The 64,947-nt window shown below is 34.2% G+C and overlaps 1 protein-coding gene across 1 annotated transcript; it reads right to left on the bottom strand.

Moving 5' to 3' along the window:
- Positions 1 to 38,842: 38,842 nt before the first annotated feature.
- LOC105750606 (cysteine-rich venom protein TEL1) lies at positions 38,843 to 56,504 on the bottom strand. The gene is made up of 8 exons (XM_031968616.1): positions 56,420 to 56,504; positions 56,196 to 56,257; positions 54,429 to 54,548; positions 50,517 to 50,607; positions 48,893 to 49,038; positions 46,828 to 46,922; positions 45,830 to 45,918; positions 38,843 to 39,063 (listed from the first exon to the last, which is right to left on the bottom strand). Exons 1-8 carry the CDS (start codon positions 56,502 to 56,504, stop codon positions 38,936 to 38,938), a joined length of 816 nt encoding a protein of 271 aa, XP_031824476.1. The 3' UTR covers positions 38,843 to 38,935.
- Positions 56,505 to 64,947: the final 8,443 nt, after the last annotated feature.

Below are 64,947 nucleotides of genomic sequence, written 5' to 3'. Positions count from 1 at the left end.
TTATTATTTTGTGATTTATAGAGAAGAAAATGACCTTGATTTCACAGCCGTTACTCATGTTTTGAAAATGATAACATCAGCTTAGAGGGGGAGTTGTTGAGCTAAGCAGTGTCTAGACAAATGGGTAGTATACAGAAAGTGGGATAAGGTGCCAAACCATTCAACATCACCATTATAATTCTTGGATCTATCCTGGAATTGTTCTTTTGGTGTGGAGGAGGCTTGAGTCTTGTGAGAAAGTCAACAGTGGCAAATCAAAACAAGTTCTGGCATGAAGCAATCCTTCTGAAAAGATAACCCTATTTTCTAAGGATCCTATTGAGAATGGAAATGAGGGACCATTCATCATAACTATAGTCCAAGAATAGAGAAGGAAATGTTTGTGGAGTGGATGTTTAATAAACATTCAGACTTGATAAATTGTAACAGATAGGTGGTGAGTTTGCTTATAAGACACATAATTTCTACTATTTATGAGAAAAAAAGAAATAAAATCAGTTGGATGACTCAGTGAATAAAAGATCTGAGTTAAAATCTAATTTCAGGCACTTTCTATCTGTGTAAATCTGGACAAGTCACTTAATCTTGTCTGCCTTAGCTTCTTCATTTGTAAAATGGGTATAATAATAGCACCTCTCTCTGAGAGTTGTTATGAAAATCAAATGACATATATTTGTAAAGTACTTAGTAGCACAGTGCCTTATATATGATAAGCATATGATGTAGCTGCTATTACTAATATTAGAGGAAAACTTCAATGAAATAAATATATATTTAGTGACTACTTTAACAAAGCAGAGAACTAGATTCAGAATCAGACATACACACAAGCATATGTAAAGTACATATGAAGTTTTGATTTTTAGGTTTCTAAGTGACAAAAATAAAACAAAACATGGTAACATAAATAAAATCTGTACATGCAAAATATCTATCTTGCTAACTTAAATTTATATTATCAGAGAGACAAGAACAGTATATGATAGTGGATAAAGTCCTGATGATCTGGATTAAATCTCAACTCTGACACTGACTAGCTATATGACCATAGGGAATCCACTTAATGTCCCTAAGTTTCAGTCAATCCAGCTTCCCAGAATTCTCTAAGTTATAGATCTATGGTTTATGATCCATGTGTAGTTGAATAGTATTCCTACATCAGTAAAATCACAGGTCACTGATGTGACACAAATTTATAAAAATCAAGTAACAAAGATATCAGGAGTTTCTAAGCAACAGCCTGCAATTAAGCACTGTAGTTTTAGGTAAGAAAATTTATATTAATATGATACTTTCTGTACAAAATAATCTTTTACGTCATTAAGCCTATTTCACAGATAAGGACACTGAATTTCAAAGACATAAAGCCAGATCTTGAACCATATTTTCTTTTAATTCAAGTAAAATGCAGTTTTTAAAGCCATAGCTTTAAAATAAGAGCTTGCACCTGATGACTCAGTTTCTTTATGTCACTTTAGTAACTCAATGGCCATTCACAGTGCCAATAGCTTAGAGGAAGAACATCCTGCATTTGTGGGTATCCAAATTATGAATTTCTAGACACTTTAGGATTGAGCCTCAGGAACTTTTTATTCTTTTTTGGTCATCTTGATTTCTTCTTCCTTTTTTTTGGAAACACCAAGGATCTTCTCATTAAACTGTATTGAGGAGTCATAATCATACTAAGATATACTCTAGGACGAGAGAAGTTTCTCTCTCATTCTGTCTTCTCTGTCTGTCTCTTTTTTCTCTCATATACATACAAATATATCATATATAAATATATGTATGCATACATATATAAAATTTTTATTACTATATTTTATCTTTTAAATCACCTTCTCTTCCCTCTGTTTGTCTTCTATCCTGAGAACTATCTCTAATAAGAAATCCATTGACCAAAATTTACACAATAGCTGAATTTGACAGTACATGTACTATACCACATGCATCATCTTTGCATTTGCAAAGAGGAGAATTGAGGCCAAGTTTGGTAATTATAATTATATAATATTTTTACCTTCCCAGTTACATTGTGGCAATCATTGTGTATATCATTTTTTACTATTTCTGCTTAGTGTAATCAGCATTAGTTCATATGCTTTTCTATATGCTTAATATCCAGCATTTCTTATAGTACAGTGATATTCCATTACATTTATATATTATAATTGCTTTTTTGTCATTTCTCAATCATTAGGCATCTACAAAGTAGTTCCAGTTCTTTTCCACTATATAAAAAAGTTGATATAAACATTTTGGTTTTCCTATTTTATTCTATCTCTAATTTCTTGGATTATACTACTAGGAGTAGGACCTCTAGGTTACAGAATATTGATTTTTTAAATTATTTGCTCACTAAAATTCCAAATGGAGGCCTCTGAACTAAAGAGGAATATTCACATAAATATTTTTATATAGATACCTACATATAAATATCTATATATCTACATAATATATTATATCTTATATACAATATAAATAATCAGAAATAAATTTTCAATATCCTTTACTTTTCATTCATCACTATTATTTGCATTTTTACCATTAGAATCTTGCAATGCTTTATTCTTATTTCAGTACTTTCAAATAAAAAACAATCAAATATTCCCTCTTTCCTTTCTTCATCAAGGTTAGGTTTCTTGTCATTGACACATCCTTCTTGGTGAAGTGAGCCAAAAAAACAAGACCAATAACCCAAAATGGGGAAAAACACCCTACACAATAAGAACTTTGACTGTGATGATTAAAAAAGCAAAATATCACAATATTTCTTTTGTCCTTGAAAATGTTGTTTTAGTGGAATTTTTTAGGAATGTCTAGGGAAAAAAACTTTTATCTGAATCACTGGCTCTGTGTTGAAACAACTTTATAACTTTATGGTCATAAGCACCCTATTTAGTCATGAAGAATATTTCCATATAGTTAGGTAGTATCAGATGAAACTGAAAGATTTATTTTGATTCAATTCAAGAGACCATTGTTAAGTACTTACTTAATGTCAGTGTCACTATTCCAGGTACTGGGAATACAAAAGTCCTTTCTAGGACCTCACCATTTGGAGCCTTACTCAAGTGATCCACCAGCCTCAGCTGTTAGCAGGGATTATATGCATGTTTTACCATGTTTAGATGCATGGGACATTTTTCATGACTGTGAAAAATCTTTAGTGAATAGATATGCAAATTTTGTGTCTTGATTGATATTGATGCCAGAATCAATTTTTGAATTTCTTTAAAAGAATTTCTAGAATAGTTTTAAAAATACTTTAAAAATCAAATGAGAGAGATTGAGGAAAAGTTAGAAAAAAATAAAGAACAGTCCAGGAAAAACACAAGAAGATTATAAAAAGAAAATCAACCAATTGGAAATTATATACATACAAGGGGAAGTCAGTAAAGTTATAAGAAACAAGAAATAATTAAATACATATCTATATATGTAAAATGAAAAAAAAAGAAAATATAAGACATCTCATAAAAAAACAAGAAAGAAATAAAACAACTGATCCGGAAAATAGATTATAATACCTCAGCTTTCCTGCCTCAGTTTCCATGAATTGTAATACTTCAGTTTCCCTGAATTATTATGCTATACCCTGAATAAAATTATAATGACCACCCCCTCTTTCCTTAAAGATTCATTAAGCTTTGGTCACTCTCACATTCCAGTAAGTCATAAAACTCCAGATGATTTATTTCAAATATCTGGGTATCATTCACTATCTCTTGCCCTAGACTCATTGTCTCCTAATCCCCATTCAGTCAGAACTAAAGTTATGATCCTTTCCTGGAATTTCCACTCACTTAGTGTTCTGTCCCCTCTCCCACCTTTGTTTCCCAGATAGCTGGAGCCCTATAAAAGTCTCTGGAATTAATTGCTTGCCTGTTGGATGCTTTGAGACAAGAGTCCCATTCAGCCCACTGGCTTTGGCTAATCCAAATTCTCCACTATTAAAATATTAAAAACCCAATCTCTGTCTTGCCTCAGTTTCTCTGACATTACAAGGCCATGAAGAAAAAACATACGAATAATCAGAGTATTTGAAAGCTTTAATCAACAAATAATTAAAGAAAATTGTCCTGAAGTGTTAAGAGGGGAAAAGTAGAAATTTAAAAAAAATTATCATTTGAAAGAGATCCAGAAAAAATTACAGAACATTACACCAAATTCTGAAACTCCCAAATTAAGAAGAAAATATTATAAGCAACAAGAAAAAGATTTTAAATATGGTAGAGCCAGAATTAGAACCATTCAAGACCTAACATCAGCTATGTTAAAAGAATTCAGGCCCTGAACACTCTATCTTGAAGAGCAAAAGAACTGAGATTTGCAGCTGAGAATATCATGTCCAGCAAAGTTAACCATAATCCTCAATGAAAAAAAAGAAAATTCAACAAATTACCAGACTTTCAGGATTTTGTTGCAAAAACACTTGAGCTTAATAGAAAATTTGGCATACAATAACCAAGAGAAATATAAGGTAAACATCAAGGACTAATTACAAGGGGTTCAACAAGGACAAACTTTATATTTATATGTAGAAATGTAAACCATATGTCTAAGACTATTATTGGGAATTGGATAGTTCAAAAGAAAAATTGGGGTAGAACTCAGTATATAATTCTAAAAAGCAAAACCATGTTGGAAAAGGTGAAAAGAGTAATTACACAAATGAGGTATGAGAGGAAGAACTGATACAGAAGAATTATATGAGGGAGGAGGACTAGTAGTACTGAAACCCTACTCTTATAAGGAATTGGTTAAAGAGGGACCAATGACAACATATCTAGAAGGCTATAAAAGTGTTCTAAATTCAGATGGAAATTAAAAGGGAAGGAGACAGGGAAGGGAGAGAGGATAAAGGAAGGATTTTTATAGGGGACTCGATTTGTATTACATTTGGGTTAAAGATAGAACAACATATACATTTAGAAGGGAATTCAAGTCTTCTAAATTTTTAAAGAGATAAGAGGGTGAGGAAATAGGATAAGGGACAGAGTATAGAAAGAAGATTAACAGGAATGGGATAAGGTGTGTAGATTAATGGAAATGGGACAACAAAAGAACAACATATATATTTCAAAGGCTAAAAAAGTATTCTAAATTCAGGTAGAAACAACAGAGCAGCATCAGCTGGGGAATGGCTGAATAAGTTATGGTATATGAATGTAATGGAATATTATTGCTTTATAAGCAATGATGAGCAGGGTGATTTCAAAAAAGCCTAGAAAAACTTATATGAACTGATGCAAAGTAAGTGAGCAGAGCCAAGAGAACATTGTACACAGAAACAAGATTATGTGATGATCGGTCTGTTTTGGACTTAACTCCTTTCAACAATGAAGTGATTCACAGCAAGTCCAATGGAATTGTGATGGAAAGTGCCATTTGCATCCAAAGAGAGGACTATGGAGACTGAATGCGAATCAATATGTATGTTATATATGTTTCTACACATTGTGTGTGTGTGTGTGTGTGTGTGTGTGTGTGTATGTGTGTATGCACTTGATTTTAACCTTCTTGGGGAAGGTGGGAGAGAATAATGTAGGGAACAGCAGAGAACAAAAGAACATCTGCAATGAAGCAAAGATGGATAGCTCTGAATATATTTATTATATAAGCTTTCTTGAAATGGAAATTTATTGCTTTATATTTTAAATATTCTCTGTTCTACTGTGTACATAACAATATTCAGCATTTTTCCTATTTTATATTTGTTTAATTTTTTTTTTTTTTACTGAGGCAATTGAGGCAATTGTGACTTGTCCAGGACCACATAGCTAGACGTCTTTAAGTGTTTGAGGCTAGATTTGAACTGAGGTCCTCCTGACCAGGGCTGGTGCTCTATCCATTGTACTAACTAGCTGCCCCCTAAGTTTAAATTTTTAAAAAGAGAAAAATCAACATAGCAACAATTGACATTTATATAGCATAAAAATTTTATTTGGGTAAAGGAAATTTATCCTGTTGACCAGCAGGACTTGCTCAGGAGTTTGAAAAGTATTTTGTATATATTAAAGTTTTATACATACATATATGTATAATATATATGCATTTTATATATAACATATGTATTGAACACATACATATAAATCTCCTTTAATATTAAAATCAATCTTAGGGCAGCTAGATGGTGCAGTGGATAGAGCACCAGCCCTAAAATTAGGAGGACCTCAGTTCAAATCCAGCCTCAGACACTTAATGCTTCCTGGCTCTGTGACCCTCGGCAAGTCATTTAACCTCAATTACCTCAGCAAAGATATATATATATATATATATATATATATATATATATATATATATATATGCATCAGTTTTGTGAGGTAGGCAGTGTAGATGTTATAGCCATTTTACTGATGAAAATGAATGAATGAGAAACATTTGATAAGCACTAACTATATTCCAAACACTCTAGTGAAGCTCAGAGATTAAATGACAAGGTTTCATAGTTAATATATATAAGAGGTATGAGTTGAACTCAGCATTTCTCGATGGCAAAACTAGCATTCTAATTACCAAATTATATCCTTCAATTACAGACTGCAGCTAGGATGCAAAAAGTGAAAAATTGTGAGAGTTGGGGCAGGGAACAATTCATAGAAGAATTAGATAAACTAAATAATACTAAAGAAAAATACTCTTTCATTTGCCATATTTAAGAGAAGGCCATGTTACTTATACTTTGAATGGAAACATTCAAAATTGGAAGTGAAAAGGGGCTTGGTAAGTAAAACAAAAGAAGGATGCTAGGAAGCACCCACTCTTACAACTAAAAGGAGCAGTTGGCAATGCCAAAAAGGGACAAGACAGGATAAATATACAAAGATTTTGACAAAGACTGGGCCTTTTGAGAGTCTACTGCAGGTCTTTAAACATTTTTATGCTAAGCTTATTCTAGTTCAAAAGATGAGATTTCAGTTCCAATCTATCTTTCCAGCTTTGTTAAACATATACTAGGGTATTGACCTTTGATAAAATACAGTCTCTTCTGACTGAAGCTACTCCACATAAACTAGAGTTAGAAGATGAAATGTTACATATGAGGAATGACAAGGAGACAAGTATCACTAGATCTAATTCTGTCATAAGGGTCATATCCCTTAGATAAATAGAATCATAGCTACTCTAAAGGTAGTATTCTTTTAATTGTAAAAGATCTTTTCTATTATATATATATATATCCATGTAAGTCAGGTTTTGGTTCATATATACTCAGACTGATGATCTAAACCCTTTTTGCTTTTTTGCCATCACCAACCAATAATGAATTATATTTCAACCCTCAGGGTCTGGGTTCAGTCCCTTCCATTCTACTTGGCCTTTTCTTACAGTGGGAGAGATCCAGAAACATTACCAACAATGTTGGACTTCCAACATAATTTCTATTAAAGACATGAGAAGAGCAATATTTCATTCATTCATGAAAGCTAATAGGAAAACTTGTTGTGGCTCTTGGGGCATACTGGGAATTTCAGTAGCAGAGCTTAAAAGCACTTGAAGCCTACAAGAAAGGCTTCTCAGGACATCAACAAAACAAGTCATCTCCTGTTACTTTTACCCAGAATGCAAAGCACTAGAATAATCTAGATAAATGTAAAAGGTAGCCTATTAGAAAGGGATCATATCCCCACATCTCACTGTCCTAGTACTTGTGACACTTCTGCTTATGCTAGCCATTCTTCTTCTTGCCATCAAGCTCTAAACTTCTGTCAATTTTTTTATAAAACCTTTGCTCCTTTCACTGTCCAATATGCTTCATTTTTTATTTGTCCATTAGATCTATCTTGAATTTCATGATTTCAAAGATTCATCATTAAAGGATCCTCAACAATTTCTGTCACTGGCATCTCCTCCCTTTTTCTGAATGAAGAGAATAAAAGGTATATACTGAAGAGCTCCTCCCAAATTTTCCACAACATTTAAGAAGAGTGCCCAGGGCCCCAATTTTTAAATGGTCAAAGTTTATGAGTAGGCAGTTTTCAGATGAAGAAATTAAGCTACAAATTATGAAAAAAAGCTCTAACCAACATTGATTAGAGAAATACAAATTAAAAGAACTTTGAGGTATCACTCCATCCCTGTCAGATTGGCTAATATGACAGAAAAGAAAAATGATAAATGTTGGAGAAGAGGGAAGAAAATTGGAACACTAATGAATTGTTTATAGAGTTATAAACTACTCTAACCATTTTGGAGAGCAATTTGGAACTATGCCCAAAGAACTATAAAATTGTCCATATCTTTTGATCCAGCAGTATTACTTTTAAGTCTGTATCTCAAAGAGATCATAAAAAAGGGAAAAGGACACACATATACAGAATATTTATAACGGTTCTTTTTTTTTTAATAGCCTTTTATTTACAGGTTATATGCATGGGTAACTTTACAGCATTAACAATTGCCAAACCTCTTGTTCCAATTTTTCATCTCTTACCCCCACCCCTCCCTAGATGGCAGGATGACCAGTAGATGTTAAATACATTAAAATATAAATTAGATACACAATAAGTATACATGACCAAAACATTATTTTGCTGTACAAAAAGAATCAGATTCTGAAATATTGTACAATTAGATTGTGAAGGAAATCAAAAATGCAGGTGGGCATAAATATAGGGATTGGGAATTCAATGTAATGGTTTTTAGTCATCTTCCAGAGTTCTTTCTCTAAGGCGTAGCTAGTTCAGTTCATTACTGCTCCATTGGAAATGATTTGGTTGATCTCGTTGCTGAGGATGGCCAGGTCCATCAGAACTGGTCATCATATAGTATTGTTGTTGAAGTATATAATGATCTCCTGGTCCTGCTCTATTTCACTCAGCATCAGTTCGTGTAAGTCTCTCCAGGCCTTTCTGAAATCATCCTGTTGGTCATTTCTTACAGAACAGTAAATTCCTTTTTTTTATTTTTATTTTTTTTTATTTAATAGCCTTTTATTTACAGGATATATGCATAGGTAACTTTACAGCATTAACAATTGCCAAACCTCTTGTTCCAATTTTTACCTCTTACCTCCACCCCTCCCCAGATGACAGGGATGACCAGTAGATATTAAATACATTAAAATATAAATTAGATACATAATAAGTATACATGACTAAAAGTTGTTTTGCTGTACAAAAAGAATCAGACTCTGAAATATTGTACAATTAGCTTGTGAAGGAAATCAAAATGCATATGTGCAGAAATATAGGGATTAGGAATTCAATGTAATGGTTTTTAGTCATCTCCCAGAGTTCTTTTTCTGGGCATAGCTGGTTCAGTTCATTACTGTTCCATTGGAAATGATTTGGTTGATCTCGTTGCTGAGGATGGCCTGGTCCATCAGAAATGGTCATCATATAGTATTGTTGTTGAAGTATATAATGATCTCCTGGCCCTGCTCGTTTCACTCAGCATCAGTTCGTGTAAGTCTCTCCAGGCCTTTCTGAAATCGTCCTGTTGGTCATTTCTTACAGAACAGTAATATTCCATAATATTCATATACCACAATTTATTCAGCCATTCTCCAACTGATGGACATCCATTCAGTTTCCAGTTTCTAGCCACTACAAAAGGGCTGCCACAAACATTCGTGCACATACAGGTCCCTTTCCCTTCTTTATAATCTCTTTGGGATATAATCCCAATAGAAACACTGCTGGATCAAACGGTATGCACAGTTTGATAACTTTTTGAGCATAGTTCCAAACTACTCTCCAAAATGGTTGGATTAGTTCACAACTCCACCAACAATGCATCAATGTCCCAGTTTTCCCACATCCCCTCCAACAATCATCATTATTTTTTCCTGTCAACTTAGCCAATCTGACAGGTGTGTAGTGGTATCTTAGAGTTGTCTTAATTTGCATTTCTCTGATTAATAATGACTTGGAGCATCTTTTCATATGACTAGAAATAGTTTCAATTTCTTCATCTGAGAATTGTCTGTATAACTGTTCTTTTGAGGAGGGAAAAGAATTGGAAACTGAGGAGATGCACATCAATTGGGAAGTGGACAAACAAATTGTTGCATATGAATGTAATGGAATACTATTATGCTATAAAAAAATGAAGTAGCTGATTTCAAAAAACCTGGAAAGACTTATATAAATTGATGTTGAATCAAGTAAGCAGAACCAGGAGAACATTGTATTCAGTAACAGCAACATTTTATAATGTAAAGGACTGAAACTCTGAATAGACACACTTGAATCAGACAACCAAGCACTTAAGATTAATTACCTATTAGACAATAACTCTATTAGCATGTTGGGAATTTCTCTTCTCACAGTTAATGCTAACTCAATGCTTGGGGTTAAGAGAATTGTAAGGAGGGATTAGGGGGTGGAGTGAGAATAGCCAGAGTCACTTTGGAGGTGGACAAAGAGAAGGGAGGTTGTGGAGAGCTTGTGGCTGTCTTGTCCATCCCCATTCACTTCTCCCCCTAAAGACCAAGGACTTTTGCTTATTCTGACTCCAGCTGATTCTGAGGCCTCCAGAGGACTAACTGGGACTTCACAGTATAATGATCAATTGATCATTATTGATTGATTATGATTGATTTAGTTCTTTTCAGTAATACACTGATCCAAGACAATTCCAAAAGACTCACGATAGAAAATGCTATCCATTTCAGAAAAAGAACTATGGCATCTGAAGGCAGATCAAAACATTCTATTTTTGCTATTTTTTTCTTTCTTGTGGCTTTTTCATTTTGTTCTGATTCTTCTTTTACAACATGACTAATGTGGAAATATGGTGAACATGATAATACATCTCTCTTATCATATTGCTTGCTGTCTTATGGGGAGAGAGGGAAGGAGAGAGAGAGGAAAACTGGGAACTCAATATCTTATAAAGGTGAATATTGAAAACTATCCTTACATATAATTACAAAAAAAAAATACCATTAAGTGGGGGGGAGGGGGAGAAAGGTGCTAAGAGAATTCATCTCATCATTTTCCATCCAGTTGCTCTCTTAAATTTTGTTATCTTATGATTCTGCAAATAACTTTATAACTCATTTCCCCTCAGATTATTATCATTTATTCATGAACTGCAGGGCTTCACAATACTTCCTCATGGGGTACCTTCCCTTCTTCCATGTTTTAGTCTCTATTTATGTTGTCTTTCCCCACTAGATTGTGAGTTCCTTGAGGGCAGGAACTATTTTATATCTTTCTTTATGTACTCAGGATTTATTTATGCTGTGTTTGTCACATAGGAAATACTTAATAAGTGTTTATTGGATCTGACATTGTGGAAGTTCTTGCATGGATTTATGGGAAATGTACTTCTCTAAATGCAACTTGTCCAATTCTTTGATTTAAAGATTGAATGAACTAATTTATACAAAAATATTTCTTTTTTTAAAAAAATTTTATTATAACTTTTTATTTACAAGTTACATGCATAGGTAATTTTACAGCATTGACAATTGCCAAACCTTTTGTTCCAATTTTCCTCCTCCTTTCCCCCATTCCCTCCCCACCATGGCAGGTTTATCAATACATGCTAAGTACGTTAAAGCATATATGTCCTAACAGTTATTTTGCTGTACAAAAAAAAAATCGGAGTTTGAAATAGTATACAAAAATATTTCAAGAAAGTATATTTTTTAAAGGTAGTTTAAGTACCATGTTACCATGAGAGCAGAAAATATGTAGAATACCTTCAAATGACATTGAAATGTTCATATTAAATCTTTTAAAACCACTGGTTCAGGTTTCATAGGTACACATTCCCTCCCTAATGCTACCTGAGCACTCAAAGACCCTTTCCTGAATTCTTTTCCATATATCCACTAATGATTTTAACCATGATAACCCTCTTTTTGATGATAAAAATAATATTAAAACAATTCTAACAAGATGAGCAGTGCATTGTTATTTTAGATAGCTTCCACAAGATTCTAAATCTACTCTTTGCACTCTATGAAAGTTTACAACATTAATGAGTGGAAACCATTTTATCAGTCAAGGCAAGCTGCTCTCCAAAGATAAGGATGGATACTAGCTTTCCACTTTCATTTTTTTTTAAACCTTTATCTCAGTCTCTCTCTTCACTGAATTTAATCTGAACGTCTCAGCTGGGTGGGCCTAAGCCACCAACATAGCCTCAGTGTTAACCCAAAGTGACACTGGCCAAGTTCTCTTCAACAGCTATTAATGCTCTCTGTACAGTTGTTGTTAGCAGGAATGCCCTTGGCAGGTGAATGAGAAGGGTGTCTTTAACATCCTTCCATCCTTCCTTTCAGCCCTGTTTCTCTTTCATATCAGGTAGTCTTTTTACTTTAAGTATGTTGCCAAATAATCATAGTACTATGTACTTTTTTTCATTATTTATTGCCTTCTATGTCTGTCCTGGGCAGTTCGGTGGTGTAAGAGATCGAATTCCAGGCCTAGAATCAGGAAGTTCAGCTCTGACTTCCGATACTTCTTAAATATCAAATACTTATTAGTTATGTTACCCTGGCTAAGTCACTAACACTGTTTCCCTCAGTTTTTTCATCTATAAAATGAGCTGGAGAAGGAAACCATACCAGTGTCTTTTCAAGAAAACCCAAATGGAGTCACTAAAAATTGGCCATGGCTGAAACAACTGAACATTAATAACAAATTTATGTTTTGCATGGTCAGTTATATGTCCCAATTTTCTTACTAAATTTTGAACTCTTATTTATTTTTCTGTCCTCCATTGGACCCATCACAGTGGCTAACACATAGTACTCAATTCTGAAACAAGAGCTACATAGATATACTAGGTATATACAGAAAAGGGCAATCAGAATGGTGAGAGGACTTGAAACAATATTATATAAAAAAGTTAGAAGATCTAAGCAATTTTAATAATAACATTTGTATAGATACTTAAGAGTTTCAAAATACTTTACATATATTTTATTTGCTTCAAAAAACACCCCCTGGGGACAGGTGAGATTTTCTTTTTTAAAGAAACTTTTTGTTTTTATTATTAGGATCTGGGGTTACTTGAGAGGGATGAAGCTAGAGGAGTGGGTGGTTCCAATATCTGGTCAGCCATTTTTCACAGGCTTGTAGGGGATGGAGAATTTTCCCAAGTATCATCCAATCATTTTAGGCTTAATTTCTACCTAATTTAAGGTGTTGCCGTTATAAACACCTACCATACTCCCCACCATCTCTAGCAGAATGATCATTTCTCGAAGGTAGATCTTCTCAATCTCAGCCTTTTCCATAGGGGTGGAGGATGCCTCCTTCTTGGCCTTCCTCAGGCACTTCAGGAGGGAATGCTGTTTATGCTGAAGACCCTGCTTGAGTCTGATGTTGTCAAGCACGGTAGAACTGCAAGAGCTGTTCATGGGACATGTCCAGGTCCACGTTGGATGAGTAATTTTCCAGAAGGTTACATCTTCTGCTTCATTTTTTGCCATCTGCAGTCCAGAAAAGACAGCTCCTGATTATGCAGGCACAGATATCGTATGATGGTACCCCATGTCTGTGTGCTCCCTAGTAGGTGAAGTTATGCTCATTTTATAAACGAAGAACCTGAAGAATACAGGGGTTAATTATTTGCCTACATTCACTTAGCTAGTATCTGAAAGAAGATTTAAACTTCCTAACGTCAGATGCAGTGCTCTATCACCACACCACCCAATTGTGCATCTAGAGGAGATCAAAAGGGTATAGGATCATAATTTAGAACAGGAAAAGACCTTCAAGATATCTTGTCCAGCCCTCTAACTTTATTCATAAAAAAAAATTAAGATCCAAACAGATTAAGTGACTTGCCACAATTCACAGAGCTTTAAAATAGCAGGGCAGTGAATTGAAGACAGGTTTCCTGTCTTCAGATTAACCATTTTTTCCAATTTACCATAATGCCCCTCAAGTACTTGAAGGATTATTTTGTTGTAGAGGAATTATGTTTATTCTACTTGTCTCTAAAAGATGTAACTAGGATCAATGAGTGGATGTTACAGGATGTCATTGAGGGTGGAGCAGATTCAAGTTTAATCCATGGTTTCCAAAAGTCCTAATGCAGTTTTAAGCTTTAACAGCCTGTATACAGACTAACTATATAATCGTTATGTAACCTATATATGATAACTATATATAACCTATGTGTGTGTATATATGCAAATTATATATAGCCTATATTAGGCTTACTATACAGAAAATTTTGGGACATCTTATATAAAGGGTGTTTTTAGTTAATAATATATTCTTTCAATTATCATTTTTTTCCTCCCTTCCACCACTCTCCCTTTTTTTGGGAAAATATAAACCCTTATAACTGATATACATATTCAACCACTATTAAGGGGAAAATTCCAAAAGAATGGGAAAAAAATTAAATGGGGTGGTTGTATAAAAAGAAAGAGGTTGTTTAAGAAGACTTCAGTAAATAGTATCTAACATATCTGCTTTCTCATCTTTTATAAGTCATTTTAAGAATGATTTATATAAAACATCAAAGGTATTTATAATGAAAATATAAGAGAATTCTAGACTTTTAAAAATGTCTTCCTACAGCTAACTACATTAGTCACCCAGCTAATTGAAAGTTTTAGAGACTGTGAGGTCATAGTGGGTTCTTATTGTTTTAAGAGTATTTGATTGAGTAGAACTAAATACACATTTAAAATCTCTCTTTAAACAAGGTGTCTCATATGCCTATATTAAAATTTATATGATCATATCACAAATAACTTTAATAACTTGCTGAGTATTCACATCAAGTGGGATAGATAAGTACTCAAATAAGTTATTCATTAGTAACAAAAAAAACCTAAGCAGAAAAAGGCTTCTCTATTATCTGCCTGGAGCTTTATGAATCTGATTAAGAAATCTTAAACTAAAACTGCCCATATATCAGCTAAGAACAATATTTCCTACTGTCCCAGTTACATAAATTAGACTTATTTCCTCCTAAAATGTAATTAAACTGCCCTTAAGTCTTTTTTTTTTTTTTTTTTTTTTTTTTTTTTTTTTTTTTTTTTTATCCAGGAGACAAAGGCTTAAACTATTTACTTAGCTTCCTGGTTCCTTAATTACAAAATATTAGCAGCAGAGAAGTCAGGGATTCTCAGATTTGATAAAAGTTTCATTTTTAACTAGTTGTTCTATGACAAATGTGGAAACAGGGGGACTATTTCCAAATATATCAATGCCATATCTTTGCTAAATATCTTTTCCATATTGTTAAATAAATACTATTTAGCAATTTTTAATTACTAACTAGTAGATTAGCGCCTCATTTGTTCCAGTCCCAAACTCAAACCATCAGACCAAGTTGAATCAGGAAGTGATCTCATGCTATGCAAGTGAATTGGATTTAAGTGAGGGAGGGTTATGCAAAGTTACCTGCCTTACTTTCCCCTCCAGAGCGATCTGAGTCCAGTGGCAAGATATAGATTAAGACACTGGAGATGGCTCTGTAAAGGGCATTAAATGAGGATTCTAGAGTTTGGAGAAAGAAGAGGAGAATCACATAATCTAAAACCACAGGGGAAATTAACCACAGGGGCATGGGAAATTTTCAAGTATCAAATTCTGATAGAAAAATACTTCTATTGAGAAACAAAAGGAGAAGAGCAATGAGAGTGATGTGAATGCACAAGGCACTCAAAACCAAATTTATTTTTAAAAGATGTACTGAAAGTTTAAGTAAGAGTGAGTACAAAGAACAATATGGTCCTACAATAATAATCTCAAGAGCATGAAAGTATAGGAAGAGCTGAGGGTGGTAATAATAGTAGAGTCAAAAACATTCTTCCTTTCCAACTCAATTTTTTTTCTCCTGTATTGGGAACAAGATGATGGTGCAGTTAATGAGGTAATGAGAAGAATGATGGATTTGGAAGCAGGGAGGACAAGATTTAGGTTCTAGATTTTTCACTTACTGGGTATGTGACATTAAATAAGTTACTTAATAATAACATTTTTCATCTTTAAAATGATTAATTTGGAGTGAATAAATTAGTATCTCTTAGTTCTAAATCCGTGATCCCCTCATTATAAAGAGGTAGCATGGTGTATTGAATAGAGAACTGACCTTAAAGCCAGAAAAATCTGGGTTCAAGTCCTGCATCTGACACATAATGTGTCAGATTATGTGAGGCTTATTAACTATATGAGGTTGAGTAGGTCACGTATCCCCTATTGTATTGTAGGCAACTCTCTAAGATTATGTTTCAGAATACTATTGTGCTATAAGAAATGATGAGTTGGTTGATGTTAGATGTTAGAAAAAGAGAATATTGAAAGACTTTTATGAAATAATGAAGAGTGAAATGAGAACTAAGAGAACATTGTATTCAATAACAGCAATATTGTCTTAAAAACAGCTTTGAATGACTACGAAGAATCTATGAAAGAAGGTGCTATGTACATTCAGAGAAAGAACTGATAAATAGAAGTATATATAATATGGTATATGTGTGTCTATGTATATATGTGTGTGTATCTGTCTGTCTGTCTGTATGTATGTCTGTCTATCTATCTATAAAATGGTAGCCTTCTCTGAGACAGAATAGGGAGGGAAGAAGGAAGGGAAAAAGTACATATCAGAGAACAAAAAACCAAAACAAAACCTTAGAAGGAAGTGTGGAAAATCAGGGTAACTTTGAAAATGCTATGTGTTACTTATTACATAACTTTTTAAAAAAAGTAAACAATGTGAAGTGGAAATTCATGAATTTGTAATGAATCTTTTTTATGTTGTGCTGTGTATATGGACATGTGCTCTCTTTTTATTTTTGGCTTTTTGTATTTAAGTTCAAAATGGATTTTTTTTTTAAAGAATGCTAAGTTTCAGTGAAAATTGTCAAACTGAACTTTAGGTAAAGAGATTTCTCTTTATCAATGAAATGGCAGGTTTATTCCTATTTCTATTATCAAAGAAGAGGTTAGTCATATGTTAGGACTAGAAGAGATAATAATAGATGTTGAAGAGAAATTGCTTCTTTTTTACCTGCCAGAGTTACACCTGGGAAATCTGACAGCTAGGGCAAATTCAGTTGAAGGATGATAGTTGACCCTAATGGTTAAGCATGGTTATAAAGTAGACTGGAAACAGAGAGCCCGAGATTTGAGAAAAATAAAGAATTTTGAAGCCAGGGTAATTCAGACCCAGGATAAGTAAACTGTGAACCAGGTACTGAACTTATTGGGGAGGATGATATCTGCATAATATCAACAAAAGTCTGGTCAGAATATAGGGAACTAAGAAAGGGAGGCTGTTACTAACAGTGACAAAGGGAAAGTCAGAAAATGATCTTAAGGAGAAAGGAATATGCTAACTCTTCTTCCTAGCATTGTGTGTCAGATACATTTGAAAGAAGTTAGCTTGGAGAAGGTGGGGTCTTCTAGGGAAAGGTAATTTTCAGCGAACTCCCAATGATAGAAGGTATGTAAAGAGTTAGGTTAGAGGAGAGTTGGTTAATAAAGAAGGGAGAGATCCAGAGGATACTGTGTGAAAGGAAGGGTATGTTGCATATTAGAAGCAGACTAGGGATGCATTTCCAGTTGGTTGGGGACTCAACTCACTGTCATTGTTGCTAATAATTGTGCTTTTCTTGCACTAATCTGAGACATCCCATATGGGGACTTGGGGTCAGTCCCCTTTGATGGAAAGGTAAGTTTAGGGAAGAATTGTGGTCCAGAGGACCTTGGGAAGCAGGAATTGGGCAGCTCTGGGATTGATTGAAAGACTGTATAACAGTGAATGCTTTACTGGAATAAGGGATAAAAGGAACATTAGCATGTCTAATAGAGCTAAAAAAATGTCTATTCAGCAAACTTGTAACTGGGATCAAACTTTACAGTTTCTCAAAAGCAAGAGTTTGGTATTTGAAGAGTAACAATCCATAAAGCACTTATCCTGCCTATCATATTTCCTATATTTTTGCTTCTTACCGTTAAAACAAAACAAAACTCAAATGCTTCCTCCTCCCTGAAGCTGTTACTGATCTCTCCCCCTAATCATGATCCCTCCTACACTGGCCTTCATGGAACAAATTTTGGGATAGGCAATTGCCCTTCCAATATCCAATAGGACTCATACAAGGCAAGTCACTTTTTCAGTTTCAGTTTCTACATTTATAAATTTTTTTTTTGAGGATCAATTGAAATAAAATGTGTTATCGTCCCTCTGGAATTTAGTTTTCTTGGGGGTTTATCTCTCTTACTAGACTATAAATTCTATGAAGGAAAAGGCAGTGAATTATCTAAACTTTGTACTTTTGAGGATCTAGTACATATAGTATTCTCTATATTCTTGGTAACTGGAAAATGCCTCTAAGAATCCTTAGTTCTCTTCAAAATTCAGCCAAAATCATATTTTCTTAAAGAAGCTTTTTCTGGTCTTTTAGATATTTCTGCCTTCCTCCCTCAAAATTCCTTTGAATCTTTTCTGTATTATGTCCATATATGTAGATGTTGTCTCCTGTTAATAGAATATAAGCTCCCTGAAAGCAAGAACTACTTTTTATTTCAATTTCTAGCACACAATCTAGCAAAAATTCTAATACACAATGAACATTTAATAAAAACTTGTTGATTGATTACAATCATTCTTTTTATTAAGTTTGTGAATCGCTTTGTAAATGACAGAAATTCAGAGAGTTTATTTTATATAAATGATTTACTGCTTTGAAGTATGTATGCTCATGCCAAAATTCTGGCATAGACACAAGTTTATTTTGTCACAAATATGAAAGATGAGGGAGCAGATGGAGTAATTGTTTGCCTACATAGTTCATTGAAACTGGTAACAATAATAGACAAATATATAGGTTTCTTACTGATTGTAGCTATACTTATATGACAAGAGAACAATTAGTTAATTTGGTCAATCAACCATCTCAATGGAGAAAGAAAGCAGCAGTTGTTTTCTTCATAAAATTTCCCATTCATTATAAGAGGTCACTTTATTAATCCTTTGGCTATAATCGAAACTATGTTCAAAACTGGAATCATAAATCAAAGACAAAAGAGAGATTAATGGTGAATGTGAGATGGATTGTTTTACTCTTGTATTTCCAGGATTTAGCACAATGAAAAGTGCTTAATAAATAATTCCCTTCTCTGGAAATTCTTTGCCTAAGTTGGCAGCTCCTTTATGATTGTCTTTTCTGATACCTAGTCCATCTTTGGGTAGAATTAGAAAGTGTCACTATGATTCCAAGTGTTTGCTGTTGGTGGTGATTCTGTGAAATACCCCAAACTTCCCTCTTCCCCATCTCCCTATCTTGTGTAGTCTCAGAGAATTTTCTTCAACTGGCCCATGTCAGTTGTGTATTAGTTAAAAGTGGGGGTTGCTTTTCATTTAGAATAGAAATGATTTCTATTTCTTCCTCCTCCCATGTAAAAGGAATCATGATTTTTAAAAAAATGAGTTCTGGACCAAGTGTCAGTGAAATTCAGCTATTGAACTGTTATTGAAGTAATGTTAAATTAACCAGCATTTATAGTATGGCTTTAAGGCTTGCAAAGAAATTTTAAAATATTACCTCATGTCATCCTCACAACAATCCTGGACCACAGAAACAATAGTTGGGGTTTTCTTGGGGTCTCTGGGAGCAGCCTTTGTTTCAGTTCAGTAATCACCACATAAGTAGCCAGGGGTTAAAGTCCAAATCCTTTATTGTCTCTTTCCAAGCCTTGTCTCCTTTTGGGGGCCTGGTTAGCTTTCTTAGAGTCCAGATCCTTTATTATCTCCTTCCTGGGGCTGGGCAGTTCTCTGGAGAGCCTTCCGGAGTCTTGGTTTCAGTGGAGAAGCAAAGGAGGAGAGCCTGCCACCACTTCTCTATCTTCCCTAGTTCTGATTCTGGCCGAGTTTGTCTGAGCTTATATGGTCTCTTATCAAAGGTGTGAATCTTGTAGAACTATAGTAAGTACTAAGTACATGTACTGAACTAGATAACTGTTAAGCACCATGCTACAAAATCATTGTCTCTATCAATTCCACTGACTTAGCACCTTGTTTCAAGTTCTGGCCCATAACATCTCCCACTTTCTTATGTTTTTAGAACATAGGTGGTAATGACCTCCCTGACTTCTCAAGGAGGTAAGAACCTCAAAAAAGAGGTGATCACACCTTCCCTGACTGCTCAAAAAAGTGAAAATACCATAAAAGGAGGTGATCATGCCCTCCCTGACATCTCAGAAAGGGAGATGAAAACACCAAAGGAAATGGGAAATCAAATCAGATTAGCGGATTTCTGAAGGGTTTCACTCTTAAAACAGGTATACATAAATCCATTAATATGGGAGGTATTACACATAATTACATAAATTATATAAGCACATAGTAATATAATACAGACTAATAGTGATGTAACTAATAACATGAATCAACATGAGGAATTATACATGTCCATAAGTCCTAGAAATAGTCCAAAAGGAATCTATTCATGTGACATGAATCCAATAATTCCTGCAAGTTTTGATGTCCTACAATAGTCTCATCTTGTGTTAGGGAATCCAATGATTCCTGCAGATTTTGTTCTTAGGTCTTTTTATTTGTTTTGAGGTTTTTCTCTTTTTCTGTCTCTCTCCAGGTGCTCATTGCCACCCATCTGATTCCTTCTCCATCTATAAAGATACAAGCAAATCCTTTTTCCCAAGCAGTTAACCTATCTAGTCCCTTCTATTTACCACTTTCTGGATCTCTCCACATCATCTGGCAATCACATTGGAGCTGCTCACACTGGACACTGCCCTTCTGTTGAGTTAAAAAGCCTGTATTCTCCCCAATTGTAATCCCTTTCTCCCATCTGATTACTTTTTGGCTGATTGATCATATAATCCTTTTCTGCCATGTGATTGCTTTTCAGCTGATTGATCACATCAGAGTCCTCAACTTCTTAAAAGTATAATCTGAGCTGCCATTATGATCTACCTGTCTTTTATTTGAAGTCTTGGAGCTGGGCCACCTCTCATTTCCCTAGGTCAATCTACATTCTTAGGCCCAATGGAAATCTTGGTTGTATTTTGGACATAGGATTTTGGGTCTTCTCTCACTCTGTCCTCTCACTCTATCTCTATACCTACATTGGGCTTTTAGATGTTCATTTTTCCACACTGAAAACATTGATGAGTCTCTCTAGAAGTTCCTTGCCAAGAGGGACCTTGTCTTTCCATGTTCGTCATAGTCTGGTCATAATAAGCACTTGTACCCACTGTGGCACAGCGTCTTATGATCTCCTTTAAAGGAGCATCTTTGTGTAGTCCCCATATAATTCTTCTGCAAACCTCACTAGCATTTTCCTTAGCCAGTTGTCTGATCATAATTCTTGTAGCTGCATTTTCTCCAATGGTTCTTGTGACAGCTGTTTGCAAACATCCCACAAAATCAGCAAAAGGTTTGTTGGGACCTTGCTTTATTTTTGTGAAGATTTCCCCTTGATCTTTTCCTGGGAAGGAACCCTATACTTTTATAGCAGCAGCAGCAATTTGTTCATACACTAATATGGGGTAATTAATTTGTGCTGAATTGTCTGCATACTGACCTTCACTTGCTAGTTAGTCAAAGGTGATTTGTTTGTTAATTCCAGTTTGCTTATTGCATTGGACTTGAATCCTACATAATTCATGATACTCCGAAAGCCACAACAAGTTTTGTCCAGGCTCTAAACATGTCCTTGCTATGGATTTCCAATCACTAGGAGTTAAGATTTCATAAGCCAAATTCTCTAGTAACATCTTGACATAAATCGATGTAGCCCCATAAAGAGTGCAACTCTTTTCAAATCCTTAATTTTTTCAGATCAAAAGGATTCTATCTTCTCCATTGTTGACCTGAAGAGTCAAGCTCTTCAATCACAGGGTATGCATTTATTAAATAAGATACATCCTGTCCTTCATTTTTTGCCTTGACCAGTGCTTTTTGTAATCTTGTCATAGGCTGCTTCATAGGTGCTACTGATGGTGTTACTGCCTCTCCCCCTCCTCCTTCCCTCTCCACCCATGAAGGATTAATTGAGGGAAGTAGGTCAGGGGGATGAGGAATGCCCGATGGTTTTTGCTGTGAAGTACTACACTCAGAATTGAACTTAACTCCATTCTTATCTGATTCTTCATTCTTTTCACTTAGTTTATTTGGATCCTCTCCCTCCTGCTCTTTCTTCTTTTTCCTTATTCTAACACATATAATTTCTTAAAATCAGTTGTATTTAATTATATGTATAAAGTGTTTCTTTGGAAATTGAGTCCATTTTCATTGTAGAATTGACATAGTTGCTCTCCTACTAATTTTCACTCCTCTAGATCCAATTCTTTTTCCTTAGAGAACTAAGGATATGTGTACTGTACAGTTTCTAAAAGTTCAGTGATCTGCTCCCAAATTACAATCAAACCCTGTCTTTTCATAAGTCTGACTGTTCTCTACACATTTTCCTTGAATTGGAAAAGAAGGCTGTTTTCTAAACATCTGTCCTATTAATTTAGCTGAAGTATTACTTTAGTCCTTTAACAAAGTTTCCTTGTCTATTTTTGTACTCACCCTAATTTCTGGGTTGAGGAGACTTTTCCACTGAAATTAGGATTGTGTCTGTCCCACGTTCGAACACCAAAATGTATTATTATCCTTATTTTATAAATGAGGAAACTGAGACAGAAAAAGTTAAATGACCTGCCTAGGATTATGCAGTGAAGGTCTGAAATGGGATTTGAACTCAATTTGTCTGACTCCAGATCCAGCACTCTAAATCATGCTTTTGTCATTTACTAACCTTAGTTTTATTCCATGGACAAGTTGCCTAATTTTGTCTTTTGTAGCTTCCAACTATAATTTTTTTTCAGAAGGTATTATTGCCTCATATGGTATCTCTGTAAATACTTGAAAAAAGCATTCATATCCTCTTCTGCCTCTTTTCATCTCCAGGTTAAACTTCCAAATTTTTAAACTGATTCTTATATGCATATTTTTAATGCCTTTCACTATCCTGCTTTCTATATTCTGAATGTCCTTGTCTCTACATTCTGGGGGTGGAGGGAGGGAAAAGGTTATAAATAGATTGGTACAAACTAGATGTATGAAAAATAAGGGAGCATTTAGGTGACAAAGTGAAGGGAAACTAAGCCTGAAATCTGGCCTTAGATTACTTAATTAGAATATAGAAAGCAGGATAGTGAAAGGCATTAAAAATATGCATATAAGAATCAGTTTAAAAATTTGGAAGTTTAACCTGGAGATGAAAAGAGGCAGGAGAGGATATGAATGCTTTTTTCAAGTATTTACAGAGATACCATATGAGGCAATAATACCTTCTGAAAAAAAAATAAGTAATATGATCCTGGGCAAATCAGTTCATTCTGTTTACCTCAGTTTTGTCATCTGTAAAATGAGCTGGAGAAGGAAATAACAAACCATTCCAGTACTTCTGCCAAAAAAAACCCAATAGGGAAACAGAGTCCAACACAAATGAAAATAACTGAACAATAACAGATGAAAAATAAATGCTTGTTTTTTTTGCATGAATGGGTGAAGGGGCACTACAATTTATGATTTCAGAATGATTACTACTATATAGAACAATCTGTCTTTGTTGTCAGTGGAAAGAATCATCTCTGTTTAAATAAATGCTGAACAATGCTCTGATGTCACCATTTCTCACAAACAAAAGTTAGGTTACATTTTCCATAAATGGAAAAATGGAAGACTTTGATTGACCTTGGAGCAGGGTTAGAATCAAACTATATTTGAAAAAGTTTCCCAATTGCATCAGTCTGTGTTGAAATTATTTCCTGGCTACTTACAGGCATGAAAGTTCTCATATAGAGGCAGCTAGATGATGCAGTGGATAGAACACCTGCCCTGGAATCAGCAGGACCTGAGTTCAAATGCAACTTCAGACATGTAATACTCCCTAACTATGTGATTCTGGACAAGTCACTTAACCCTAATTGCCTTACCAAAAAAAAAAAAAAAAAAAAAAGTTCCCTTATATATATATATATATATGAGATCAGTGCCCTTTTGACTAAGTAGCTATCTGAAGACTGAAGCAACAGTCACTCTGCCCAGTTGATCAGATTTCTGACCAGACAGCTAGGAGGATTATGATTTTTGAAGCTAAGTGCTACTGTATCCTTCTCGAATATCCTTGTCATATTAGAGCTAAGTAAGGCTACTTTGGGGCACTAGGTGGCACCATAGTACATAGAGTGCTGTACGTGAAGTCAGAAAGACATCTTCCTCTATTCAAGGATAACTTTAGATCCTTATTGAGCAACTCACTTAACTCTGCCTCAGTTTAGTCATTTGTAAAATGAACTGAAGAAGGAAATGGGCTAAATCTGAATTCGTGCTCTTTACCTACTCAACTCCTTCCCCTAATATAGAGGGCTGAAACTCTAAAAAAGGTGTGCTTGAATCACACAAGAGAGGCACTTCAGGCTAATTACCTATGCGATGTAAGATAATGACTCTATTAGCATATATTTAGATGATGGCTCTCCTCATGATTGGCACCTGCTGAATGGGTGGTAGTAAGGTAATTGTGGGAAGGATTGGAGGGCTGGGAGAGAGAAGTCAGAGGCACTTGGTAGAGGAGGAGGAGGAGGAGGAAGAGGAGGAGGAGGAGGAGGAGGAGGGAGGGAGGAGAGAGGTTGGAGACTCCCAACTCCAGAATCCAGGATACATCTTTGGCAAGCCACGTGGCAGCTTGCCTGCCTCCTTCACTTCTTCCCCTAAAGACAAAGAACTTTGATTTATCCTGACTGGCAGATCCTGAGGCCCTCCAGGGAGCTAGTCCGGACTTTCTACCCAAAACCATTCCAGATATCATAGAAGGCAAGTAAAATGCCTCCTATGGAAGAGATATCTAACACATAAATATTTAATGAAAGTGAAATCAAGGCTGGGTTATCTTTGCCAAGAAATGGGGTTATGAGTCAGACTGGAATGATCTCTGAGACCCTCATTTCTTCCCGACCTTGAACCTAAACTAAGGATATTGCAAGTTCAAAATGAATAAAAAATCATGCGTGTGTGTGTGTGTGTGTGTGTGTGTGTGTGTGTGTGAGAGAGAGAGAGAGAGAGAGAGAGAGAGAGGAGAAAATATGAGAATATTGCCCTCCAGTCAAGGAATGACTTGAAAATCCTGTAGTCTAAAACTTCCAGAGAGTTCTGAACTGATGGAAATTGGGCATTGATTTAAACAGCATTACATTTGCCTTGTATGATTTAGGGGAAGGAGTTGGGTAGGCAAGAACATGCATTTAGATTTAGCCGGGCCCTGAATATTTAGGGACTGCCCTGGCCCCTGATTTTCCTTTAAGGACAACTTGGCTTCCAGTTTCTCTCCTAAGGATGCTCATAGTGTAACTGTTCCAAAGTAACTTCTTTGAATAAGAATGAATTCCTTAATATTTAGGTTGGAAAATAAACTTGGAGAAGGAACAGTAGCTTTTTTCCTGTCTAGACCATTTATCTGCCCTGAGTTAGAGGAGACATTAAATGAACAAATAAATAAACTAATTTAAAGGAAAAAGAATTACAGATTTGGCCTCTCATAGAAGCTTTAGTTTCAGCAAAAATACAAGCTGATTTATAGCTTCTGGACCAACTGTGGTCAACATTCATAAATCAAATTTTTCTTCTCTTGATTTCAGTTTTTCTGGCATTATAGGCTGTTGTTCATCTGGGCTATAACACCTCAATATCAAGGTATAACCTTTTAGTACTATAACCTGGCAATTAGGTTGCCCAGCGGTTTGAGTTCCTGAGTTCAAATCTGGCCTCAGACACTTACTAGCTATGTGACCCTCGGCAATCTCTTCATCCTGTTTGCCTCAATTTCTTCATCTGTAAAAGGAACTGGAGAAGGAAATGGCAAACCCTCCCATTATCTTTGCCCAGAAAACCTCAAATGGAGTTACAGAGAGTTGGACATGACTAAAATGATTCCATCACAAAAAATGTAATCTGACTTTGGCCTATCATTTAAGATGGAGGCAACCATGTGGGAGATAGCAGAGCTATGATTCCAAGTGAAGACATCCTGCATTTCTCTACCACATGGGTCAGTATTAATTATATAATGTACTATTGTCTTTTAATTTTTCCTCAATAGTGTTTTATTTTTTCCAATTACAAGTAAAGATGCTTTTCAAAATTCACTTTTGTTAGAATCTTCACCCTTTCTCTGTCAACTCCCCCCTCCCCAAGACAGCAAGAAATCTGACACAGATTAAACATGTACAATCCCTACAATACTAAATCTGTACAGTTATTTAAGTTCTTTTTTTTTATTATTATTACATTGATGTTGGGCCAGTGATTTAAAACATTTCAGCTTGGTAAGATAGCTTTTGAGAACCCAAGGTTATGAAAGATGAGGTATCAGAAGAGAATTCTGTCATAAATACTCCAACAACATATTTCTTGAAAGTATGAAGATAGTTGAAAAACTGAACTCACTAATGGAAAACTAATAATTTTGAGTGCCAACCTTCCTTCTCCTTTAAGTTATTATAAACTTACTTATAACTGAGAATTGTTAGACAATTGAATATGTTGTAATTGATTTAATAAATGGTACTATGAAAAATTCTGTGTCAATGGATATGGGTTCAAATTTTGCTTTTGGTGCTTTCTATTTATCTGCCCATGAGAAAATCATTTATCTCCTTTGGACATCATTCTCTCAAATGAAAGGCTTAAGTTAGATTTCTTCTCACTCTATATATTTATGATCAACTTTACAAAATTGTCCATGTCACCCTGAGTTTATCTTCATTCTAGATTTAAAAACATGATATATGGTTTTGGGAGCAATTATTAATTATTTCATTAACTAAAGATACCTGTCACTGATACAGATTGTAATCTTAACTTTAATAAAGGGTCTTTATGTATTGTGATGGGGGAGGGGATGACCACTTAGTGATCTTTTTGCAATGCATCACTTTGAATTCAGCTAAACTTTTCCAGCTCCATAGGTCAAACTTCTTATGTCTCAGATGTTAAAGAATAAATAATTGCTCCCTAAGCATATTTGCTAATACCTTCTGTCCCTGACCATTGAATTCAAAACAATGAGCTCAAAAACAAATGAAACTAATTTATAGGTCACTTTTAGAACTGTACAAATTTAGAGTGTTATGGGGCCTTAGGGATTATTTAGTTCTATTAGCCTCCCCCTCCCTCCCCCTATTTTGAAATCATTGTTCTATTAAAGAATTCTGGGAACAAAATAATTTTGAAAGCCACATCCCAGTGTTTTGTAGGTGTCCAAGAACTCTAAACTCCTACTTCCATCCCTCCACCTTTAAAAAAATTACTGAATCTAATTTCAAATTTTTCCTCTGACAACTACTAGTTGTATAATTATGAGAAATTCACATAAATTTCCTCACCTATAAAATGGGACTGTTACTGCCTTTTCAAGATTGTTGTATGGGTTCAAAGGAGATAATGTATTTGTAAAATGATGATAGTATTACTACTGTAGCAACTGCTTTATATAGTTATAATGGGAATAAAATATGAATGTACCTATGTACACATACAAGTACACACACACACATATATATGGCTTAGTGAAAATTTAAACATTTTATAAATGTCAATTGTTGCTGTTAATGTCACATTTCCTCTATAATCTATTTTGGCAATTAGGATTTTTTTTTAACTAAGCACAGTATTTTACTTTTATCCTTATTAAATTTTATTTTGTTAGATTTACCCTTTTTGGCTCAGGATGGAATGATTGCCATTGATTCTGATCCTATCATACTGAGAATCCTTACTAATTTTGTGTCATTTATTTTTTAATAATAATAACAAAAGCTCATATTTCTGAAGTGGTTGAGGATTTTACAAACTATACCTTCTTATTTGATTTTCACAAACTTGAAATATGGGTGTTATATACATGTTATTATTTTTATTTCCATTGTACAGAAGAGGAAATAGAGTCTCAAAAAGTATAAAGGATTTGGTTAAGGTCACACAGATATTAAATGTCAAAGCCAGGATTTGAATTTCAAATTACATATCTGTAGTGTCCTTCTGGAGGTCCCTGTTCAGATACCAAAATGTAATATGTGGACTAGCTCTCTGGAGGATCTCTAGACCATCCTTCATCTTAGTGGAGGAGTCAGGAGACAGGAGAGCCACCACAATGGATGGTCAGGCGGCTCCTGCATCACAACACATATCCATATGCTATTTTTACCATGCCACACTATGTCTACTTTTAATATAGAGAATTCTGAGAACATACCCTTACAGTATCCTACTAAAAGTCTTTCTACAGAATGACATTGGTCCATTAATTAATAGCCTATTTAGGTAAGATCAGGGATAGTTAGGTGGTACACTGAATAGAATTCTAAGCCTAGTGTGAGAAAGTCTCATTCTGAAATCAAATCTGGTCTTAGACATTTATTATCTATGTGACTGTGGATAAGTCACTTAACCTTGTTTGCCTCAGTTTCCTTGTCTAAGAAGAAGGAAATGGCAAGCTTTTTCACTATCTTTGCCAAGAAAACCTCAAATGGGATCACAAAAAATAACTGAATGACAGAACAACAACAAGTAAGGTCATTTATTAAGGCAACGGATTACAAAAATTATTCTTCCCTAAATGATTAAATTATAAAGATGAATGAATTTATGCCTATTTTTTAAAAATGTTTTTTCTTTATTTGCAAATATTGAATCAGCATTTGATTTATATACAATCAGATTTTGCATGTCAATCAGCAAATTTAATTCAATTCAACAAAAGATGTATAATGAAAAAAGTGTGGAGACAAAGTTGGAAAACATGGACTCAAATCTCAGATTCAGAATGAATTGTGTAATCTTAGAGAAATTATCATATCTTTGAAGTTTAATTCTTTTATCTGCAAAATGAAGGAGTTAGACCATATGATCTATAAAGTCCCTCCCAACTCTATACTATATATACACATATATGTATATGTATTTATGCATATATGTATATATATATAGTGTATATAAATATAGAAATTATGATTCTCACTTTCATGGAGTTTATTATTTAGTAAACCAAATACAACAAATATATAATAGCTCAGTATAACAATAGGTTTATTAAGATAAAAAGATTAAATTAACTACTATGATTTTTTTTTAGATGGAGTCTGCAATCTCTTTTGCTTCTAAACTGGGAACCTGCTTTTTGGGCAAGATTTCTCTGAGTTCAGAAAATGAATTTCCTGTTAGTTCTGGGGATGAGCCAAGGCTATTCATGTTGCATAGTAAAATGATACTCATGGGAATTTTGAAGAATGAATAGAGTCAAATTGATCAAAAATCATTAAAAACACAAGAAAAAAATTCTTACTCAGAATTAGTGAACTTCAGTTACACAGTTATTATATTGAATAGAGGTGAAATTTTATCCACAACACTCACAAAAAATTATATTATGTATAGGTAGGAGTTATTGTTTCTGTTCTGATCAGAACAGGGTCTTTTCCTCCCAGTTTGATTTTTTTTTTTTTTGAGTAGGTTATAGCAGGCCATATTTTGCCTCTTTTCTTATCTAGTCTTAAATCACGGAATGGGTGTTGTCTCAAACAAACTGAGACCTATGGAAGACTCTAGTTTAAAAAGGCCAAGGACTCCCATTACTTCTGAGTTCATCTTCTGTCATCTTGATCTGTATCTTGTCACTGGACTCAGATGACTCGGTTAGGATAGAGTGAGGCTGATGACTTTACACAGCCCTGCCTCACTTAAACCTAATTCACTTGCAAGTCAAGACAACTCCCTACTGCTGTCATTGGTCTTATAGAATGAAGGAAAAACAACAATGTATAGGTACAGTGGTACAGGGGGAAGAGCACTGGACTATGATTTCCCTCTTTGTTTAAATGGAGAACAGTACAAGAATGGTGCTAGAAGGTGTAAGAGAGAGAGAAAGAGCAAACATTGTTCTATCTGTAGCTAAAGGAAGCTGGAGAGGTGAGGGCCTTTGATTGGATGGTTCTTATTAATGATTTCATTTTTTACAAAAAAAAAAAAAAAAAGAAACCCCACTTCATTGAAGAACAACTCACTTGCTATTTGCTTCATCTTGGCATTTTGACTGGAAAACTTTGTAATACAAATTCTTGGTCATTTTTAGTCTAAAAAGCTAGTCTAAAAAACTTTTTAGGCAGTATTGTCCTTTCAATAAAGTAAATTCTTAGATTTCACTGTAATAATGCTGTACAAGCCTTAAATCATAGAGTAGTGCCTTCTTAGATAACTTACTTTGAACCAGGGTACACAATCCACAGGGTAGCCCCTTCCAAGTAATATTTATTGTGTGTTTCTAACAGAAAGGAGCATTATAGAAATGTTAAATTTCTTTGTACTCATTAAACAAAGTTTAAAGTTGGTGGAAAAATCACTTTTTAAAATTTGATTCCTTTTGAGGAACAGTAAGTGGAAGGCTTAGATTAGATTTTTATTTTTTTCTTTGATAGGGGGGGAATAGTTTGGGTTTTAGTAAGAAGGAAGGAGACAGTAAATATAGCCAGTGATCTCTTAAGTTTTGGGTAGAGTTGATTTCATGTGAGTAATCACTTTTATTTTCCTTCATCTGTGAAGACCGTGTATTTTTAAAATCAACAGGAGTCCGGAGTTCAGGTTAGGGGAAAATCGTCAGTCTTTATTCTCAGTGAAGAAGGATCGGAGGTGAAAGAGAATTGGTGATAGCAGTGTGTGCAGCTGAGTCGAGAAGCTAGCTAGATCACCAGCCACACGACCAGCAGCCAGGAGAAATGGACTCCAGGCCCAATCTCTCCCAGCTTCTCTTCCTGTTCCTCTCTCTGCCTCCACCCACCAAAATCGTCATTTCCTGTACAACACATCAGGACTTGCACAGAGAATGGGCAGGGACCATTCTTTATCCAATCATGTATAGAGTACAATCCAATTACTATTTAGCCTCATGTACTTGGGACCTCAGTGCCATCAACTCAAACCTCAGCCCATTACATTCATCAGATATATAATTCTTATTAAATGTAAGATCTTTGCTATTTTAAAATTATAGACATTATAAACTAATATAATTTTGATAGCTATCACTTGCAGATGTCCATTTTCTTGTTCTGACATGAGGTATTAAAAATTACTGTTATTTACTACTATGTTGACTATATGATCTATTATTTATGTTTCAATGTCTTTAACCTAAAAGGTAGTTTGAATTTTTATATCAGTTTTCAATGCTTAACACAATGTAATATGACTCTAAATCATTAATTTATTTTAAATAATTCCTTACTACGTATTTTCATTCTGAGAGAGTTTTAATTTATTCATTTGGAGCAATTTCTCCTTGTGATTATAGTTCATTATAAAAATGTCTCTGAGTTTTTGTACAAACAAAATCAATGCAGACAAGATTAGAAGGGAAGCACATTTTACATTTAAGGTTTCTGATAAAGTTCTCATTTCTAAAATATATAGAGAATTGACTCAAATTTATAAAATTCAAGTCATTCTCCAAATAATAAATGTTTGAAGGATATGAACAATTTTTACATGAAGAAATTGAAACCATTTCTAGTTATTTGAAAAGGCATTCTAAATCACTATTGACCAGAGAAAGGCAAATTAAGACAACTCTGAGGTACCACTACACACCTCTCAGATTGGCTAAGATGACAGGAAAAGATAATGATGAATGTTGGAGGGGATGTGGGAAAATTGGGACACTAATCATTGGGCATTGGGAACTCTGTCCAAAGCGCTATCAAAATGTGCATACTCTTTAATCCAGTAGTGTCTCTACTGGACTTATATCCCAAAGAGATCATATAGGAGGGAAAAGGACCCACATGTGCAAAAATGTTTGTGGCAGCCCTTTTTGTAGTGGCAAGAAACTGAGTGAATGCTCATCAGTCAGAGAATGGCTGAATAAGTTATGGTATATGAATGTTATGAAATATTATTGTTCTACAAGAAATGATTAGCAGGATGATTTCAGAGAGGCCTGGGGAGAATTACGTGAACTGATGTTAAGTGAAAGAGCAGAACCAAGAAATTATTGTACATTGCAACAAGATTATATGAAGATCAATTCTGATAGATGTAGCTCTTTTCAACAATGAGATGGTGAGACCAATTCTAATGGTCTTGTGATGAAGAGAGCCATCTACACCCAGAGAAAAGACTATGGGAATGTGGATCACAACATAGCATTTTCACTCTTTTTGCTATTTGCTTGCCTTTTGTTTTCTTTCTCATTTCTTTTCCTTTTTTATCTGATTTTTCTTGAGCAGCATGATAATTGTATAAAATATGTATACATATATTGGATTTAATTTTTTAAACATGTTTAACATACATTACTTGCCATTTAAGGGAGGTAGTAGAAGGAAGGGAGGGAAAAATTTGGAACACAAGTTTTTGCAAGGATCAATGTTGAGAAATTATCCATGCAAATATTACTGTTCTGTAAGAAATGACCAACAGGATGATTTCAGAAAGGCCTGGAGAGACTTACACGAACTGATGCTGAGTGACATGAGCAGGACCAGGAGATCATTATATACTTCAACAGCAATACTAGATGATGACCAGTTCTGATGGATCAGGCCATCCTCAGCAACGAGATCAACCAAATCATTTCTAATGGAGCAGTAATGAACTGAACTAGCTATACCCAGAAAAAGAACTCTGGGAGATGACTAAAAACCATTACATTGAATTCCCAATCCCTATATTTATGCACACCTGCATTTTTGATTTCCTTCACAAGCTAATTGTACAATATTTCAGAGTCTGATTCTTTTTGTACAGCAAAATAACGTTTTGGTCATGTATACTTATTGTGTATCTAATTTATATTTTAATATATTTAACATCTACTGGTCATCCTGCCATCTAGGGGAGGGGGTGGGGGGGTAAGAGGTGAAAAATTGGAACAAGAGGTTTGGCAATTGTTAATGCTGTAAAGTTACCCATGTATATATCCTATAAATAAAAGGCTATTAAATAAAAAAAAAAAAAGAGAAATTATCCATGCAAATGTTTTGAAAATAAAAAGTATTAAAAAATAAGAAATCAACATACATTAAAAATGTTTCTGCACATATACACCCATACAATTATAGGAAAGATAAGATATGGAATGCTAGGAATACCATGAAGAAGTAAATTGACAAAATTAATAACTCAGTAAAATATTGAAGCATCACAGTAAGTCATCTTACATAAGTCATTTTAGCCTTTCTATGTATCAACTTTCTCATGTTTAAAACGCAAGTATTCTGAGCAGGGACTTACTGGAGCCAGATTATATGTTTTATGAAAACCAGTTGTTCAGTTTTCAATGTGAGCATGTACATCTCAGAAATAGGTGAAAACAGGGACTTGATTTATTATTTTCTTAAATTTCTAGACTTAAGGAAGTGATGGAAAATATTAAAATGCATATTAACTTAAAATTATTTTGTGCACATATTTCCTCCTTTTTTGTGCACACATTTTCCTCTTGAAAAGCTGATTGTTAAATATTTACCAGGATACCCCTAAGTCTGAGTTCTAAGAAGCAGAAAAGCATTGGAAAGAAAATAAGCTTTAGAGTTAGAGAACTTGGAATCTCACTTCTGGTGCTTACTAGCTACATAATGATAGGCAGTTCACTTACCCTCTCTGACTAAAGTTTTCTCTATATATAATGAAGAGGGTAGACTAGATGATTTCTGAGGTCCTTCTCAAGGGTAGATCTATGATACTTGATTATTTCATAGGTTGAAATAGAACATGAACTGTCAAGAAGCACCATGAGGATGCTAGACTTGCTCATTGTTACACAAACACTAAGTGTTGTTTAGTCATTTCAATCATATCCCACTATTCATGTCCCTTAAAAAAGAAGTGATTTGCCATTTTTCTCTCTAATTCATTTTATAGATGAAGAAACTGAGTTAAGTAATTTATCCGGAATCATACATATAGTAAGTATCTGAGACTGGATTTGAACTTATAAAGTTCCTTACTCCATGTCTAGTGCTTTATACACTGTGCTCTTTAGCGGCTCCAAACTATAAGTAGCATAGTTCAAATTCAAACCCAGGACTCCTGACTTCAAATTCATACTTTTGTCTTGTGTCTTTTTTCCTCAGGGGAAAAGGACCTAGATTTGTGATTTCTTAGCTACAATAATTTTTTGATAAAGAAATACTACTTACCAATGTGCATTGACACTTTACTAATTTATAGTTACCAGAGGCTCTAAGAAAGTAAAAATAGATGATTTTTTCAGAGTCACACAGCCAGAATATGTCAAAAATGTTATTCCTTCTAATTATGAGCCTAGTTCTCCATTCACTACATCACACTAAAGTTCTTGAATACCATATATTTAATCATTTTCTTACTGATTATTTACATTAGCACATTATGTATAACTTCAGAGAAGACTGGATTAAATTATTTTTGGTCTTTTAATCACTGAGACAGCTTTTGTGGACACCAGGTTATATATCAGGTTTCTATAAACTTGAGGAGCAAAGGTCTCCACAGATTTGCTTGAGTTATTTGGAGAAAATATTATTTCCCATTCAGTGATGCTGAATCTTAACAAATCAGTCAAATGATCAACCAACAAATAAATACTTGTTAGATTCCAGTGATGTCAGCCTTCTTCAGTGGGGCAGCACTGTTTGGGAGTTATAGCAGGACCTCTAAGATCATATAATTCTTTTTTTTTTTTTTAATTTTGGCTTTAATGCTGCACTTACTAAAATCTGATTAGATGTTGACAATTACACTGGGTCAAAAAGGTGCAGACCAGTTTTTCTGCTGTTATTTTCTTTCACTGTGAAGTCCCTTTTACATGTGTGTCAAGTGAGATAGGATTTTCCTGTACATCATGATGAAGATATTCACTCTATTTACAGTTAAAATGTTCTTCATGGATATTTAATTTCATCATGTGGATGCTTTCTCTACAGTGATCACAACTCCTTTCTAATTTAGCAGATGATTGTTTTTAGGAAATTGGAAAGGGGTTAATTTGACAAAACTGATTCTAACTTGATGATTTGGGTCTCTTAGTTGAGTAAGTTCTTGGATGATGGCCATATAGACCATGGCAATTTTAGAACATATTTTATCTTTTTTTCAGAATTTCTTTACTTCCTTACTTACATACCAATAGCAAAATAGATACACAAGGCATTCTCAAAAATTTTATTCCAAGGCTTGCACTACATAGATTTCACATACACATATGTCATGCCATATTACCTTTATATCGGTGAAAAAGATTTAGAGCAAGAGGAGGGCCTAGAGGACATCTATTCCAATTTCCTAATTTTGAAGATAAGGAAACTGAGATCTTGAGAGGTTAAATGATTTGTTCAATGTTACACAAATACTAAAAGAGGTAATATTTGAATTTAAGTCTCCTGATTTTAAATCTTATGCTGTTTTCATTGCATCATCATCATCATCATCATCATAATATTGATTAGGATTTATATAGTATTTTAAAGTTTGCACATAGCAAGTGCTATATAAATGTTAAGCTATTATCATTATGTACTTATTATCATTATTACTATTAATAACAATATTTTAGGATACTATGTGCCAAGCATTGTGCTAAGTAGTTTACAAATTTTATCTAATTTGATCTTGTAAGCAACCTTGCAAAGTAAATGCTTTTTATCATCTCTGTTTTATAGATGAAGAAACTAAGATAAAGATTAAGTGACATTCTCAGGGTTACCCAGCTAGTTAATGCCTGAGGCCTGTTGAAATTGAGTCTTCTTGACTGTAGGCCCAAGTGCTCTACTGTTACCACCCAGCTGCCCTCTTCTGACTCCAGTCAGAATTTGAATATAGTTGAGACTGAACTCCTCTAGAGAAGGAAAGTGATACATACAAAAGCTAGTTTCCTAGCTGAGCATCACTATGTGTCAGGATTAATCTCAGTAAAATAGATTTATGCCAGGGAAGGAATATGCTTGAAAAAGTTGGAGGAATTATGAGCTCCCTTGGCACTGATCTTTTCCTTGCCTCCCCTAAGACTAAGATTGCCCCTATTTGCATGAAGAATGCTAAAATAGAGCAGTGAATTCCTCTAATAGTCAAGAGAACAGGCAATGAAGTCAGTAGGGACAGCTAGAGGAACTGGGGACAATAGAGAGCTATAAGTACTTACTGTATTACCCAGGGCATGTCATCTAACCTTCCACTTAAATACACAGCACTTGTCCTCAAGGAATTTACATTTTTTACTTAAAAATGAAACATTTTTTAATGTATGGACTAAAACAAACATTTCCACAACACAATGTAATAAAAAAGAGATGATTACTTAAGAAATTGCAAATCTGTTATATACAACATGCTATTCCTTTTAAATATATAATAAATTATCATGTAAATTTTCCCTACTTTTTCCCCTTCCCTTCCTCCTACCTAGAGATGACTACCATTAGACACAAATGTGAATATATGTATATGTAAAATCATTCTATACATTGTCAACTTTTCCCCAGAGTTCAGTCTAAGAAAGACAAAATAGTTATCAAATTGTATGTGTGGTTTTATTTCTTTCAAGTAGGCAGGCAGACATGCAGAGCTGCAGATGGAACTGAGCTCATGAAAGATTTGAGTGAGGCGCATAAAGCCAAAAATTAAGGACTCAGGATGTCTTGTGTATTGTCCATCAAGAATAGTTTCGATAAAGCTAGGAAGCCTCTGATTTAGGATGCCTGCAAGCTTAATCTGGTATTGTAGTTGTTGACACAACAGAAGAATTTCAGGTTCACTCAGAGAACATTAAAGACCAGTGTTAGTATGTCAGTCCAGAAAATCTCAATTCATTTGAGATGAGCAGGCTTTATTACCTGGGAGGACTAGGAAAGGTTTCCTGAGACAGGTAGGATTTGAGCTAAGACTTGAAGAAACTTGAGGAAACTAAGTAATGGATATTAGTTTGTTGTGTTTTTTTTGTTTTTTTTTTTTAAACTACAAATAGATCACCATTTCTAGAATGTAGAATGTCTGGAGAAAAGTAAAATATAAAGGGATAGAAAGAGTAGAAAGGAGCCAGATTACGGAGAACTTGAAATATCAAACAAACAAACTATATATATATATATATATTTTTTCTCACATAGGTGTCATGGTTATATTTATGCTTTAGAAAATTCACCTTGAAAGCTGAGTGAAAGATGGAGTAGGGTACAGGGAGATGAGGCAGGAAAAATAAGTAAAAGAATATTGTAGTAGTCTAAAGGAGACATGATGACTACCTAAAACAGGGTAATATCTATGTGAATAGAAAGAAGAAGCTATATATGAAAGATTTTGTAGAGTAATAGGTTACTAGAATTGGCCCTCAAGAAGCATACAATTTTGTGGGAGAGACAAATGTAAACAAAGAAAGTTATATACAGAATACATAGGAAATAATTAAAAGATGGAAAGCACTGGAATTAAGAAGGGTTGGGGAAGGCTTCCTATACAAGATGGGTTTTAGTTGGGACATAATAGAAACTATTAGAGTCACTATTCAAAGTGGAGAAGGGAGAGACTTGGCATTGGTCAGAGAGAATTCCTTTAGTTAAGATATCTTGTTCATAGAAGAGTAAGGAGGCTAGTGCCACTGAATCCAAGAGCACATGTTGGGGAGGAAGGTATAAAAAGACTGGGAAGATTGGAGGGGGCTAGGTTACAAAGAACTTTTTAAATGCTAAACAGAACATTTTTATTTGATCTTGCGAGCCATTGTATTTTACTGAGTGGAGTGATACCATGTTTTGCTTTAAGAAAACCAGTTTAGTGACTGAATGGAGAAAAGATTAGAGAGATAAGAGACTTGAGGGAGGCAGATCCCTAGCATGTTATTGTAAATATCAAGACATAACATGAGGGGTCTTGCACTAGTATGACACTAGTAATATCAGAGGGGAGAAGGAAGTATATTCCAGAGAAGCTGCAAAGATAAAATTTACAGTCCTTGACAATTGGATATGGGTTGGGGAAGGGAAGATGTAGTAATAATCCTGGATGATTCCTAGATTTTGGGCCTGAGAGGCTGAAAGGATAGTGCTTCACTCTACAGTAATGGGGAAAGTAGGAAGTGGTGGGGAGAATATTATAGAGTGGATTCATACTTCAAGAAGAGATTGAAATGCTCTGAGATCCCTTCCAGACTTGTGAATCTGTGGTTATTATGTATAGATTCTAATTGGACTTCTGGCATCAATGTCTGTCCAGTGAGCTCATGGGTGAGGGTTCAAGGCATAAGAATACTCCTGAAAGATGTTCTATTCCTATTTACAGAACCAGAGCTATAACTTAATATCTGATGAAAAACCCCTCTTTCTGTACTGGTAGAAATTTTCAGTAATACATTCTTTGACATCATAGGAAATGATCCCATACTAAATGAGGAGCCTGTTTTATCGAAAATCTTTCCCTTTAAGGCTGTTGATGTTAACCTTGCAATGCCACATAGAACAATTTTTCTTGAAAATTTCCTCAGTTATGTTGAAGTATAATTGTTCCTTTTCATTCCCAGGCACATATTTAATAATTTGTTTTAAAATGAAGGAAATAAATCTGTCATGAAAGGAATAAACTTTTGGTTTTTATTAGTGCTATTTAAATGACCAATTTAAAATAATACACAAAATAGATAGGTAGGATTTATTATGCCATGGAAAAATGATAAGTATCAGAAGATGGTCTTTGATCTGATTTTTCTTTTTTTTTGTAATATCCAATGGAAACTTTTAACAGTACAAATAAGAAAACACACCTGAATACAATTTTATAGTGCTGCCATGTACTTCAAAATGAGAATGAAAATTTTCCATATATGTTATATCAAATAAAAACAGGAATAGAGTTTATTATAGTTTGGTGTATACATAGGAATTATACACATTGGAAATACAATGAGAGTGGTATTATGTAGTCTGAGCTCTAAAATAATTTTCTCACAGTTGAGAGAAATTGGGAAGCAAATCTATTTTATTTCACTGGTACACATGCATGTAGCTTTACAGTGAAGCTTGACTGGTATGAAGTCACAAGTAAGCTTATCTTTCAGCTGTTGACAATTTGAATATTTATCTTCATATTGACAAGGATTGGCTGAAGTGAAGTGAAAAGAAGGAAAGTTGTTATAAAACACAAAATATTTTGCTCATTGTATAATTTCAGAAATGATTTAAATGGGATTTTGGAAAATATAAAAGGCAAAAATAAGAAAGAATATACAATAAGGTCTCATTCATGCCTTACTCAATCAAAAAGCTTAAATTGCTCTCCATCTCCTATGCCGTGTTCTTAATATATGATAACAGTGATATGAAAGTAACCTTGAATTCTCAAATACTATGTAATGTAATGGAAACCCACCAAGTCAGAAAGACTCTCTGAAAAAGCAGGTGATTTTTTTGTCCAAATTTTTTTTGGCCACAACAGTTGTTGAAGGTTTTGTAGACCCTGACAAAACAAGAGGTCCTTAAAGTATTGATAGTTATGACATTATGAAAATTATGTATTCCAAATGTAGTATTTATTACTGTGGTTTATGCCTTCATTTAATCCATTAATAAGGATTTATTTAGTGCCTAATAAATGTTCTGGGTTCTGGGGATATGAAACTAAAAATAGATCAGTTTTTGCCTTCTTGGGTTTTCATTTGTTTAGAGGAAATAATGTACATGCATACTAAATAAATACAAGGTATTTTATAGAGAAGAGACATTAGCACTTGTATTGGGTGGTAGGATGCTTGGCAGGAAAACCTTTATGTAGAAGATAAAGCTGAGTTGAGCTTTGACAGAAGTGAGATAAATTCTATAAGGTAGAGAATGTGAAAGAATATATTCTAAGCATGGGAGAAACCAAACAAAAACAGAGAGACAGGATGGAGCTTTGTGTGTGACAAATGATACAAAAGTTAAAAAAAAGATCTTGGATTCAAATATAATCAACTTATACTGTGATAATGAGATCCTGTTTGTCAATTGTTTTGCAAACCTTAAAGCACCATTTCCACCAAGGTAGAAACGAAACTATCTTTAATAGAGGTGCAACCCCTTACAACCCTCAGGCCTCCTATAAGTTAATTTTCCTTTCTAAAGTTATCTTAACATTCACTTTATATACTCACTGTGTATATTCACTATGTTTTGCATCTATAAAAGTATGGAAAGGATTGGAGAAAGCAACAACGAATGATTGGCTTTTGCATTCACTATGTTAATAAAGATCAATGAATTTTAGAAACATAAATAATATTATAATTTAAAAAGTATACTATGGATCACCTGGACAGAAACAGAAACAGAAACAGATGAGAGCCTTAATGATTAAGTCCAAGATAGTCCATGTCTCTTAGCTCTTAGCAAAAATTAACTTTTGCTTTATTTTGCTGGGGTCCAGGTCTCTGCAATATATTCTGTCTCTTCTATATGCTCATCCCATTCTGTTCTTCATATGTAATTTTATTCCATTTGAATGTAAGCCCCTAAAGAGTAGGAACTTGCTTTTTTCTTTAAAAAAAAATTTATCTATGCTTCCCTTAGACCAGTGCCTGACATACAATAAACTCTTAGTAAAGTCAACAAATATTTATTAAGAACCTATTTCATATAAAGACAAGCTAAAGATTGTCTTTATCTGTAAAAGTTTATAGTCATAGAGGACACAATATGAAAATAACCATATATAAAGTATCAATATGTATATTTGACACATATATGAAACATACATGTTTTATAAATCTGATATCATATCATATCAGATTTATATCAGATTTATCAGATTTATATATCTCATATCAGATTTATGAGATAAATTGGAGATAATTAACAAGAAAAGGTATTTTCAGGGGTGGGTTAGAGAAAACTTGAAAAAAAAAAGACGGGAAGGTAGCTGGGATTTGAAGGAAGCCAGGGAGACTGCTCTGCCTCTCTTCCCTTCCCCTCCTCTTTCTTCTCCTCCTTTTCCCCTTCTCTTTCTTCTTGCTCTTCCTCTTCCACTCCTCTTCCTTTTCCTCCTCCTCCTTTCCTCTCTCTTTCTCTCCCTTCTTTTCTTTCTCCCTCTCTTCCTTCCTCCTTCCCTCTATCCCTCCCTCCCTGCTCCTTCCCTTTCTCCTTTCTATCTTCCTCCTTCCCTCCCTCCCTCCCTCCATCTCTTTTCTTCCCTCCCTTCCTTCCTTCCTTCCTTCCTTCCTTCCTTCCTTCCTTCCTTCCTTCCTTCCTTCCTTCCTTCCTTCCTTTTCTCTCTCTCTCTCTCTCTTTCTCTCTCTCTCTCTCCCCTATATAAAACTGGAGTGAAGTCTTTAGTGGAGAGCTTCAGGGATCTTTGGTCTGGTGCTGTTTAATTTTTTTTTATTATTAGGACGAAGACTAGATATATTAACCAAATTTACAGATGAAACAAAATTGGAAGGGATAATAGATCAGTCATTGGATGACAAGATTGAAAAAAAGGATCTTTATGGGTAAGAACACTGGGCTTAATGTAATAAGATGAAATTTAATAGGGATTAATGAATGTGTAATCTTATACTTGGGTTCAGAAATTGTCACAAATACAAGATATAGAGACACACCCAAACACCCTTTTTTTCTAAAAACAAAAACAAAAAAGATCTTGGGAAATAGTAAGCCTAGTATGAGTCAACAAACTATGATATAGAATATGTTAATATACTTACATACTAAATTGATAGACATCCTATCCAGAAGGAAAGAAAAGATAGTTCTCTTATATTCTGCTTTGGTGAGGCTACATCCAGAGTAAGGAGTTTGGCTCTATGAACCATATTTTAGGAAAAACTTTAATAAGCTAGAGAATGTCCAGGACAGGAGACCAAGATATTGAAAGGCCTTAAGATCATGCCATATTAAAATCTGATGGGAGTGAAACTGTGTCCCTTTTAATCTGTAAAAAAAAAGGGTGATGGGGTCTCAAGCTCTCCCCTGGGAAAAACATACCTCTCCCAGTCTATGCCTTCTTAAGTGGTCTCATTCAGTTAGAGATCTTGACTTGAGTGGCTTGAAACTCCAAGATAAGTACTCTCTTTTCAACTGGAAATCTAAGCCTTGGGGCATTGACAACATTGAGGGAGTCTCATTTAATTTTGAATGGAAGCCTTAGCCTTAGAGGCTAATAAAAGATAATTATGAACCCCAAATCTCTTTAGAAGTCTGAAACAGGAATTTGCTTTGCCAAGTTCTCTTCTTGGCAAAGCTAACCTTCCAGGACTCTTGCCTGCTGTGAAGATATCCTCTTCTCAGTGTTAATCTTTGTTATTTCTCTGACAGGACCTTACTCACTGAGAAGTCTGTCTTCCTAGCAAATTTGGCTTTTTAGTGCCCACAATAAAATTCCCTTTTGGCTCAGACTTTCAGGTTTGTGAATTTTTTTCATTGGACCTGCACTGACCAGACGGGATTCCCCACCTCAATTCTCACACCTATTCTCGACCACTAGCACTGCATCAAATCCATAGAAAGAACTCAAGATATTTGATCTGGTAAAGTAAAGATTTAATGGGAATATACTAGTTTTCTTCAAATAACTGAATGACTATCATGGAACAGGCCTTGCTCTTCTGGAGGCTATTAAGTGGTACAGTGGCTACTTAGTTGAGTCTAGAAGACCTGAATTTAAATCTGGCCTTATAACTATCTGTGTGACCTTGGGCACTTTTTGCTTCAATTTTCCTAACTTTAGATTGAAGATGGTAAAAACAACTCTCTCAAAGAGTTGTTGTGATGGTCAAGAATTAATGGGTTTAAAGCTCTTAGCACAATGCCTGGCACATTGTGAACATTATATAAATGCTTATTTCCTTTCTTTCTATCCCTTCCTAGAGAGCAGAATTAAGAGCAATAAGTGAAAGGTATAAGGAAGAAACTTTAGGTTTTCTGTAAGGGTGGAGAGGGAGAATATCTCCATACTAACTACCAATGAGAGCTCTCCAAAAGTGGAATGGATTACCTTGGAAAATTATGGGTTTTCTTTCACCAGAAGCATAAATCAAAGACTGTATTGTCACTTATTTGGTATGTTGTAAAGAGGAATAGTAATCTTTTTCATGTAAAGATTGGTCTAAAGGGAATCTGTGATCCCTTTCACTTTTGAAGTTTTATAATTCTGTAGTTCTTTGAATGAATCCACTTTTGAAGAAGTATAAGAAGAGATTCTGTATATGCTATATATCTACATATCTATATAACTATATATATATAAAATACACGTCTTAAGTTGTTTCCCCCAATAAATTATAATCTCAGTGACAATGAGAATTGTATGACTTTTCCATTTTTCTGTATAGCCAGGCATGCCATAGAGTCAGTGGTCAGACATAGTCATGGGTATAGTTCAGAGTGAAATTAATGCATTTTTCAGTGACTTTCTAAAGGTACTCTACCTGGAAAAAAATCACTCTCTAACCAATCGATTAGAGAGTTTTTGGTGAGAAACTTTGTCTACCAATACAGATACAGTGTGTTCTGTAATTTATGGTCTTGAAGTACTGCCTTGGGCTCTAAGAGATCAATTGACTTGCCTAGGTAAAAAGAAAAACAAAAAGATTTTTGCAGAGGTCAACTTGAAACAAGGTCTTTCTAATACTGTGATTGGCAGTTTACCCATTATATCAGGCTGTCTCTATGTATTTTAACAGTTAGCTTAAATATTAATATACAAGGTCATTCATAGAGAATATTAAATATTTGTTGACTGACATTACTAGAGGGTGCCTTATTAACAAAAAATCTCTAAATAATATGATGCTGCTTTAGATTGTGTATTGGTATGGGTGTAAGTGAAAAGGTACCAAGAGTTACTCTGATCTAAGACAATGATCTAAGATAATTCCAAGGTACTCATAATGAAAAAAAAAAAGCCATCCACCATTTGAGAGAAGTGATGAAATCTGAGTAAAACTTAAAGTATAATTTTCTTATTTTATTTTTCTTTCTTTTTTGGAAATATGACTAATATGGAAATGCTTTGTATAATTTCACATGTATAATTGGTATTATATTGCTTGCCTTCTTAGTAATTGGGGAATGGGTAGGAAGAAGGGATAGAATGTGGAACTCAAAATTAAAAAAAAATGTTAAAAATAAACAAATCAAAAAAGGAAAAGAAGAAAAGATATCAGGGAAAGTGGAAGATACCAAAAACAATCTTTGTCTAATAATAACTTTAAGGAAATTAGCACTTTATAATTACAGTCTTGCTTAAAAATTATATAGCATTGTTTATAATACATCAATGAAAATAAAATATCAGGATCTATTTTCCAAAACAGAACTAGGAAGAGGGCAGAAAAACTTGAATATGCTATAGAATGGAAGAGTAAAAGAGGCATCATGATAGCTTCAAGCATCAGTCCTGAAGTACCCGTGATTTCTTGGGCCAATTTAATGGCATTAGTATGTAATTTAAGTGCCTTAAAACTTGTGTTTGATTCCCCAAGTTTGTGCACATGGAGTATGAAGAAAGGAACATTGTCTGAGAACTAGAGTCTATTTTGACAAAGTGTTTTTGGTTTTGTTTTTAATTTTCATTAGGGATACATTGAGAGATTTATAGGAGACTCAGAAAAAGGGAGAAGGCATATTGATAATTCTGAAGGTTTGACAAGATAGAAGCAGATGAACTACTGACTATGAGTGAGATGAAAAGAAAAAAATGAATGTTGAATAATGAGATGCCACCTGGAGCTAATGGAAAATGGTTGTGTCTGCCTTTGTTGCTGAGAAGGAAACTCTTGAAATATCTCGCTCCCCTGCCTTAGCACATTATGGCTCTAATGCTGAGTTTATATCTCATTTCTCATTTTTAAGAGTATATTTGCTTCCTGGATTTGCTTTGTGTACTTAAAAGAAAACAGTTTCTCTAAACTATTGTTCATTGTGTGTGTGTTCTTGGGGGATTAACAGGAAATGAGTAGGAGGCCATAGTCACTCAAGGACAAATCCACAGAGTAAGAAATTCTCTTTCTGGGGTTTACATCAGGTTTCTTTACCAGGGGCTTGAGTAAAACTTTTTTTAAAATTGGTATATATTATTATAGTGCTCCCACTTCAGAGAAAAGATTAAATTAATCTAGATTGCCCAGACAAGATGATCCAGAATGTTTTTTGGCAGGAGGAGATTTGGAATTAAAAGTGGAATACAAAAACTCCTATGATGAAGTGGCCATAGGCAATTTATGTCCTATTGCCTCTTTTATCAGGAGTGGAATGAGGGCATTGAATAAGGAAAAACATGTGACCCCAGGGAGACCTGAATGGGAAAGAATACTCTTTCCATACAAGATGGAAATCCAGAAAGGATTAGTTGATTTCCTCCTTCAGCCAAAAAATGCCTAACTTCTAAACATTATCATCTGTATATGTATGTATAAATGTGTATGCATACACACACACTATAGTAAGTTACTCCTAATTAGATTTTGATACGTAACCTATGTGAAGAGAAAATTGTCAGACAGCTTCCTAGTTCTGGTCTGAGAAGACATTCTTCCTATTCATATCCAAAAAAAATAGGTAAGTGGAGTATAATGATTTCATGCATGGGATATACATACATGTGAATTAAAGTTTCACGACAGTGATTTCATTGGTATCTATCCTTCATTTACCAATTCAGACCTCAATACTTCTGGTGATTAAGCATCTCTGAATTTAGCTCAGAGGCTACCATATTGGTAGAATCTGCTTTCAAGTTAGCATAGAACACAAGGTCATCTCCATATTATGATGAAATATTGATGGAAAACTTTAGCTCTCTCTCTCTCATACACGCAAGCACGCATACACTCCTCCTCAAGATAAAGAGAAACAAAGAGAATACAGTTCTCCTCTCCCATCCCTAAACTTACTACAGAGTCCATTATAGCAAGAATAAGGGCAATCAGCACATCTTTCACCTTTCTTGTAGGGTGTTGCTAATGAAGTAACTTCATTCCTTCTGTATGACAAAGGAAAAAAATGTTTTAAAAGATTGTTTACCATAGACATAAAACATCTACAAAGCACAGCTCTCATAGAGACTGAATTCTTATAAAAATTCTACATACTGTATACAGAATTCTGATCCTGAATATCAAGCAATGCAAGTACCATATTTAGTTATTAAAGAATTCATTTTTGTATTAAAAATAAGGCAAATGATTATGTCATGAGAAATATGGCAAAAAGCAGAAAAATCATGAGAAAACATGACAAGAGATATGAATTGTTTTTGTATACAATTTGAAATGTATCATCCAGTTTGATTTTCACAGCCATTTTAGGAGGCATACTATGTGCATATGCTTTCATTTTTTTTCTGTAGATGAGGAAATAGATCTAGAAAAGTTAAGTGACTTATGTCTTTACACTTGTCAAATACAAGGTTACTATATTTATTTGGCTGTTCCATTGACCCATATTTTCATTTCTTAGCCAGTACCAGATAGTTTTAATAATTACTGCCTTTTAATAAAGTTTAAAACTTGTACTGCTGAACCTTCTTCATTTTTAAAAATTTTAAATGAGTATATCAGAATTGAAGATTGGTTTCAAGCCTGTTTAAGTCCTAACTGAGCATGGACTCTTGTTTAGTTTTACTATATATCTGATACATACAGAAAGAGTGAGTCATATGTTGTTTAGGCCCCAGGATCTAAGCAACATAGGTGGTTCTATGAGACCTAGTCTTCTGGAAACTTATTGGTAATCATAACAGTATCTGAATGGTTTCTGTCTTTATCTCAGAATAAGATTTCACCTTGTTTAAATAAGGAGAACTAGTGAAGAGAAGTGTGTATTATCTTGGAATGTAATATCAATAAAGACCAGTGAAAAGTGATCAATAATAAATGACAATCATACTTACGCTGGACAGTATTGGCACACGTAAAAGTACTTATATATATTGTTTGGGCAATAGGAAACACCACATCCAATTTTATAAGTTCTATAAAAGATCATCTATAGATAAAAAAGATACATTGTTCATAATCCATATTTTTCATGTTAATTAGCAAACCACTTTATCCTACTTGCTTTTCCTGTCTCTTTCCTTCTTACAATTTTCTCTTATCCCTTTATCTCTGACCTTCCTCTTTCCACAATGTAGGAAAGTAAATACTATCTCCTGATTTCTTTTAGCCCTTTGCCTAGACACTTCTTTTCAATATCTCTCATATATCAGGGTTATTTTTTAACTTAGCCTTATCTCCACCCCCCCCCCCCTTTCATTAGATTGCAAATACTTAGAGGATAAGACCTGGATCATTTTTATCTCTATATTCTCAAAATATAGCCAAATAATAATTTATACACAGTAGGCACTTAATAAAAGGTTGTTGGATGAAATTAAATGAATCCTTATAACCTCATTTGATTTTCTTTCTTGGTTCAGGGTTATCTCCCTGTGGCTTCCCATATTAATCCCCAGACAGGCTCTTCATTCTTTACTGCCTCTTTAGGGATAGGGACTGGACTTGTGATTTCATCAGTACAGGGAAATCCTAGCTGAGGAATTCCCTCTACCAATGAAGTTCAGCACTGCAGCTTGGAGTCTCAGAGAAAGGCCCAGAATATTGAGACATTGACTTGGCCAGACGTACATAGTTGGAATGTATTTGAAGTAGGACATAAACCCATCTGTAACCATTTCTTTCTCCATTCCATATGACCTCTCATTTAGATTTTTAGATATTTAAATGAACCCATGAAAATATAAATGGTAATATATATATATATATATATATATATATATATATATATATATACTTTCCCTGTCAATGAAATTTTCTCCAGATCTTTCAACTGATCAATCAATAAACATTTATTAGACATTTACTATGTGCTAACAGTAATTAATCACTGAGGATACAAAAAAGAAGCAAAAAACATCACCTGCCCTCAAGGAGTTTATAATTCCTATATCAAAGGATCATAAGATCATTGATCCAGAATTGGAAGTGATCTCAAAGGCCACTTAACCCAACTCTTTCATTTAAAGCTAACAAAAATTGGGGAAGCTAAATGATGATATTCTCAGGATCATTGAGGTGATTAAGTTTCAGAGCTAGGATTTGAATTCGCTTTCTCTGACTCCAAAGATTATGTTTTCCCAAAGTCCTTCATAGGGAATCTATTCAATGAGGGAATTCACCCAAAATAGACTTTCTGGCAATTTTAACATGCTAACCCACCACTGCAGCACTCACATTATTTGCCTGTTATTCTATGGAGAAATTTAAAGTCCCCAGATCTATGAAATGCATTCTGAGCAATTAAGAGAGCTGATTAAAGAGGATGCTATTACATGGCAAAGATGGGTTTCTGCTTGGGAAAAAATAATCAAAAAGAGCTGGAGGAGTATTATCTTCGTCAGGAAAAAAGCGGTAGAAGAACAATATACAAATTTTGCCTACTTGGTTTTGCCTCAGACTGACTTGGGTCTTCTTAACATCTTTCTTCAATGTGTCACATCTCAAATCACAAAGAAACACTAACTTTTTGGAGAATAAGGACTGGGATGAGGTACTTATTAGCTCATAGGATCACAGATTCAGGACTAAAAGGGACTTCAAGGTATCTTCTTATTTTATACTAGTGGAAATAGGCTCAAGGAGATTGTGATTTATCTAAGGTCAACTAGAATGTCAGAAATGGGATTTGAACCTAGCTCCTTTGACTTCAGAGCCAATATCTTTTCACTGTACTCTGATACTGACTCTCTGAAAGTCAAAGATAGAAAGTTTACCATATAAGGAATGGAAGTATCTATTTTGGAGTTGGATAAGATAGAGAAGAGAAAGATATTAGATTCATTCAACATTTATTCAACAAAGATTAGTGAACAGCTCACTGTGCTCAAAGCTCTATATTGGGTGATAAATTCTATTCTGTTAGAGGTCAATGAAAGGTCACAGTGCTATAATTTATACCTGAATGTAAGCAAGATAATGACTTTTTTGGTTGATGGCCCCTACTCCATAAATAAAATTCTTTTTCTGTAGTTTCCAAGCAAGGATGACATCTTTCCAGCAGACAGACAAGCTTGATGCAAATACATTTTCACTACATACTGTATCTGAGAAGAGAAAAATAGTTCAGACTCCCTAATTATACTAAGGATACAAAATTAGAACCAGAAAAAAAGGAAAATGGGTATGCATTTGCTCATGGTTACTATTTGATGATGAACAATAAACATTCCCTGATAATGTCTTATTTTTTTATATCTGGAAGAGAAATTTTGGTGCTTTGGAAAGGATATGACTTAAATTTAGGAAGAACCTGGATTTAAAAATTGGTGCAATACTTTCTAGTTTTGTCATTTCACTTCCGAGCCTCAATTTTCTTCTCTTAAAATGAGAGCAATAATTTTTGCAAAAAGTACCTCACAGAATTGTGTGGAAAGACCACTGTACATGTTTGCCTGATCTTCCTAGGAGGTACAACTAGATTGTCCCCATGGGGTCTTTTAAAGTTATAAAATTCTAGGATTTTAATAGAAATTATAAGAAACTTAAGAGTTATAAAAAGAGTGAATACCAACATATGAAGATAGATCTGAATTATTCCCAAGCCCTCAAGTGACCCATGTTATGTGTTCTTCAGATTGTTACTTTCCAACCATTTCTACTTATTAATAGCTAACATTATTTTCCAACTACTTTATATACTACCTCCCTCATTTAGTCTTCCATCATTTCTTCCTCTGTATCCTTACTCCAAGCTATGAGTTTTATTTTACCCTATAGTTGACCTCATAGCTATTTATACTTCTCTTAGATACTGAAATTCTAATTTTTGCCATATTGGTATATCTGTCTTAACTAAACCCACTGGCACATAAGAAAAGGAATTATGACATATATATCAATTCCAGTACTTAGCATATTTGGGAGGAACAACTAGTCCCATGATTTTTTGGGTGATTAAAGAGGATGGAGGATGAACATTAGAGATCTCTGTCCATATTCTTAAGAAAGAGAGGTACCAAAGGCAGCCATCTTATAATTTTCTTATCTGGAAGAATTCATCATGCCCCTATGCTGAGTATCCTCTTGCACTCCTACTTTTCAGCCCTTTAAATATGTGATGTTTTTCCCCATTAGACTGTGAAGTCCTTGAGGCCAGGGTTTATTTTTTACTTTTGTTTGTATCCGCAGAACTGAATACATAATACTCTTTTATAAATGCTTATTGACTGACTGACTGAAATGTTATCACAGAAATCACTGCAAAAGCTTCCAAGGTGAATTGGTGAGCTGTTTCTTTATAAATCAAGGAAGAAATTTAAGCTAGGATGAAGCAGATAGTGCTTTCTTCTTATGTTCTTTGAATAAATTGTTCTTGCTTATCAGGTATTTATCAGGGCTTATCAGGATTTTTTTTTGTTTTTGTTTTTTTTAACCTTTTAAAACATTGTAAAAACTGTTAGTTCCCACTACATTTCAGTACCCTGGAGCAAAGCTCTGGTTATCTTTGCCACCATTAAAGTTCTCTTTTCAAGATAGTTCTAAAATCTCAGAGTACAAGTGATATATATAAATCTTTACTTACCACCAGTTGTTCTATTAGAAAATTCACTGACTTTCAAGGTGCATTTATTTGCCCATCTTTGAGCATCTGAAGCAGCTTCATGACTCCATTCCTTAGTGGAAAAAGGACATATTTTGTTAGATTTTTTATTCCAGAAGATGGACCCTATCTTATTTTTCTTGCTTGAACTGATACAAAAATCTTCCCACTTGATCTGTGTAGCTCTAAACTCTTCCATTATTTCTACTATGTACTACTAGTAGTTTAAAAGCATAAAAGCTGAGATTTACATCTAGCATATGCCACTTGAAGAGCTGTTAGTGAAAACATGAAATAAGGTGTGTCAAGCTCTTTTCAAGCAAAATGCTATTTATGTATATGTGTATTATATGTAGAAATATATATGTACCTTTATATGTGCATTTGTGCAACATTATGTAAATCACACATGTTATCTGAGCCTTTGTTTCCTCATTTTTAAAATCACGAATCAGACTAAATGGCATCTAAGATTCCAATTTGAAATCTGAAGATTTTGTGATCAGTTACTGAACTCTCTGACCCTGGGAAAAATGGAGGTAGATCTCCTGCACTTATTGGTGTGGTATTGTATGAATCCTGTGGATTTACGAGATAATTGTGTTAGACTCCAAATTTATTGTTGGTTTTTTAGAAAAATCTTAACTGTGATTCATCTTACATAAAGATAATAACAATCAGTGGAAAAGTACCATGAACTTTTACTAAGTTCCTCCTCTGGGGTGAATGGAATGATAGTATTCCTCTTGGACCTGATGATAGTCAATTTTATTATTTCTTTTGGTTGCAGGTGGTGAGGGAAGGGGATGCCCCTCTTCAATGAGGTAACTGTTAATAAGAACCATGAGAACAGATATAAACTTGCTGATCTCAAATCACTGCAGAATAATCATTGAATTGTTTTACCTGCAGAGACAATCAGTGGCCTTGACTCCAAGATGTCTTTGGACTGACCTTTTTGTTTTAAGGGAAAGAGACAGAAATTTAAGGTATAGTGCCTGGCATATAAATGCTTGATCACTGACTGGCTAACAATAGGGTAAAGTATATTCTGTCATTTATAAACAAAATTATTTAAAACTTAAGAGTCAAAGGATTTATGAATTATGATTGAATTATGGCTTTATATTTACTACCTAATCTTTAATATTTACACCTCAGTGATTGGACATATTGTTTTCCTGGTTCTACTTACTTCACTTTGTACCAGTTCATATAAATCTTCCCATATTTTCTGCATTCATTATATTTATTCTTATGACCTAATAATATTCTATTACATTATATACCACAACTTATTTAAATATTCCCTGACTAATAGACATCTACCATCTTTCTTTATTTTTTTTTTTTGCTACTATAAAAGGTTTAGCTATAAGCATTTAGACATATATGATATTTTATCACTAACTTCTTTTGAGTATATGCCTAGCAGTGGAATATTTGGACTAAAGGCTCAAGTATATTTCTAAGAATGACCTAGGAGGAAGAATATTGATCAGGGATATCCTGATATGTGATTAGGATGTGTGTGATTAGGATATTTGTCATAAATTAGAAAAGGAGACAGTTTGTAGTATAGGAAGAGCAAGGCACTATTTTATTGCTTCTTTGTATCTCCACTGATTAGCTTCTTAGGTACAGAGTCCAAGGAGATGTAGGCAATTAAAATGATGGCTAGAGCACAGATAGTATGATATGGAGACAGTGAGAAGTGGATCTTAAAAATCATAAAACTGAAAACTCATATAAAATACAGATTTAGAGTTTAAAGGGACCTTAGGGATTTAGTGGTAGAAGGCCCCTCAGAAATTGTTTAATTTGATTCCATTTTGCAGATAAGAAAGTTAAAGACCAGAAAAGTTAACTGACTTGCCTGAGATTATACAGTTCATCAATGGCAGGTTCAGGATTAAAACTCTCATCTTCTTATTCTCAATTTAGTGTTCTTTTCATCCTGTTTTTGTTTCCTTTTGTAAGCCTATGTGACTTGACACTCCTATGTTTCTTCTTTTAGTTAATTCTTATTTCAATATATACCTGTATCTTAAAGTGTTTATTATTGGAAATAGACTTCCATATACCATGAGGGAAGGGAAAAAAAAACCTGGATCCATATCTATAAGGGAATTTCAGTTAGTTAAAAACCTTTCACATATTATACATATCTTATGTCAGAATGGTGATCTCAGCATCCCAAGGATACTCTTTATTAAAACTCAAAATATTCTGTACATACAGATTCAGATTAGAATAACATGAGAAAAAAAAAACAACTAGTTTACATCCATAGAGTTTTGAATGAAACCAAGCTAAAATACAACAACCAGCCAGGTCAGAACTTCCAGAAAATTGTTAACATTACCATAACCTTAATATAGATAACATAACCTTACTATATATATATACATATATAAAAACTTTTGATGTAGTGTAATTCTACCTGAGTTACTGGGTGATTTAGAAACTTTGTGTTATGGTCCCCTTGGTCATTTGGTGAAGCCTTCTAAAAATAATGTTTTAAGTACATAAAATAAAAACCATGGAATTACAAATGAAACCAGTTACATTGAAATACATTTTATCTATATCGCTATCATATTTATTGACCTTAGGTTAAGAATCCCTGATTTAGAGAATGTTAGAGCCTGAATGATGGGAGTCCATGGTATCCAAAGAATCAAAATTATGGATTTCTTGAGGGGGAGTGAAAAGATATATAAATATATAATGAGTAAAAAGATACTACAGTATATTATGAATTATGACTTGAATGAACAAAAGAGCACAAAATATATCATCAAAGAGATGTAGAAATGACTCAAATATGCTTCTCTGGTATCCAAGTAATAACAAGGATTGAAAAGGAAGCCTCTAAAAACAATGGTAGAAGATTGGTAGAAAGGCATGCACAAGAGTTACATAGAATAGGGCAATTTTATCTGTGTCATTTAGGGGAACAATCAATGAGAGTGGATCTATTGATATATAAAAAATATGAAGTAGTTCAGGATATAACACTTCAATGTACTATAAAGTTCTCAATTTTTAGATGAAGAATCAAGAGATCTGGAGAGATGAGGGACTAAATTCTTTGGGAGTATTTCTTGCCAATCCAGAACATTAAGTGGTTGTCTACTATCTAGATTTAGGATTGATATATGCCCTAAAGATATCATATTTATTTAGAGCTAAAAACATGATACCAAATTGTCTCTCCGAATATTGTCCAAACAAGCAAAGTCCAGTGAGTAAGACTCATTCATACTGAGTGCTTTGCCTCTCTTAATGCAGTGTAAGCTTTTTTTAAGGCTACCTTCTTATTTTGTTGACTTATATCAAACTTTCAATCTAATAAAACCTTCAGACTTTTTTTTTAAACATTCTTTACTTGTACATTTGGGTAGGTATTTATATTATTTTCCTTAGCATTTAATTTGTTAGATTTGGCCCAACATTCTAGACTATCATTTTCATTCTGGATTTTGGTTCTCTTATCCAGCATATTAATTATTGTCTCTATCTGCTTCCTTTACTTGCCTCCATTATAGATTCATTTCATCTATAAATCTTTTACTTTTACAATGCTATCTGTGTCCTAATTCCCATTTAGATCAGCAAAGATTCTTACCTTCCACTTTCCTAGTTTCCTCATCACTTATCAGAGTATGTAATACCATGTAGGTTCTTTATACATACTTTGATTGACAATTTATAAAAATGTTGAATAGTATAGGACCATGGATATATCCTTGATCACAAAGCCACTGGCTGTGAACTATTTCCTAAAATATGTTAGGTGTATTTCTTAAACAGAAAGAACATGTATCCTGCCTATTGTCATGGGGTTACTCTCAAAGATTTTATATTTTGCCCTTTCTCTGTATGACTTACCATTTTCAGCATATTGCTAGCTGTTGGGATCACTGATCTTCTTATATTATTGTGGCAATCAAGGATTTCCTTTTGTACCTCTTCTTTCATAGTGGACAAATTGCAATCAAGTGTGAAATTCTAATAGAAAATAATACAAAGATCAATTTGTTATTTGTTGTGTTCATCCCAGAACTTGGGAGTTGTTTGTCATTGTGTTCATTAAAATATTTCTGACTTAATCTAGCACTGTCATAGATCCCTTTGACACTCTGATAAAGCCTATAGGCCCTTATCAGATAATCATTTTGAATGCATAAGGTTGCAGAGAAAATCAATTTTATCTGTATCTATATCTATGGATAGATAGATATTTTTTTTCCTGAGGCAATTTGCCCAGGGTCACACAGCTAGGAAGTATTAAGTGTCTGAGGTCATATTTGAACTCAGATCCATCTGATTTCAGGGCTGGTGCTCTATCCACAGCAACACCTAGCTGCCCCCAAAACCAATTATATTGAAACAAATATGTATTCCACATCCAAATCTATTTTTGAACAACTTGGGAGTCCATAGACCCCAATTAAAGACCCTCTACTTTTAGGTAATGTTTGTTGTTGAACAGGAGTCAGGATAATTTAGCAATATATGTAGCCTAAGATATGAGTTTTCCTGGAGGGTTAAAATATTTAATGCTAGGCTTATGAAAGTATCATCTGAGTTCTTAGCTTAAAATAATATTTATGATAATATTTTTGTCATTCTTTAAATTTTTAGTCTGAATTTGTGATTTTTTTTGGATGACAAATTGATCTTCCTAAAACAATATGTCTTGACATATCAATATTAAAGTAACTCAGATGGTTCCCAGTTACCTCTAGGATCAATTACAAGCTCTCTTCTATAATATTCAAAATTTATCATAACTTAGTCCACTTTCTACCTTTCTAATTTACTTATACTTAATACCATATACTCTATAACCCAGTGATACTGACCAATTGTATTTCTTACCCAAAATACTCCATTTCTTGACTCTGAGCATTTTCATTAATTATTCTATAATTCTCTTCTTTATCTTTATTGTCTAGATTTCCTAGCTTCCTCTAAGTTCCAGCAATAATTCTTGTTTTCTACAACAATCCTTTCCCCAATTCCCCTTAAGTCTACTGCCTTTGATTATTTCTAATTTATTCTGTATACAGGATTTCCAAAAATTTTTAAGCTTTAATAGATATAACTTGCATTAAAACTTTGGGAACACTTTGAATATCTTGTTTTTACATAGTTATTTACATAATAAATGTTTGTTGAATAACTAATGTGGGGAATTTCTGGTATAGAAACTGTCTGGGGCCATGAGAGATTAAATGATTTGGCTATGATCAGCTGGACAGTGTGTTTCAGGGGCAGATCTTGAACTCAGGTTTTCCTAACGCTCTGAAAGGACTCTTTAACCATTACTACATGAGATCTTACAGTTTCTGGTGCCATTTCAAAGTTTGTATACAATTTATATAATACTCATTTACTGTTAAAATAGCCAATATCTCACCTTTTCTTTTTGTTCCATTCTCTAGCCCCTAGCTTTGTTCTGATTCCTGACTTATGGCATTAATAAAAGATTCTTTCAAGAATCCCTATGAAGACCTTTTCTTTTTTATGAGAATCCTCCAAATTGTAACTCTCTACCCACTCCACTCAGATCAGGTTAGCCTCTTCTAATATGTTAGATAGGTCTTTAAAGGGTTGGCCCCCTCTTCCATTAGAAACACTTGGGATCCTTACCAGTCCTGCAGATTGATGGATCATAGCGGCTAGACACATCAGTACATAGAGTGAGCCCATCCCTAAAAGAAAGAAAAAGAAATTTCTTTTACTTCAGATATCTGTTTAGCCTCCAGGGTTCCTTTGAAATATCACTTACCAGCTGTTCAGGGCATTTAGCTAAGTCTCTTTGAGTGATATTCAGAATTTTCTTTTTAAATTGATCCCTTCATATTTATCCTTACAAACTTCCTTGCCATATGGATACATTTCTACTCCTGGAACCTGAAATGGTAAAATGATTTCTGCAGTATTTACATTCCAGCCCATTTTTTCTTCCTGTTTCTGAAGAGATTTTTTTTTATCTTTGTGAATTATATTAACTATGAACAATCTCTCTCACCCTTTCTTCATATATATGTATATATATACATGCATATTTATGCGCACACACACACAATTTGAAAACAAATTTTTACCTCTCTAAAACTTTTAATTGCCTCTTGACACCTCTAGGCATATCTTCCTAAAAACTCTTAGACAACGATTTTCAAGAATCACTCATCACTGTGGAACCCGAAAATATGTCTCCCTCAACTCCAAAATGCAAATGTATTTATGTAAAAACTGAAAACCCAAGATATCGTAGATCTAGCTTTTAGAGGAAACAACTCAACCATTATTTCATGATAAGCTCATTTGTATCTTTTAATAATCACATTAGCTCAATAAAACTTCTTTGCAGAATTCTGATAGTTATTTTCTTTACCTAGCCCCAAGGAACTAATTTACTTTCTGATTATTGGAGAATACTGACTGCAAATTAGAATAAATAAAAGTGTAGTTGGACAAGCGTTATCTTATCTAAAAGAGAGCTCATATATCTGGAGGTGATCCTAGAGGATATTTCTCCAAACCCTTCATTTTATAATTGAAGAAAGTATAACCTAAAAAGAATAAGTGATTTGCCTATGGTCAGAATATAGTAATTTACAGGTAGAATTTGAACCCAGAAACTTTAGATCTGGGATTTGTTCATCCTCTTTCCATTGTATCACAGGTTTTCTCTCACTCCTTTCCTCTACTTTTGAAATTCAGTACATATATATAAATGGGTGTTAAGGATAGAAGAAAGCATGGTTAAATTGTTGTATTCATAATTTGGTTAAATCTGTATTCAAGTGCTGCCTCTTAGCAGCACTTGACCTAGACAAGATCATTTAACTTTGGTGTCTCAGGTAATACTTGAAAATTCTAAATTACAGGGGCAGCTGGGTGGTGCAGTGAGTAGAGCACCAGCCCTGAAGTGAGGAGAACCTGAGTTCAAATCTAACCTCAGACACTTAACACTTCCAAGTTGTGTGACTCTGGGGCAGTCACTTAACCTCAATTGCCTCAGCAGGGGAAAAAAAAAAGGAAATTATAAATTGCAAAAAGATATCAGCCTATGTTGATAAAGGGAGTTTTTTCAAAATCTGGTTGATAAAATTAACTACAAATTTATGTTACATTAACTCAATTGGGCTTTCATTGCACCAAAGCAATCCTTTTATAATTGCTTAAAAGATTCAGTATACCTAGGACAATTCTTATTTTAGATCTTTTAATCCCCTTCTACCATTTGAGGTCATGCCTGTTTGTTCTTCTTTCCCCCTCCTCATCTCATATCACTTGAACATCTTCTTCTACTATTTCCTCCTTACTTCTATATCTGATATCTCTTTTCCTTACCGAGCAAAACTTCTCTGTGTATACCCTTAATTCTCTTCTCTCCAGTTTTCGTTACCAGATTATCTCTTTCATTATTCTCTCTTTTACTTGTATCATTAATCTCTCCCTTAATTTTAGTACCTAGTTTACAAAATTAGCATGTCTCCTGTTAGGAAAAAAAAAAACTTTTACTTGATCCAGCTATCACAATTTGTCCTAAATTTTTCCTCTCTCAGCTAAACCTTGTATACTAGGTACCTCTACTTTCTCATTTCTTAGTATTTTGTACTCTAGTTTATGCATTCATTATGCAATTTAAATTGCCCTCTGTCAAGTTACCAATGATCTTTTAATTACCAACTCTAATGCTATTTTCCCCAATTCTTATCTTTTTTTTAACTTTTCTATAGCATTTGCCACTGTCAATCATCCTCTATTCTAGGATTCCTTTTTCTTTCTAGGTTTTCCTGATATTATTTTCTGTTGGTTTTTTTAACCTGTCTGATCCTTCTCTCAGTCTCTCCTGAAGAATATTAAACTAGACTTGTAAGTTTTTGTCTCTTCCAAGGTAGTAGGATCTAGAGAGAAGTGTGTTTAACTATTCTCTAATACTGTGCACTAGTATATGAGCTACCACAAGCACTCTTTTCAGTCCTGGAACTGTGATCAGGGTCCCTACTCCCCTATAGCTGACTAGAAGCTTGTGTTTCTCCTCACTCTTGAACTAAGACCCAAGATTGCAACTTAGATCTAAAAAAGGCAATGCGAAAGCTTACTGCCCTGGTGACAGCAAAAAGACCCTTACCATCTGTAGGCTGAGAGGTCTGAAAACTGCCATAGCTATCATAGACTCAGAAGTCTCAAGGTCGGTTTCTTTGCTGGGTCCTAGTCTGTTCTAGTGTGGCCTTCATGGAATGTCCTCCTTTTTTCACTCTAGTGCAATAGATTTTTCCTGCTGACTTTTTAAGATATCTTGGGCTGGAAAATAGTTTACTCTGTATCTTTGTGGGTTCTGTTGCTCTAGAATTTGTTTAGAATCATTATTTAAAGATATCTGAAGAGGATTGGGGAGAGCTCAAGTAAGTTCCTGCTTTTACTCTGGCCATCTTGGCTATGCCTTCCATGGTAACCTTTTAATTAACCAAATGGCTAAGGAATCAGGGTGACTAGTCTTGCTGTACTGCAATTGTAGTTTCTTTTTATATTTACTTTGGTTTAGATCTGGAGACCTAACCTTTTAAGCAACACTTTTTAGTGTTCAGTAAAATATTGAATGAATGAATTAAAAAATATATTTTGAGTTTACTCAGTACAAAATATTATGTTAAGTGTTTGGGATACAAATAGAAATTTGAATTGATCTCTGCTGTCAAGGAGCTCACATGATATAGAATTCAGCAGTTCTCAAAGTATTATCTAGAGAATCCTGGGGATCTCTGAAATCTTTTTAGAGAGTTCAAAAATAGTTTTTATTTCCAATATAGAAAATGTTTATAAATATAACCCAGATAAACAAAAACGCGTTGGATAGATCCTCAATAATTTTTAATAGGATAAAGATACTGAAAACAAAAGTTTGAGAACCACTGATATAGATGATGCTTGATAGGAACCCTTCAGATGTAGCTCCTGGAGTCTGTGATTATTGGCAGATAATGGTGTAGACTTGTTAAAATAGCTTGTCAAAATAGAACTTGGTATGTTGATTAATGCTGGATTGCTAGACAAAATTGTTGCCCTCATAACAAGAGGCAAGTAAGGTTTTCACCCTTTGCTCTAAAAACAACGAGGAAGGCGGGGAGGAGGAGGGGATATAAAATTTTCTTTCTGGAATGAAATCTCTTCCTCAAAGCTTTCTCCATAAAACTTGATTTTATCTGGCAAAGAATTAACTGCCTCTGAACCACAGTCAGAGCTATTTCTCCATCTCCTGTATTTTGAATCACACAGTACTATCCTTGTTAAATTAAATATTTCAATAAAATTTTGTGGGGCTAGGTACCTTACAGTCTCAGATACTCAGTTTTTCACTTCCTAGGATTGTTTAATTAGACAAACAAAAGAGTAAGGAGGTAGACTATATGGATAAGTAGCATTCCCAGATTGCATAAACATTAACAGGTCTTTCTTCATTCTTGATGATAAGCCAGGAATCTTTCTTTCAATCTCTCTCTCTCTGTGTCCCTCCTTCCTCTTTCTTTCTTTCTTTCTTTCTTTCTTTCTTTCTTTCTTTCTTTCTTTCTTTCTTTCTTTCTTTCTTTCTTTCTTTCTTTCTTCCCTTCCCCTCTCCCTTTCTTTCAATATTATCTCTCCTATTATCCCCCTCATTACTTTCTTTTTCCCTTCTCCCCTCTCCTTTTTCTTCCCACCTTTCTCCCATATTTCCTCCTCTCTCTTTCCTCTTTCCCCTTTCTCTCCCCCTGCCTTTCTACCCTTCTTTTTCTCTGTGTCTCTCTCTCCTTCCCCTTCCTACTTCTTCCTTCTCCTCTATCTTTTTCTGACTTTTCTATGTCTCTCCCATTTTCTCCCCCCTTTGCTTCTTTCTCTTGCTCTTGTATCTCCTTCCACTTCTCTCTTTTTTCTCCAACTCTCCCCTCACCATTTTATTAACAGAATTTTCTACTCACCTGACAGTATTCTGAAAATATTTCCTAGGGAGAGAAAACAATCACCCAGGACTCCAAGCAATTGGGGACTCTACATGTAGCACAAATAAAGGCTAAGAATCATATTGCTTACTGTGAACTGACTGTTTTTGTGCTGAAAACCTTTGAGATAGATGGGTCATCTATCCACTTCCCTAATCTATTAATTGCTCCTCAGGTATTTGACACCAAGTTGTCCAGGTAGTCAGACAAAGACATACTAAAAGAGAAAAGCTGAGGAAATCCTTTCCTGGCCCATACTTCAAGGGAGTTATAACCTTGAACAAAGTAGAGGAGGGTGGAAGACCAGGTTTGTGGCAGTTTGGGGATTAAAGTGTTTATTCTAGGATTAAAAGATTAACATGACATAAATAAGAAATCAGGTACTGTCTGTGACAGTGGGGTTACTGTATAGTATTTCTTATCCCATGGGTTAAGAATCAACTTCCAGGTAAGTCCACTAGAAGCAAACTTTTTTCATTTCAGCTTTCTTATTTCAGTTCTCTTTTTTTCCTCCTGAATACCAAAGTCCACCCTGGAAGTAGCCATATAATGCTTCTTGGAAGCTCAAGAACATCCTAGTCCCCTTAGTCTTTTGATCTGATTTTCCTCTCTCTGATAATAAATTCACCCAGGACCTTACTCAATTCATCCCCTTCTACCAAAGCTCACCTAATTTATGTCAAGGAGCTTTTCTTTGTTGTTCAGTTGAAAAAATTCCCCTGGAAGATGTTCCATTAGCTGACAAAGCTCAATGAGTTATACTTTCTAGAAAAAGAAGCTAACAGTAGCTATTATTTCTATCTAGTTTTAATTTACTTTATAAATATTAGCTCATGTGTGTTCATAACAATCCTGAGAGTGAGGTGCTGTTATTATATACATTTTATAGGTGAAGAAACTAAGTTAAACAGAGATTATGTGACTTGCCTAAAATCATAAAGCCATGTGTCTGAGGTTGGATTTGAATTTAGGTTTTTCTGACCAAGGTTCAATGTTTTATCTATTCACAGCACTACTTAGAAGCCTCTGTAACATAACAGGATAGCATTTACTTCAAATGACTTTAGGATCAAATGTCTGGATTATCACTAAGTCACTATTTCTAAACCATATTTAAAGAACAACACCTGATTTTCGGTAATTAATAGGATGAATTCTCTCACTCTTTACAAGTGATGTTTCTAGATAAAGTTTCTCATTTAACATTTGAATACATTCAATTTTAGCAAGTTATGCATCAATTAAAAGAAAGAGGCATATCGATGGATAAATCTCACAGAATAACTGTTTTAGAACTGAATGTGATCCTAAAGATGACAAAATCTAAACTCATGTTTTATATCTCCATTTCCATCTATATCTATGATTATTTATCCATAATTTTACTGCATTAAAATTACTTAGTTATTCTAACTAAGAAATCTCTTAGCAATGGAATTTCAGTTATGAGTACCAGGCAGGCAGGAGAGATACTTTGGGGGAACAAGGAAGTCTTCTCAGAGCCCTTTCAAATTTCCCTGTCAGATCTTATTTTGTTTGGGCTCTGCTTCCAAGAGATGACATTTAAGATTCCCTAAGTCAGTAACATGCTATATGAGAGCATTGAAAGTAGGAAGGCTTAGTCTTGGAGAAGAAGGAACTTATATTTGATTTTTGTTCTATCTCAGACTTTCTCAGTGACCTGGAGCTCTGCACATCTTATGGAAAAATCACAAGACAGTCTCTACTTTCATCAGAATGAAAAATTTTGATTTAATCATGCTTGAACTAAATAAGAGTGTAAAATAAAATGTCAGTGTACTTTGGAATGACAAGAGAACTCAGAGATCATCAAATCCAATCCCCTTATTTTATAGAAGAGGAAACTATATCCCATAGAGGTAAGTGACTTGCCCAGAATCACACAGGCAATAAGTGGTTGAGCAAATACAAGTTCTCCTACTACACATTCATCTCTCTTTCCACTACTATACTACTACAGCTAAAAAAAATAAAATTCATACACTTAGAAAAAGAAGATTTCCTCTGATTTTTCTTTCCCAACATGATTCATAAGGCAATGTGTCTTAAAAATAAATTTATTAGGGAAAAAAGACTAAGCCATTAAATACAACAAAAAATCAGGCAAACAAATTTGAAATTTTCATACATGTTATTTGAAATGTTGTTTGATAGTCATTCTTATTGTTGATCAAACTCACCCTCAGTTTGTAATATTAGCATATTATCTATGAAGTCATAAGGACAATAAAGACATTTAAAAGACAAAAAAAAACAAACAAAAAGGAAGTACACAATTAAAATTATGTAGTTAACCAAAAAACTCCCAAAAACAAACAAAAAAGGAGTACACAATTAGAATCATGTTGTAGACACATTTGGGAGAAACAGATTGGTAGACTGAAAGGGGAACATTTTCTATTTTTCATATTCATAAGAACATTGAACTAGAATCCTTTTTGGACCTAAAAGGGAGAACCAAGTCCAGATTAACTTCACAGAAAATTCATGGTCTTGAAGTATCATTCCTATGTAGGCACTTATACCTATAGCTAGAAGTTTCCCATTAGAGATATATTCCTTTGATTCCTCCTTCTTGTTTTTAGCATCATGAATCCCCATTCAGGTAGGAAAATCCTCATACAGCCTATCCAGTCCTTTCAATTTAAAGATGGGGAAGCTGAGGTTGAAGTTTATTTTGTTTTAAAACAGTCACTCATGGGAGAGATCACATAGTAACTTAATGTTAGTTCATGTTTATATAGTTTTCATGGTTTATAGAATATTTTTTACACCACTGAAATATTTAAAATGCTTATTATTAAATTCATTTTATAGATGAGGAAACTGAGAGCTCAGAGGGATTAAATGATTTGTCCATGGCTATATGGCTGCAAAGTAGCAGCTTGATATCCCCTTGATTCCTGACCCCATTGCTCATTCTACTATACTTTTCCCTTTCACTAAGATGTTTGTGATTGACATCTGGAGAGGGAGTCAGCTGAGAACGTAATAGTGGGAAAAAGAAATGGGAGGGCATAGATGTGAAAGACAATTGTTATTCCAAGAGCTCTACTTGACAAACATGCTAATTTTCATTCTCTTGGGGTTTGAGAGGACATTAGTGGCCTATAATCTATTTGATTCTGTATCTTCTAATGCCGCATCTTAGAATTTTACTGCTTTGCTTTGTTAAAACTTTGTTTTAAATCTTATAAAGTTGAAAATGTTATTTAGAGTGTATCAATTCTATCCTTTACTGTTTTTTGTAATTTAAAAATTGGAGTTTTAAGATATTTTCTTATTTAAAAGAGATTTTGAAAAAATGAAATCATGATGTTGTTTGAAAGGATGACTTTGAAATGTGGGTTGACATAGTGAATTGTCTAGGATCACTTCTTTGGTTATGAAATGGTTCTCATGGCACACACCTTGTTCACACACTTACATAACACCTGGTTTGTCAATAAACAAGTTTTTCCATATTCCCATTCTCTAGGATTAATATCTCTAATATCTCTTAAAGATAACACCTGCTGACACCTCCAGAAAAACATTTTCTCTAGCAGCTGTTCTACTGCTATCACCTGTCAGTTCTACTGGAATCTCCTTTCACAAACCAAACTAATTATTCGGAAGCAGGATTCCAGTTTCTTGAATTACATCTTTCAAGCTATCAAATTTTCAGAATAGAATTTTAATCATCAGTTCACTGACTGGTATTGGAAACACATTTAAAACAGATGTGGACTAAGCAATCTAGAAAAGACTGAGTTCAAAATATTCTGCAAATTGGATCCTGAACTAGAACGCGTTTTTCCCTCCTGATAGCTGTTTTTTTTTTTTTTAAACACCAGTGAAGTAACGTTCAACTTTGAAGTTCTTTAACATTATCAAGGTAGGCTTTACACTTCTGGTTTCTGTGACTACTCATTATGGTGACCATTTACAGAGAACATTCTCATCCCTAAACTAAAGAGCTCAGTCTTCATGTACTTTTTCCCCATGTCGTCTTCTATTTCCTTTCTCTTTCTTTTGCTTTCTTTGTTTTTGCTTCTCTCCCTTTATTTTAGTTCTTTTAGATAACATTTTTAAAAAATATGTTAACTAAATATGGCAGTTTAGATTATTATACATTTGCCCTATATTTCAAGTTTTAAAACTTTTTGTTATTTGCATCAATATTGCATTAGATTCTTGACTATAAAGACATTTTATTAAAGTTAATTAAATCCTTACAGAGGAAATCTTCTTGAGAAGATAAAATGAAATAATGAAATCTCTCCAGAGATTTTCATGTTTCTAACTTTGTGAAAAGCTTTCTCTTCTCAGCTATCTTACTATTCTTCTCTCTAGGTTTCTGTCTCTCTCCCCTTTTTTTCTTTCTATGTTTGATTATCTCCATTTCTGTGTAT

Source organism: Sarcophilus harrisii, chromosome 4 (genome assembly GCF_902635505.1).
Source record: "Sarcophilus harrisii chromosome 4, mSarHar1.11, whole genome shotgun sequence".
Taxonomy (NCBI): Eukaryota; Metazoa; Chordata; class Mammalia; order Dasyuromorphia; family Dasyuridae; genus Sarcophilus; species Sarcophilus harrisii.
The sequence above is the reverse complement of the archived record's forward strand: the minus strand, read 5'-3'. Positions and strand labels throughout refer to the sequence as shown.

Excerpts from the sequence above, each read along its gene's own strand:
- LOC105750606 (XM_031968616.1), bottom strand. The coding sequence starts at position 56,504 with ATGGGCTGGAATGTAAATACTGCAGAAATCATTTTACCATTTCAGGTT. Across the intron at positions 50,608-54,428 it reads CTAGCAATATGCTGAAAATG|GAATGGAGTCATGAAGCTGC; the intron begins GTAAGTCATACA and ends TTTTCCACTAAG. Across the intron at positions 49,039-50,516 it reads TTCTAATAGAACAACTGGTG|ATACAGTATGTAGTGAAAAT; the intron begins GTAAGTAAAGAT and ends TTCTCTTCTCAG.